Source organism: Podarcis pityusensis, assembly GCF_964106645.2.
Source record: "Podarcis pityusensis genome assembly, chromosome: 5".
In the NCBI taxonomy this organism is placed as follows: Eukaryota; Metazoa; Chordata; class Lepidosauria; order Squamata; family Lacertidae; genus Podarcis; species Podarcis pityusensis.
The window spans coordinates 64626694-64681086 of NC_138032.1; the positions used below are offsets into that span (position 1 = coordinate 64626694).

The 54393-nt window shown below is 41.9% G+C and overlaps 1 protein-coding gene across 1 annotated transcript; it reads right to left on the minus strand.

The window, feature by feature from the left end:
* Positions 1 to 2026: 2026 nt before the first annotated feature.
* Positions 2027 to 38937, minus strand: KIF20B (kinesin family member 20B). Its single transcript, XM_081004525.1, has 33 exons — positions 38764 to 38937; positions 36986 to 37133; positions 36613 to 36699; positions 36398 to 36517; positions 36081 to 36219; positions 35503 to 35687; positions 32725 to 32782; positions 32280 to 32474; positions 31976 to 32087; positions 31150 to 31218; positions 30917 to 31063; positions 29503 to 29665; positions 28562 to 28885; positions 27601 to 27740; positions 27036 to 27165; positions 26022 to 26244; positions 25583 to 25644; positions 25011 to 25130; positions 23513 to 23672; positions 20005 to 21127; positions 17001 to 17139; positions 16395 to 16517; positions 15247 to 15304; positions 14477 to 14602; positions 13675 to 13814; positions 12158 to 12313; positions 10429 to 10596; positions 9454 to 9597; positions 8418 to 8618; positions 6222 to 6305; positions 5271 to 5415; positions 3772 to 3914; positions 2027 to 2348 (listed from the first exon to the last, which is right to left on the minus strand). Exons 2-33 carry the CDS (start codon positions 37130 to 37132, stop codon positions 2277 to 2279), a joined length of 5403 nt encoding a protein of 1800 aa, XP_080860651.1. The 5' UTR covers position 37133; positions 38764 to 38937; the 3' UTR covers positions 2027 to 2276.
* Between the last annotated feature and the right edge of the window lie 15456 nt (positions 38938 to 54393).

Below are 54393 nucleotides of genomic sequence, written 5' to 3' on the forward strand. Positions count from 1 at the left end.
GAGGAGCAATGAAAAGGCCGGTTTTCTTGCTCGTTGGTCTTGTCAAATCTAACACAAATTCACACTCAAACTGCAAGATTGGGAGGACAAACATTGCCAGAAGGCGATCCGCACGGAGCTACCACACAGAATTAATGTGGGGCTCAGTCCTCAATACTTCCATATGTTGCTTGGACACTAGAAGATAAAGAAGAGCACACGTTTTGTGTTGGCTGAGGGAAATGAAGAATTAATGTGGTGAGACTTTTTGAAGTGCTTAATTTCACTCCCTGCCAGTTGCACAAATGTGCATTAGCACAGTCATTAAAGTAAATATATACTGTTCAGATTTAGCCCAAGAACACTTGTTAATTTGTTTTTCTTTTAAAAACAGAGATTATCCCAGTAAGAAACCGATGCATTTAGAACTGGGTACATCAAAACAGCCCTAACCAAGGTGAAGAGCTCTCTCTCTTAATGGAGTTTCACTTAAATTCCATTATTTCACAGAAAAGCAGGGAGTTTTTTGAAGCGTTCGCCTCTGCTGTCATTGAAACAAAATGATTGGGGGGGGGGGCAAAGCCAACATATCTGGAGTGATAAATATAGAATACAGAGGCTGTCTTAATATACTTGTAGCAACTTAGTGGGGGCAGCCACTTCTCGGAGCTCATAAAGGTGATCCCACACACACACAAGGTGAGCTCAGGTGGAAGTGCCACTACCAGAAGCAAATAATACTTGAAGTACAGCCCACCCCCAAGATTTCACCCGGCGCTGCTTTCAAGTTTTAAACAGCCTTCATAGCTTTAATAGGAGTGGAGACTCTTTTGCTTATGAAGGGCTATTGAGATTTGAAGGCTGCAGTGAATTGTGGGTGGAACATGGACTACACCTGCATCAAAATATAGTTTTCTCTCTGAGCCACTCATTCCTCTTGTACATGTACAGAGCAATTCAGAGCAATTCCCCTCCCCAGTCTATAAACTCAGGTTGCTGGCTCCCAGTATGTTTCCAAGCACAATTCAAAATCTTGGTGCTGACCTTTAAAGCCCTAAAACGGCCTCAGCCCAGTATACCTGAAGGCATGTCTCCACCCCCATCGTTCAGCCTGGACACTGAGATCCGGCACCAAGGGCCTTCTGGCGGTTCCCTCCCTGCGAGAAGTGAGGTTACAGGGAACCAGGCAGAGGGCCTTCTCAGCAGTGGCACTCACCCTGTGGAAAGCCATTCCGTCAGATGTCAAGGAGATGCGTAACTATACAACTTTTAGAAGACATCTGAATGCAGCCCTGGATAGGGAAGATTTTAGAGTGGCTGGGGCAACCCTGTCAGATAGGCGGATATAAGTGATGATGATGATGAAGTTGATTAAAAAGAAATATGCAATGAAAGCAGATTCTGAAACTGCCAGCCCCATGCCAAATTTCTAATTTGACCTGGTACAAGTACAGACTCACAGAATGCACTCAACACCGTGTTGAAGATGTTCTGGAAGCTCTGCAAACACCACCCTGGTAGTCGATATAACCCTACAATTAATTGGTAGCTTTTACAAGAGTTAGCTCATATATGATTATAGTCACTTGCTTTGATATATGCTAATTGGCTCGCTTTTATGTGGGCCCTGGGATGCTGGGCTCTGGGCCCAGAGACAGGAGATATCAGTAAGACTTGGATAGTTGCCACTTATGCCCTCATGGGTCAGGTGGAGGTTGTGGCCAAACTGATGTATGCTGTCTTCGATATAAGCAATGGTTAACATATTAGCGCTTGGTGGAAAAGTCATCACAACCTCTCACTGCTGTGGTGTCCATCCCATGTCTGTAAAGGCAGTGAGGCTCTGCAGGTTGTGCTGTAAGTTTTCACCCTTCTTTAACAGAGCATTAGAGCTGGCCATTCTGGCATTTTTGACAACCTACTTTGGTATCCCTGCATCAAACCACTCACACAGACCCTCGTCTGGGTCTGTGGATCAGAACAACTGCTGTGGATTATTGTCTCTGGAGAGAATAGATGGAAACAAAGACATACACAAACACACACATCAAAACAATGTCGATTATTTTAATCCTCCCAGCTGCAACAAAACCTATACAGGAATTTCAAAACACTAGTAGGATGCACAAAGTTGTACATATAACTAATAGTACAGATGCTATACCATTTCCAATCTACACCCACTTTCCACTTTAGAAGAGCTGTGCTCCGAAATTCAACTGCTGAGGATTACATTATATACATGATTCTCTGTTAAAAAAAAAAACCAACACAACAACACATAATCCACACTAAAATCAATGTGGTTTTTTTGTTCGGAGCCGCCGCTTGATGATTTCGTGATCGCTTTCCTTTTGATCCATCACGATCTGAAAAGGAATTTAAGGAACCGCTGTTAACAGATCAAGTGAATAACTACTGGACCAAAGTAAGTGAAACTTTTCTAAGAATTTTTTTGGAACAGTATAGAAGTGTAAGATCAGTGGCCAGGAATCTCTAGTCTTCAGAGTGTTTTCCATGATTGAGGGCCCTGCGTGCCTGGACAGCTTACTCTCAGGGACAAATGGCTTTGCTGTCTCAGTAATTGCACCCCTATGCTCATGATAAAGCTTCTTGAACCCCTCCCACTAGTTAGTTGACTAAGTCATGTAGAAATGAACATCTTACACTCTGTCCCATGTGGGCTGACAAGGAATCTGAACTCATGATGAACTACTCAGACCAGGCGTTGGCACACCTCAGGGTTCTACAAGCCCTGAAGTTAACCAATCAGAGACAGGTACAAAATAGCAGCTCAGGAAAGAGGATGTGCACCAAGAAACAGGGTACCTATGAGCACATCCTAATCCCAGGAATCGTGTTCAGAATCAGAACTGGGCTCATAACCCTTTCACAACAAAATCCACTCCTGCCCCTTGCCCCAAAATCCACTTTGTTTCAATAGGCTAATTTAGAGAGGAAGACACCTCTCAGTTGTTGCCATTCTCGACCACATGGGAATCAGAAGCCCTCCTGGAAACCCTAGCTGAAACAGGTTTGCCTTGGTAGCAAGTCCTTACTACAATTCTATGTGTGTTTACTTCGGATTAAGTCCCAGCGGACCTTAGCAGATATGCGTAAAATCACGGCTTGGTGGCGGGAGAAGAGAGCCTCTGGCATAAAATGAAATGTGTTTGTTCCGCCATACTTCCAGTAGATTAAGCTAGCATATTTGTTTAATGCAGCTTCCAACAGCAGGAAGCATAGGGAAAGAGGGTTAAACACAGCCTAAATCCCTTTCGTCTATCTGTGCTATATAATAGTGTCCAGTTGGCTGCCAGCTCATTTCCAGGGCTGATTCAAGGTATGCTCACATTAGTTGGCCCTAAATGACTTGGACCCAACTAGCTGAAAAACTTCCTCCTTACAGCACGTCATGGGTGTTAAGATGAACGAAGGCGGCCCTGCTGGCTGTTCTATGCTCTCAGGTGCTTGGAGGTGTCCCATTCTCTGTGGCAGCCCCTAAGCTGTGGAGCTCATGCATCTTGTACCTTCAATAGTAGTTTTCACTGTATGCTGAAGACACAAACTTTACCCTGGCCTTTGGCATGAGATGTAACTGTCTAGGACCCACTCTATCCCTGCGATTGCAATTTGTTTTAAACAATTTTTTAATGTTGTCTTTTAAATTGTTATGATACACCCCCACTCCAGGATCTTGGACTGAAGGAGAGGTAATAAATTAATTTATCAGATGAGTTGTCCCCCAAGGGCAGCTTCCTTAAAAAAAACTTTTTTCACGATACCGCTTACCACTTGTCCAGAGAACTCCATAGGGGAAGAAATATCCATTGTGTACAGCTTGCGCCTTGCTCGCTTTGGCTTGCTATCATTTTCTTTAATGGACTCCTGCTCCGTAGATCTGGGAGATTTCATCGTTGCCATCAGCTTCTTGGCTGGAAGAGGCATTTCGCGACATTTTACCCTTCTGTTATGTGCAAAACTGCACAAGTGCATCCCTTCCCCACAGGATTGCATCCACAGCAGCAGACCATATATCAAATGAACAGCAAATAAAGGTAGCAATTTTTTAAAAAATGTAATAGGAACCGTTTGAAATAAGTATAATGCAAATAAGTAAATATAAGGCAAGCACATCTTATTGCTTGTGCTGTTCTTTTACCTAAGCCACCACACTGAAACCTTCATCAAAAAGATACTCTCCTGATGTCCGGTTTCACAAGCCAGGACCAAGACAACTGGAATGCATGTAGCAAAAATGGGCACAGTGTATAGCCTACCTTTCCTCCAAGGAGCTCAAGGTAGGATATGTGGTTCTTCCCCCCTCTCCCCTTTTAACCTGACAACAGCCCTGAGGAAGGTCAGGCTGAGAGAAAGCAATTGTCAGGAGTCAAGTGTCGGTCAGCAATAAAAATCACTGCCATCAGTGAAGTTAACTCTTTATTCAAAGAAACCAAAACAGTGCAGGCTTAGTGATCCTATCAACCCTTCCCAATAGGTCTTGCCCCAATGAGACAGTTGCGAGGAGTGAAAGTCCTCACCTTCCCACCACTGAGTGTCGCCCCCCCCCCCCAGTTCATTCCCCAGCACCCTAAGGCTTTGTCAACTTGCCTCTCGTTCATTTCTCTGCATGTTCTGGGAGACCAGGGGAGAGGGGAGCTGGTTGCAGCAGGAGTGGGGGCTTCCCTAGATTCTTCAGCAGCCTGCCTTATCTCTGTCTTCTGGCCCCCCTCATCTCCTGCCTCTGAGTCTGGACTGCTCTCTGCCACAGCCTCTTCCTCCTCACTAAACTCTCTTGCCTCTTCTGACACTTCCAGTCCCCTCTCTCTTCTCCCTCTGACTGCTCATCATCGTCCCACCACCACGCCCCTGGCTCTGAGCCTTCTTCCCCTTGGGGTTCTCCAGCTGGTGCCTCCCAGCACTCCTCTGCATCCATGACACCAACTGCTCTAAGGTCACCTGCAAGCTTCATTGCTGATTGGAGATTCACACCTAGGTCTCCCCAGTCCTAGTCTCACACCCAAACCAATGTTTGACAATGCTGCAGCAAAGGGGCTGAAGCCACCTCCAAGTCCTTGCTCTGCAAGAGGATCAGACTACAAGAGTGTTATTACAGCTCTAAGTGGGCCTCCCAGAAAAAACTGCAAACGGGGGAAATGGAAGACAGATCCCCCAGACATGAAAACTCAGTTCTTCCCCCATGTGATTCAACATAAGCTGTCTCCTTTAGAGTAGGAGTTACAGAAAACCTTTAGGAGATGAAATAAATTAATCTCTGGTTTGCTGTTTACCTTTGGACTGTAGGTTTGTAGAACTCTGAAAGAAATTGCCAACTTTCTGTAGTGCCCCACCCACATTCCCAGGTGACCTTATAGCCGATGCAAGTTGTTTGCTTCTTAAGGGATAATCCTTTCTAGGAGAGCCGTCAGGAGCAGTCTGGAGGGACACAAAACATCACAACAGACACTTAGGATGGTAGGCTTGAGATCTAGTGCAGTCTGAAAGACTTTTGCCATCATATAACCAACTGTCTGTGGGCAAGCAGGCAGCTGATCTTCTGGAGGGAGGGGCAGGATCCTGCTACAGTGTAATACAACTAATAAAGCTGAGGCCTTTATTATAAAAGTTATTTGCACAGGATTTTAAGGTAGAGCTTAACTACCCTCCAGAGGCCAGCGGGGGGATTACACTAATGGTTTCTGGAGTGCTGGTATGCCCCAATGGGATTTCCAAAGCACTTTACGAGTGTTCTGAGTACAGTCGTACCTCGGCTCCCATATGTTCCAGCTCCCGAATGATCAAAAACCAGGAGTGTTCCAATTTTTGTAATGTTCTTTCGGAAGTCAAACATCCAACAGGGCTTCCATGGCTTCCGATTGGCTGCAGGAGCTTCCAAAGCTGCGCTTTGGTTTTCGAACATTTCGGAAGTCGACCAGACTTCCAGACTGGATTCTGTTCAACTTCCAAGGTATGACTGTGCAGGTGATGACCATTTTGCACACGTCCAATTGACGTGGGTCCTTTTGGACCTGAAAGAGGGTGGAATGGGCTTACTTCACCAATGCGTGCAGGGGCCAGAAACGGAACCTCCACGCAAAGTGGGTATGACCTGTAACAGCCCAAAGCATTGGGGAGCATCTGCTAGTCAAAATGGTGATTTCATATTAAAGTGGACAACTGCATCATTAAAGTCATTGGATACAATCCTTCCCACACATACGTACATGTACGCAAACACACACCTTTTTCTTTTCTCTGGATAATGAACCGGACCAGGTACTAGCTGGGGATGGAGCATTCTTCTCATTTTCACTCTTCAGGAAGTCCTTAAAAACAAAGCAGCATGCTCAGCACCCAAGTACTATTTCTAAGAAGGGACGTTTAAGTTAAAAGAAAACTATTGTTTCTCAAAGGAAAAAGAAAACTATTGTTAGAAATCTACCTAAAAACAATGCTCAGAAATTCATGAACTTGTTATACAACATTACTTAAACAAGAAGCATGCTCTGAAATGAAATGGAAAGACTGAAACCGCTGTTTTAATCCAGTTTCACCTAATTGCTTCTGTGTGTTAATTATGCAAAGAAATATAATGAAGTGAAGTGAAAGGGCAACTTTTTAATAGCTACAGAAGTCAGTATGGCAGCATCTAGCATTGACAGCCAGCATATAGGCCAATAAGATGGGAATGTTTACTTATGTTGTAATGAATAGCTAGCATGATTCAGGTGGACTAGTCAGGACCTTTTTGCAAGTTTCTGTCAAGATGTCGACACCCTGTAGGTTCAGGCTAAACCAAGGGTGAGGTAGCAAACACTATTTGATAAACCACTAAAGTCCACTAAAGAATATATAGCGGGAGCTTGCATGTCTAAATGGGAAGATGATCGAGTTCAGGACTCCATCGCCACCACTCAATTAAATAAAAACAGCCCATTCATTTTTTTTTAAGTTTTTGAATTTTAAAGTGCTGTCACCAATAAAGGCCAGCTTTATAATCCCAGTTCCTGAGCAAGTTTCTCATAACTTGCAATATAAAACAAACACACACCAAAACCATTTGATGCAGGAAATCCAACCCATTTTAGTAGAATTTACTTTCAGGTACAGATGCTTAAGACTGTAGCCCAAGTGCCTCTTAGAATTAATTGACACGAGTTACTGGCAGGCTGATTTCAGTTGTTGTACATCTCCTGTTCTGAGTGACAAACAAGTATACTAGCATAGCAGATTATCCGCAATAGGTAATAGGTGGTTGATGAGAGGCGGCCTCTGGAAGCTGAATTTAGCTATGGTTTAGTTTCATTGAAGTGTTATGACGCTACACATGAAATATGAAGAACTAATACTGCTGTCATCTACACATACATCTAGAGCATAGAGCTCAAAGAGATCCAGTACCTGACTGAGACCATCAGAAGTGCATTTATTCCTAACTCTGCTTTTCCAGCATCTTGAGAGTGTATTTGTCTTGAAGAAAAATAGTTGAGGAGACCAGTTATTTTTCCAGTGAACTCACCTCCTCCAAGTATTCATGAATTCATGTGGCCCCTTCTGCAGCACTCGAAGTTTTAACACAGATGTTAAAAGTATCCAAAAGTATCTGCCACAGATAGTGATCCAAAAAGACCACACACTGCTCTCCTTAGCAGAAAGCTACCATTAGTGTGAAAATTAATTATGAATTGGTGGGACTCTTATGTGGAAGGGAAGGCCAGACATTTTATGGGCACAACCTGACGCACACTTCTACCACTGTCAATGACATACTGATTGGAAAGCTGCCAATAATCAGAGTACAGGCTGCATTCAGCTAGAAAGCCAATCTAAAAGTAAAATTCAAATTCCCTGGGCTGTGACCTTCTCTGCCTGGGAAATACAGAGATGTCCTCTATGCATTGGCTTGTGCTGCCTTTGCTTAGATGACAGCAACTGACTAGAAGACGGAATTTATGTTTCCGGCTGTGAACAGTCCAGAGGGGCAACTAAAATATGATATAATTAAAACACAACAAAGCTTCTTGCGGCACCTTAAAGAATAACAGATGTATTCTGACATATAGGTTTCATGCCCACTTCATCAAATGGGTTTGTGAGTTTTAAAGATGTGTTTAGGACTGAAACTTTTGGGGATTTTTCTAATCAATATTTTAAGTACTACAGTCGTACCTCGACCTTGGAAGTTGTACGTTCCGGTTCCCAAACGATCGAAAACCAGAAATGAGTATTCCGGTTTTCAAACGGTTTTTTTGGAAGCCGAATGCCCAGCGCAGCTTCCGCTACTGTTTCCGGTGCGCCTGTGCAATCGGAAGCCGCGCCTTGGTTTCTGAATGTTTCAGAAGTTGAACAGATTCTGTTTGACTTCCAAGGTACAACTGTATTTACTGTGTTATGTGCACACACCCTGAACAACGTTAAACAATCTCATGACTAAATACCTCATCCATGGCACTGCTTTTCCTTTTCCTTGCCTTGGGGACTTTTATGGTCACTGTGGCAGAACTCCCCTGATGCTTCACTTCCATCTTATTGGGCTGCAGAGGTGTGAACTGAATCTCCATTTCAGGTTTTGGAAATCGACTGGCTTGGCTGCTCTCTGAAGATACTTCGCAAGAATCCAGGATGGTGTCTGACTGGTCCTACGGTTGGAGTAAAGCAGCGTAAAATGGAAAGAAGAGAGGATGAAAACCACATGGGTAACATTCAGAGTGACAGGTGCCAGGGCAAGTTCCACATGAGCCCCGAGGGAAAAGGAGAAATTGGAGGATGGAGGCCTACCAGAATATGCATGGAAAAGAAAATAAAAGATGCAGAACCAGTTATCTTACAAAACAGTGCCTGTCTTATGAAATGCCCTCCTTCTGTAGAGCTTGTTTGCTGCTGAAAAGCCACAAATGTCCATTTATATAACTATTTATATTTTGCTCCTCATAAGACATCAGGGTAGTATACAAGAAATACACTACACAATAAAATATCCAAACCATGAAAAACAGAAAAATGCCTGGCTAATCAAAATGTTTTGAACAGTGGACTTGTTAACTTATGATGATGATGATGATGATGATGTCTTCAAGAGGTGCCTGAAAGTCAAAAGTGAGGGAGGCCTGCTGAATCTCTGCTGGTATGGAACCAGCAACACAACGTGCCCAGTTTCTAGTTGAGACAGTCAGAATCCAGGAATATAAACAATGAAGGTGAATATCCTTATATGTAACAATAATCATCATCAATATAAAATTCAAAATAATATACATTTTATTCACAAACACCCCTATTAACAAGTATTGAAATTTACTAATTTTAAGTATGAGTAGTAATTGCAGGGAAAATGGCACCTGACCTAACAGTAAGAGACTTTGGCTGCATTCCTCACTTATCTAGGTGTAAGTCCCACTAGGTGTAACATATAGGATTCCATTGTAGGTGTAACATATAGGATTCCATTGTAAGATACTAAAAACATTAAATTACCAGTTTATAGTCACAGAGGTTGTCCATCTTGTTTTCTGCTTCTTTTTTTGGAATGGGTGACATAGTTGTAGATTTCTCAGAACTAACTCGTCTTACATTATTTGTAACGTCGTCTCTAGATTCTTTAGCTGTAATTTTGCAATCCTTTTAAAAGACAAAAAGAAAAGAAAAGCACTGTGTGTTATCAAGAAATGAATGGTCAAGCACAGGTTAAAGTGCACTACATTAGATTCCACTCTTTTATATAAAAACAAGCTAATCCAACTGCAACATACGTTCAATGTGGATGTTTCAGTGCATGATTCTGTTTGTTTAAAAAAGGAGTCCAAAATATTTCTGAAAATACACGTGCAAATCATATTTGTCACACTGAATCTGTCAAAAGAAATCCCTGATGATTAAAAAGCCAGCTTGTATTGCACATAGTACAAAAAAGATGCCCATCATGATTCAGCAGCTACAAAAACACAGATTCTTGAAGAATGTGGAACTGCAAGAAATGCTGTAGTTCCTGTTCCAACGCAGATCAGCAAGGGTGCTTAACAAAGTTTCACCGTGTAGCCTGCCAGATGTGATCTGTGAGGCCACCAATGGCAAAAACTGTTGCTCTTCCCCAGCAACTTCTAATTCAGAAGTTTGCACCCCACACGCTCGGGGTTTTTTTGGTGGTCAACATTAAGTGATCACTTTGTGCGCGAATGGTCCATCACAGACCGAATGCCACACCAATAGAACTTTCAGATCATCCTAAATATGTGTTTCATAGAGTCAGTTCACTCATTCAGCTAACAGTCATCAAACACCCAGTAGGCCAAGCAGTGGACTTGTAAATATCAAACAAGTTCTAGTGGGGGAAATGTCATTAAGACTGTTAAGCATACTTCCACTACATTTCACAAAAAGCAGAATACATGTGCGAGAGACACATCAATACAAAAAGGCAGATGCGAAAAAAGGAGAGGGCATTGCACAGACCTTGCCAGAAGTTTTCAGTACAGTTTCCTTCAGTTCTTTTATTTCTTGGTCTTTTTGTGCATTACTTGAAAGCAGAGAGCTAAGCTGAACTTCCAGAGCTGCCACCAGCTGATCTCTCTCTGCCCGCCATTTTTGGAGATCATTATCTTTCTCGGTCACAAGTTTTTCCTATAGGCAAGGAATTGAAAATCACAGTAAAAACCCTTTAGGGAGGAATTGTCCCAGCTGCATGACTTTTTGTGGACATGTTGTTTCAGGGTTGTTGTTGTTTTTTAATACAGGGAAGCTTTTGTATTTTTATAAGTAATTCTAATTGTAAACTAGTTTGTGTCGTTTGGCAGAGAAGCAGCAGATCGGGGTGGAGAACCTCTGGCTCATGGGCCAAATTATGCCTGCCAGGCCTTCCCATTTGGACTCCCAGGTCGTTTTCCCCAAACCACTCCTACCTGCTGCACACATGACATCACATAGAGATGTGGCTGGATTGGCTACTCACACAGGTGATCCCTGCAGAAAGCTGGATTTAACTCCCTGTGCATCAGTTAATGCACAGAAAGTTCTATCTCCACCTTCACAGGCCAACTTTGAAAGGTGGGCAGGAACACCCACTTATCAATCACTTGACATATTATGACCTGTAAAAGCTGACCTGCAGGGTGGGGAAGATACCGATCTGATCCAAAAAGTTTTCCCACCACTTTGGTAAATTCATTCCCATTTATCTACAACATTTGGGATTACATTTTTGGGCTCCTTCAATTCTTTGAAGGTACAGGATTTTGTTCCCCAAAGGAGAACATTATTGGCACAGTGCAGACTTCCAGCTGATACCTTCCCAACAGCCCCCAGGCAGCATGGCTGAAGGTCAGGGATAAGAAGCTGCATTCCAGAATATCTGGAGAACATCAGGTTGGGGAAGGCTAGCCTAGAACAAGGCGCTATCTGCAGATCATGGCAAGGGGACTGAATGGAAGGAGGAATTCTAAGAGACTCCAGTCCGATTCAAATTCATAGTATTGACCAGTAGCCAGGGAAATTCTCTTGACACAAGTATACAGCCTGAGTGATCAGCACTGGCTAATGGCTGTGATGCCTCGGTTTGAACAAATTAAAGTTTCAAGGGTGGCCCCAAGATAAAATGCATTATACTAGTCCAGTACAGACAGAGGGTTGGAGTGGGACCAGAGGTGAAAGGGTAATTTGGGGCCAGTGACCATTTGTCTGCTTAACTTGCCTTGCAGGATTGTCACAAGGATAAAATGCAGCATCTCTGTCACCCCCCTGAGTTGCTTGAAGAAAAGGCAGGATATGAATATGATCAATAAAAGTGATTTAATTAAAAATGTGCACTCCGGAGAGAAGGTAATGGGGATATAGTATTTTACGCTATGAACCATGAGTAGGAACAGTACGAAATAGCTCAGCTGGTGGAACATGAGGGTCTTAATATCAGGATTGTTGGTTCGAGCCACACGTGAGGTAAAAGATTCCTGCATTGCAGAGGGTTTGACTAGATGATCCTTATGGTCCCTTCCAACTCTACAATTCTATGGAAGAGGCTGCTGATCTTTTGAAGGGTTGAGACTGCAATCCTACACCCAGTTACCTGAAAGTAAATCCCACTGAACACAGCAGAACTTACTTCTTAGCGCACCCCTCCTGTATACACCTGCTATTTGACCCTTCCATTTAGAACTGGTTAGTGCATTAGGAGCTCATGGTTACTCACTGCTTCTTCCATCTGCTTCACATGATGTTCTCTGTCTACAACAAATCTTCTCATCTCTCTGTTACGGTGAGTCTCTGCTTCTTTTGCCTGAGTTATGAGAGCCATTTTTTCTCCCAGCCACTTTTTGCGATCCGTTTTCTGTTGTTCTTCATATTCCTGTCAAAATGTTAAAATTTTGGCTGTCACACAGTCTGGAAAGAACGTGTTATTCTTTTCTACAGAAAAAAGTGTCAATCTACCAACATGAAGCACCCTTGCTGAGTTATTTGTACAGTAGTTCCAAAGCTATGTTGCATTCAGAGGCAGTGCTAAACCATAGTTTAGCATTATGTGAATACCACATTGGCAAGCCTTCTGTTTGCATGCTCTTCTTTTGCCCACTCTCTTTTTGGAGTGCAAAGGGGAGAAATTTGAAGCTTCCATTTCATCAGAGTCTGGGAAATTGTACATAGCCACATGAACAACTCTCAGGAAAGGCAGATTCCACCCAAATAATGTTGTCATGGTAGCTATGGGGGGTACCCAACTAAGCAGTTCCCCTGGTGCAAGAACTTTAAGCTGTGCAATGAAACTCAATGAAATGCATAAATGGGGGCCACAGCATGAGGCTAGGGACCCACAGAGGGAAGTGAGAAACGAAGAAAAAAATAGGTTTCTGTGCACATCAGTGCAGCTGGCATATCTTTAACAAAGAATACACCCCTCATAAACTATCTGTGATCCTGGTACAAGTTCCTATCAAATATATGACCTGGGATGAATAATATCCTGACCTTTAATAATTGTATAAAATATCAGTGTTGCGTATTTTCTTTGATTTGCCTTGTTCTTTATGCCCCTTATTCCAATTATTTATCCTTAATAAGTTTGTGTGTGTGTGTCGTAATGGGACACCAAGCATTGTTACCAAGTATGAAATGAAGAACTGAGTAAGCTTTAGGATTATCAGCTGTATGAATGCTACAATCCTTTTTCCACTTGCCTACTCCACCTCAGAAGGCTCTAGGTTCAGGGAAGGAAATTATAGCAGCTGAAGAAATAAAGAGGCCAGTGAAGGCCTAAGAAGAACCCACTTGTAGCTCTAAACTACTGGAGCCAGCAGGAACTTCTCATGCCAGTATTAGCAGGCCATGCAAATGCACATTTCTAGATACTTTTGGTTCAATCAAAGGTGCAAGTTGCACAGGCATTTGGGTAGTTTACATAGGTAACACAACTCCTTCATTTGGGGAAAACAACCCGTTTCACTAAGGTGAGCTCGAGTAAGAGAGACTCACACCAAGTGGTGTGTCTCTCACTTCCCAAGTGGGAAATCATTAAACCACCTGGATAATGATGTTCCAGACACACGGGTCTTAGAAGCTCAGGCTTACCTGCCCCTTCTGCCAAGATTATCCAGTAGCAGTTTATTAATATTCTTCTGACAACAAGAAGGACAGATGGCAATGAGGTCCTCCATGTGGTTTGCAACAAAGTCATGTAGAATCTTTAAACCATGACAGCAACCCAAACATTACCTTCAGCTTCTCTTGCAGCTTTTTTAGGTCTTCACGGAGCAACTCTGTGCTTTTTTCACATTCTGTGTTAACCTTCTGTTGTGCCAGACTCCTCATTTGCTCCTCTAGGTCACGGTACCTTTTCCTCCACGCTTCCAGATCTACAGGAGAAGATGCATTTATAACAATGCAAGAGGCTGCATAAACTGCATTGTCGGAGGGATTTTTTTGGACTTTCCCCTTCATTTCTCACCCCGATCCCAATTTGTTTAACATCTTGCCCAGTGAAGAGTTCTGGAGAACTTGAACTTGCTTCTGTGGCATTTTGGTTGAACCGAATAAAAGTATTTCCCAACTGTGGATTCTGGCATTTCTCTGTTATTAAAAGTTGCTCATATGTGCTTGGATTTCAGCTGTTTCAACTTGAAATGTACTGTCAGAGACAGTACTTTTTGCACTGCATGGTATTCAACTACTCCGCTTCCTTCTCTTCCCTACCACCACCCACTACCAATTTAACATTCTTTAATATTATTTATTTAGAAGGTCTGTATCCTCCAAAATTGCCTATCCCAAGCCAGGTTGCATCATATCGTCCCTAGCGCTGCTCTAGTTCATGAACATTTATTATGCCATAGCAAAACTTCTTAGTCTTCAAGCTGCTATAAGGCTATGCCTCTCAAATTCAACAGAAGCTTTGACAAAATTTTAACTATAAAGAATATATATTTTAAGAGGTACACACACACATGTACTAAAGGGATGGGGGAAGGTTGGGCTCAGAAAAGGGGGTAAAGGAGCTTGTCCTGTCCTCATAACTTACCTGCCATGAGTTTATTATTCTCTTCAAACCTGGCTTCAAGTTGTTGGTCTTGTTCTGACTGAGTCTGTTCTTGCTCCTCCAAAGTCAGTTTCATATCTTCAATGATTTTCTCTTTGGAACATAGATCTATAAAAAGATTAACAAATACTGGCATACAGTGGTACCTTGGTTCTCAAACACCTTGGTACTCAAACAACTTGGAACCCAAACACTGCAAACTTTTGCAAACTTTTTTCGGAAGCCGAACGTGATCCGCTTTGAGTGTTACACTTCCGATTTGAGTGTTACGCTGAGGTCTGTCTGTTTTTGCTATTTATTTTGCATTTTTGTGGCTCATTTTGTTTTGTTTTTGTGACCGTGTGGAACCCAGTTCAGCTACTGATTGATTGATTGTGTGACTGCAGTACATTGTTTATTGCTTTCATTTCTCGTTAGATAGTAAAATTCAAGTTAAATTGCTGTCTTAGGGGTTGTTTTTAAAAGTCTGGAACGGATTAATCCATTTTGCATTACTTTCTATGGGAAAGCACGCCTTGGTTTTGGAATGCTTTGGTTTTGGCCTCCAGGGCAGATAAAGTTTGAGAACCAAGGTACCACTGTACTTGTTTAGAGCCGCAGCCAAATTCAATATATAAAAATAGCGAGGTTTGACTACTGAAATAATAGTCCAGAACAAAAACATTCAACACCGTGAACACAACACAATAAGCAATAAACCCAAATTAGGGCACACTTCTCTGTAAAATATACAAACTTTGTTCATTACATACCCTTGCATGCTTTCTGATACTGCTGCAAAGCTTCCTCAAATTTCTTATTCAGCTCTTCCTAATTTGGATCACAGAGGGGGGAAAGGTGCATATGTGCAAAAATGAAAATAACATCAATATCAATAGCTGTTCATAAATTTAAAGCCTTGTTACACAATAACAATCTAAGAAATAAACTCTACTGAACAGTTTTCCTTTGAACCAACTTCAGTAACTTTTCAGTAGCATAACTCTAAAACTGAGCTCAACTGTGAAACTCTGGCTTCACCTATGGCAAAGTCACAGACCTGGAAGGTACATTGATGCATTGGTCTTCAGCTGGTGGGTTGGGAATTACAACTACATCATCCCTGATCCAAGATGGGTCGAAACAGCAGTACCACCAGCAAACAAATATATGGGCAGAAATTAAACAGGTATCTCAATGCAGGTTTGGGTTAAAAAGATGGGTCTCTAGTCTGAAGGCTACTGGATTATAGTGATGCAGGAGAGAGGTGCAAAACACAGTGGGAAATTCATTGTAAGACTGAAAAAAAGCCAGTACCCGTGCAGCATAGAGAACAACATATACGGACATAGACACGAGGGTTCTTGACCTATTCCTGATCTTATTTGAGATCTGTTTTGTGTAAACGCTTCTTGACACTGTCACTCTGCATTTTAAAAAGTGTTCAGTGTGCTTCATTAACCTCTGAAATCCTCACAGGGCCAGTGCAAAGTACCTGTATTATCCCATCCATAATATAGGGAACAGACAGTGATAGTGCTATGTCTAAGTTAGGAGTAACCCATGCTAAGAATTCTACTGGGTCAGACCAAAGGTCTATCTAATCCAGCTTCCTGTTCTCACAAGTGGCCAATCAGATGCCTATGGGAAGTCTGAAGGCAGGACATGCATGTGACAGCACCCTCCCCAGTTGAGATTCCCGACAGCAGGTATTCTGTGTCCCCAACAGGGGAAGCAGAACGTAGCCTTAAGCTGCTGGACTAGAACTCCCATCAGCCACAACCAGTCAGGGCCTAGGACAGCCTAGTCATATGCTTAATCCCTATACTCCAACACTTCTGTTTTTGTTATTCAGGGAGTTCTCACAGTATTACACAAAAGCAGACCTGATTTTTATTATAACAACAACAACAACAAGTACCTTCTTAAATTCCTGGATAGTTCGCTGCTTGGTGACCAGCTCTTCAGATAGCTGGTTTTTGGCCTTTTCAAGTTCACTGACTTTATTCCGTAGTAGTTTCTCTTCGGCACGCATGTCCCCCACCTGCAAGGAGATTCAGGTCTCTGTAGGCATTTGATGCTGTATTATTGTTTCTGCAGATAAGCCACAAGCAACTGCATGGTTCAGTGTTGCCCACTTTAGTTGCAACTTGGAGCACGAGGAGCAGGACATAGAAACAAAGTGAACCAACAAAGCATACTATAAAATTAATGGTGTCCAGTAGGGTTGGGAGCACCCAATGCTCTCTTAGCTACCAGACCAGCAGCCAGCATTGGATGGAGCCAAACCCCACAACCTCTTGCACTCCCCAGCTGACTGGGAAAGATTGTCAGTAGGAGATATTTCCTCGTGGTCAAATTCATTTCTAGATTGCATTTTCCATACACACACATCTGTGCTCAAAGCGGTTCGCATAAAGAGCAAGTGATCTAATTCCAGTGGTACAATAATGATATCTATTGATATATATTAAAGAATTATATAAATTAAAGAAATTGCTTTTTCCTGACTGCTCCTCCTACAAACCTGTCTCTGAACTTGCTCGATTTGCTTTTTGGCATCAGTCAGTTTCTCTTTCAGTTCAGCATATAATTCGTTTTTCTGTTGGATTTCTGTTTGTAGACAGGAGGAAAAAGTCGTGCTCTCAGAGAGCTCCTTATTCAACCTGGAAAGTAAAAGCAGCGGGGGGGGGGGATTATTTGAGAATTTTTTTCTTTAAGCCTTGGGGCCTAATTCTAGGAAGTCAAGAAGCAGAAGGGAATGAGGGTTTCCAGGAGCTTTTATCAACTGCAGATTCTTCAGTTCAATATGCACTTCTCACCCAGCAAATGCCCTACTAAAGCCTCGGGAGAATTCATCTGCTTGCATGAGCCAAGCCTCAGCTATTGCCACCATTGTTAGCACTTTCCAACCAGGCTCAGCAAGCCTGGTAGAAATATTATAACATTATTATTAATGATTTAATTTATTAGTTGCTTGCCACACGACTCTCCAAGCAGCTTACAATTTTTTTTAAGAGAATGAAATAACATAAAATAAAATTGCATAACATAAAGTCGGAAGCATAACGTTAACACAAAACTGGGGGAAAATGAATACATTACTATAAAAGGTGTACAATAACCTATAAAGACAGACACAATAAAGTAGCAGCAAAACTTCATCAGCAAGAACATTTCGGCAATGAATAGCAAAACCATCATGATCTGTCAATTGCCAGAGAGGATGCTCCAAAGGTTGACCAAGCCTTCGACAGGAGCACCAGTCATATCAGCCAGAAAATCCCTCAGATCTGTCTGAAAACCCATTGAATCCATCAGCCTCTGAGAGCAACCTCCCTAATGGGTCCTTTGCCTCTACAGAGAGGGAAAAGGTGCTAAAAGCCTATATCTCAACAGAAAGTGATCTGATGTCAATATCCTCCACTTTTACATCACCCTTTTAATAGTAATAATAATAATTTATTATCCATACCCCGCCCATTTGGCTGGGTTTCCCCAGCCACTCTGGGTGGCTTCTAACAAAAGATTAAAAATATATTAAAACATCAGTCATTAAGCATCAGTCAGATAGTTGATAATTTCTTTGACATCTGGTGGGAGGGCGGCACTACCGAGAAGGCCCTCTGCCAGATTCCCTGTAACTTCGCTTCTCACAGTAAGGGAACCACCAGAAGGCCCTTGGTGCTGGACTTCAGTGTCCAGGTAGAACGACGGGGGTTCCTGCCCAGCTGAGAAAACAAGGGCCAGAGTGTGGCTTGCCATGTGCATTGCACTGGCAGCATGCTAGGAGAACCCCACAGTCATTACAGCAGCCATGAAGTCCCGATCCACCCCAGTCAGTCGCCTTGGCATGGATGTTGAAACCCCCCAAAACAAGAAGTCTGGGAGTCCTTAACATGGCCTCTAAAACCAGCTCAAGCAGGGAGACTGCTGGGCAACGAGGCAGGCAGTAAACCAGCAGAATCCCTAATCTGTCCCGATTGCCCAACGCCAGAAACACACACTCTAAACCCATCCACCCACTGGACAGAGAGGAGGGATGGAGGAGAGGGGATTTCTATAGACCACAGCAACTTCCCCTTGCTGACTCTCAAATCTGCCCTGATGCTGCCCTGAGTACCCAGGTAGGCAATAGGACAACCTGGCCGATAAGACAACCACAATTCCCCCAGGTTGGAGGAGGTGCTGCCACAAGTCACTAACTGCCTGTGCCATGTGCCCCTTACCCATCAGGGACATCGGTTACTCAACAGTGTTCAAATCCAAGGCTTTCTGGGAGATGATTTATAATGAAATGAAAAGGGTATTTAAATATACCTTTCAGAAGAAACCAGAGGCCTTTCTCCTGGGCATGGTCAGCCAAATGGTGCCAAAGAAGGACAGAACTTTCTTTATGTATGCCACAACAGCAGCAAGAATACTTATTGCAAAGTATTGGAAGACACAAGACCTACCCACTCTGGAAGAATGGCAGATGAAGGTGATGGACTACATGGAATTGGCGGAAATGACTGGCAGAATTCAAGACCAGGGAGAAGAGTCGGTGGAAGAAGATTGGAAGAAATTTAAAGACTATTTACAGAAATATTGTAAAATTAATGAATATTAGAATGATGTTAGAATGAAGCTAGGTGGTTTAAGCAGTAACGTTATAAAGGTGTAGGTAAAAAAGGACTGATAACAGATGAAAATTTAAAGTTATAGTATATTAAGTTAAAGAATTATGAGAAAACAAAGAGGGAAAGAAATTGCTGACTTAACTAATTGAACTGGAATACAAAAAAGGGAGGTATGAGGAGGTCAGGGAAACAAGGATATGAACGTAAGTTATGGAAAGATTGATCTATTTTCCTTTTTCTTTTTTTTTTTTCTTTTTAAGTGTCTTTTACTCTTTTTCTGTATTTTGTATTTCTTATTTTTTTGTATTTTTACTTTTTGTTCTTGTGTAATTCTTGTATTTTTTGAAATGTTAATAAATATCATTAAAAAAAACAACAACAGTGTTCAAATCCAATGAATCTATTTTCAAAGCCTTTTTTTTTTTTAATGTGCCGCCTTATCCCAACCGTGCTTATTCAGAAGCAAATCCCATTCTTGATTAGTGGGGCTTACGCCCAGAGAAACGGCACATGTCTGAAGCCTTCGTCATGCCTTTATTACACACTCCTCGATTTAATCTACACTATTTTAGAACAGCTTGCAAAGGTAAAGCTTGTAACTTTAAGAAATGGCTCAGAAAAGTCTGAAGACACATCAAGTTTTCATTGTCTTTTTCTCACTGCTGTCTCTTCACAGAAGAGGGACGGCCACAACACCAATTTGCAATAAAACCATAAGGGCCAATCTAGAACTCTGTTACATAATACAATTCAACTACTGAAGCTAAAAGGGTGGAATGGGGACCTGACCCCGGGCAATGTCGGGATAGGAGACCACCACAATGTAAACCACTGTAAACAGAGCAATACAAGAACTAACATCCTTTTATGCTCATGCCTGCATTTTAGGAAGATAAAATAGTTTCTTACCGTTCCATTGCTTGCTTTGATTCTTCATTATTCTTTTCAGCGGTTCTCAAATTATTCCTCAACTCTAGAACTTCTGCCTTCAGTTGAGATTCCTGGTCACTTAACCTCTGCATTTCGGATTCTGAAAGGTTGAGTTTCTCCTGCATGTCTTTCACCTTTCTTTCCATGGCCATAACTGCAGATTCTTTTTCTTTCAGTGCTTGCTCCAGAGATGCTATGCCAGCCTCTTTTGCCCTACACTCTTCCAACAGGCCATCAGTTTTTTTAACCGCCTCTAAATAGCCACGGGCTCTGTTTTGCTCTTCCCTGTATTTTTCAGCATAACACAGGTTTTCCTGTTGCAGGTCCCTTAACTGATTCAGGAGGCATTCCTTTTCCTGTAAGGATACATCCTTTGGGTTGGTCATTTCGCTCAGCTCTAACTTTAGCTGAGATGCCTGATCCTCAGCATCCAAGGCCCGCCTCTGCAACTGCTCAACTTGTTGGAGGAGGTCTTCAATACGGGCGCTCTTTTGAGAGGAAGCGTGAATGATCTGCTTGCTTATTTCCCAGATAATTTCAATGCTGCAATGAAAGGAGCTCTTTCGAACAGCAGTTGCAGGAGTTTCCTCAGGCTCTTCTTTGGCAATCTCTGGCTTCTCCGATTGATTTGCCAAGTCAATATCCACAGTGAGGCACTGTGGGCCTAGCTTGCTTAGCTCGCCTATTTTTACCTCAACCTCTTTTACCTTGGATTTTTTCTGTGCAATATTTTGGCTGACAGCCTCTAGTTCTTGAAGGAGAGCCTGAATTTTCTCTTCTTGACCCTTATTTTCATCTTTCAGCACAACTTTTTCAGCCATTATCTTCTCACAATCAGACAGCTGCTGTTGGAGTTCCCTGCTTAAGATAGAAGCCCTTTCTTCTGAAGAAAACTGTTCCTGACACAAGCTGGCTATCTTTCTAGAAAAGCCCTCACTCTCGTTTTTCTGTTTTTCCATCTTCTTCCTGAGCGTAGCCAACTGCATTTCTAACTTTTGATTGGTTTCTTGCAATGCCATCATTGCTCCCTTTTCCTTCATTTCTTGCATTTCTTTGGTGTTCTTTGTCTCTGTGGCATCTTTAGACTGGTTGATAACTGACCCTACAAAATTTTTAAAAAGATGGTTACTTCTATCCAACAGTAAGCCAATACCAAGCAAATATTTTCCAGAAGATCTGGAAATAAAAAGCTTGTTGGATAGTACAAGTTCACTCAGAAATGGATGTGCTTTCACACAGCTGGAGACCATCTTTTTAATTTCTGCTCCATTCTAAAGTTCAGATCTTGGGATAAGATCGGGCAACTACAACACCTAAAAAGATATGAGCATCATCATTGGGCAAGGACCTAGGAAGCTTACTTTAACAGTTACTGTAAACGGGGTTAAATACTATCCTTTAAGTTACAGTCATTTATTGGCTAGCTTTGTTTCTAGTCTTGCCATACTGAATAATCCTGCTCTGAGATGTTTTACCAGTAAGTACCCTCTTCACATTACAAGAACCACTTTCGTGCTTTAAAAAGGCAAAGAATCATCTGAATATTTTTCCTACCAAAGGCCCAGAATACGATTTCTTCAGCTCTAGGCACTGGGCCCAAGTACAAGATGTTTCTCAATTTATTTATAAAAAAAATTATATACCGTTATGTCATTAAAATATATCACGGCGATTTACATCAATATAAAAATGTAAGGCCAGACAATAAAGTCATTAAAAGTTAGAAATAAGTTGAAAGTAAAAAGAAATTAAACACAAACATCAATAGATCATTGGGGGGTGGGGGTCCCTTCATATTGGTAGGATATGTTGCCTGTTGCGCAAAGTGATTTGTTTGTTCAGTTGGTTCCCTAGCAATGTTTTTTGGCTGTCTCAAATACCTAAAGTATCAAATGTGGTGACAGTAATAATAATACAACAAAACAACAACACTACAAACTGGCTTGTAAGTATAAAACCAAATTTACTAGAATAATTGCTAGAATAGAGATAGACTTGTAACCATTCAAACAACAAACATACTAAGGTGCCATGTGCAAAACAAAGCCTGGAGATACTGTAAACATGAAGTAGATAAATGTACAACTGTATCTTAACTAGTTACATGCACAGTAAGCGTTATAGACTAGATAAATAAACCGTTCAACAAGTAGCGCAAGTCCAATTACAGAACGGCAGCCCCGTGCCGCCACAGCAGCAAGGGTAGCACACTGGAGAATATGAAAAAGTTTTTCAAAGCTGTTTTTCAAAGATTGTACTGGATGAGATGTTCTCCAATGGGTCTTGAGTTAGAAACACAAAGCCGTATGCATGGATCAATCACGGGAAGGCAAATCAAAGCCACCACCCTGGTGAGAATAACTCAAGTGGGCAAAAGGACACCTGTTCTCCGGATATATTACAGGTTTCGCTACACGCTTCATCAGTCCGAAAAGCCAGTCATACAAAACGGTTTGCTCAGGATAAAGAATGTATTCACAGGCACAGACCTCCTTTTGCCCACTTGCCTTGATTTGCCTTCCCATGATTGATCCATGTGTTTCTAACTCAAGACCCATTGAAGAACATCTCATCCAGTTCAATCTTTGAAACACAGCTTTGAAAAACTTGTTCATATTCTCCAGTGTGCTACCCTTGCTGTTGTGGCGGCATGGGGCTGCCGTTCTGTGATTGGACTCACGCTACTTGTTGAGTGGTTCATTTATTCTGTCTGTATAATGTTTACTGCACATGTAACTAGTTAAGATACAGTTGTACATTTATTACTCCAGGTTTACAGTAACTCCAGGCTTTGTTTTGCACATGGCACCTTAGTATGTTTGTTGTTTGAATGGTTACAAGTCTATCTCTATTCTAGCTATTATTCTAGTAAATTTGGTTTTATACTTATAAGCCAGTTTGTGGTGTTGTTGTTTTGTTGTCTCAAATACCTGGCAAATAATGCTAACCATGGCCTGTTTAACCTCAGTGTGGATATAACAGTGCTGTGCACCATGCAAAAACTGAAAAGGAAGGAAGAGCATGGAAGAGAGGTGGGAACCTGCAGAAGACGCCTGATGCTTAAGCATTGTTTAAGCATTGTGATGCTTAAGCATCACGCTTGCACTGGACCTACACAGATATTTTGGACAATTCTTTTGACTAGAATACATAGAAAAATCAAGTTACATGCACACAGGAACTGAACAAGAAGATTCACTAAGCAAAGGATAGCTCATACAGCGGAAGGATAACTTACACCTACTCTATGAGGAATAGACACAACATGAAAAAGGAAGTTTGCAATTAAGACACTTTTATTTCAGACTTGTATAAAACAAAACAATAAGCAACAAAGAGTTCAGGCAAGATGCATATGCTGGTTTGATCTGACAGTCAGCTTTCTTCGCAACCCTTCCTTTATGCTGGGGCTCTTTTGTTCTCATTCTAACAAGCAGTTAGCTTTTGACCTCAGGAGCCTCTGCATCTGGAGAACAGGAAATGATACCTTGCTTCGCAGGTGGACCTTCCACCTCCTCTGCCTCTTCTAAGCATCGTTTTCTTCTGCCACCCACACAGTTCTCCACAGGCTGACGAGAACAGGAGCAGCTTTCTCTGGTAGCGTTTTCCTGTGCCATTTGTCGTTTAATACTGGCTATTGTGCTCTCCTGCATTAATATAAAAAGGGAAGGCAATTTAGTAGAGTGGTACCTCGGTTTCTGAACATCTCGGAAATCGAACGTTTCGGTTTTTGAACAGCGAAAACCCAGAAGTAACTGTTTCGGGTTTTGAACGTGCCTCGGAAGTCAAACAGGAAAGGCGGCTTCTGCAGAGTGTAAGACCCTAAGTCCTAGCTGTTGGCTATTGAATTTCGGTTTTCGAACTTTTCAGAAGTCGAATGGGCTTCTGGAATGGATTACGTTTGAAAACCGAGGTACCACTGTATAGCCATTTCAATTTCATTGGTCTGGTGCTTGAATAACCAATGAGTCAGTGGCTAGAGACCACTGTTGTCTTCCACTCCCTCAGCAGCTCTCACATTGCCTTAAGAGAGGAGGTGTGGAACCTTCGGCCTTCCAGATGTTGCTGAATGACAGCTCCCATCAGATTTAGTCATTGGCCATAAATGCAGGTTGATGGGAGTTGGGACCCCAGTGAAACTGGGAATGCCTCACTTTGTGGAAGATTACATTAGACATTATTCCTCTTGAGAATTTGGGATTTCTTCAATTTTGATGAAAACTGTTGTGATTGACACACAGTGAAGCCCCTTGCGAAAAAGAAAAATACATTCCTTCCCCCCCCTTTCCTCCCTCTGTATTTTACCCCACTGCCGTTCACTCTTACTACCATCTTCCCCATTCCACGCTCCAAAGTCTGACCATTCTTCCTTGCACATTGCTGCCATTTTAAAATCTGCCTTAAGGTAGATGATCCTCTGCCCCTCTTGAAATCCAAAGTTGGTGCTTTTCTAAGGAAAATTTGACTGCATTTATAGCCAAGCTTTCTTTTCAAGACATTATACATGGTGTTCCCAAGAACCAGACCTGCCTAGCTTCTAAAAGGCTGCTGCTACATCATGTGCTTTCAGACCAGGCCTTGGGAACAAAAATGCATTTGCTCTGTCCAAAGGCAGCAAGACAAATCCTATTATGCTTGCATGGTAACATAAAATACAAGTAACAAGTTTTAAGTCGGGAATCCAGGAGCCATATTTTAGACACACCCAAAGGCTTATGCATGCAGCGTGTGTTTAACTTTCTTTGAACAGCAGGCACTCATGTCTTATCACAAAACACCTTTTCTGAAAGTTTCCATTTTAAGTGTTTTTGTGAGGCTTGCTGTTTAAAAAATAAAGCTCTTAAAAGTCCCCCTTGGGGGAACTGTACTAAGCATGTGGCTTTTGGAGCCCAGTTTTGCTCTGGGACAGCATTTTAATTTGGCACCACCATGTCAACATGCAACTGCTACTTTTGAGATTAACAAGTGGAACATTAAACACTCACAGACTCTTTTATGATCGCCTCCAGCTGATTTATCAGAACTTTCAGCCTTGCTATTTCATCATCCTTTTGCTCCACAATTTCACTTAGCTCTTGTATGCGCTTGTTCTGAAGAGCCATTTTCTTAAGGAGAAGGTAAACAAGTTTAGGATTAGATGCGACAATGCACTGCAATATGTGGCCATTTGGAAACTCAACATGCAGTGAGGCAAAGTGTAGGCCAGGTCCAGGTGATTTTTCACAGCTTCATAAGCTATGGGTTTAGAGCTCCTCCCTTCTGGCATTGGAAGAAAAAAGGCTTATTGTACATTTAACAGCTGTATTTCTACAATGAGGACCAGCAGACATAGCTGACTTTCCATGGCAAGCATGAGGTTGTCACGGGGGGAGGGGGGATCAGCAAAAACTATAGTATCACTAGTTTTGTGTTATACCATGCCACCCCTCATAACAGTCCTTTTGTGCCCCTGACAGCCATTTTGTGACTGGTACCCAAAACTCAAAACCAGAATGTCCAGAAAAGTTGGAGACTCCTATTGCAAAGGCAGATGTTAAAGAAATCTAAGCACGCTTACCTGAGTAGCATCTTGAACCACTTTAGCAGATTCACTCAGTTGAGTCTCCTGTTTTGTCAGCTCTGTAACAGAGTGATTAAAAGTTAACATTAAATACATGTCGTGGAAAGAAATGCTCAAATTTGCTTGGGAGATGCGTTAGACGTTCTAACCACATTCTGTATTTGATACTGCAAAGTTTGATACTTTAAAGTAGTAGTAGACACAATATATTAAGTAAAAAGCTACTGGGCTTTTGGACTTACTTCCCTTTAAGAACAGAGCCCTTCCCCGTCTCAATGCCACATCCCAAATTGCTTTTCCGTGTAAGTTTACTGTGGTAATGAAAGACTGCTAGCCAAGAAACACAAGGCCAAAATCCTGTTGGATGCATGGAACTGGCTGTTTGTTTCTTTAGATCCTAGTCAATACTTTTATTAAGTTTCTCCATCATACCTACCTTCTTTCCTGGCCAAGAGCTCCTCCCGGGCTTGAGATAATGCAGCTGTTACCTCTGCCAGCTGCTTTTCAAGACGCTCAATAGTTGTTTGGGGCGCTTCTAAGGCACTAAGCATCCCATACGCTATTTGGGCCTGCTGCTTAATATCAGAGACGTTTTCTTGCAGTGACTCGACCACGCAGGAAAAATCAGCTGGATTTCCCGATTCTCTAGCTTCCGCTCCCTTATTGAAAGAAACACACAAAAATAAAGGGGAACAATGAAAGTTTGCTCATACAGGCTTATCACCCCTCTTTTATTATCCATTCCGGGTCGCCCAACCACTGCCATAGTGTCTTTTCTCTTGGCAGATCAAGATGAGCAGATGACAACAAAGGTTCTCCAAAGCGTGGGGTAAGCAAGTTTGAGAGCTCAAAAGCTCTTTCCCTGCCAAGGAAACCCTGTGCAAAAAGAGCATTTAAGTTCTCCGCTGGATCTGTGCGATTTCAACCAGCTGGCCTTCAGCCACATAAAGCTGAGTTTGTGCAGGTGAAACTCAGGCAAGTTGCTCTCTAGGATTTCAGTCAGGGTTCTCTTCCAGCACTTACATGGAGATGCTGAGGACTGGATTGGGGAACTTCAGCGTTCAAAGCAGAAGTTCTGCAATTGAGATGTGGTCCTTCTGTATGGCTGCATGTTCTTGTTCTTCCTCAATGCATTTAAAATCAGGGGACCCAGTGGTTAGACTTAGCTAACCTATCTGTTGAAAGGTTTATATTTCAGGTAGAAAGGGGGCTTTACCTTTGGAAAGATCCCTGTAGTCTCAAACTTGCGAGCATCTCAAGTGTCTCTCAGGTAGCAGAACTATACAGTCTGACTTTGTTGGCACAGCAAGAGCCCTACATCCACATTGGTTTGGTGCCATTTTTATATTAGGACCCCAGTGAGTTTGAGAACTAAACTTTAGAAATACATCTCTTAAGAGGTTCGAGGGAGAATAAGGTTACTGGCATTCCCAATCTTATTACGCTGTACCTTTTGAGTCTCTTCTGCTTCTTCTCTGCTATTTGGCAGTGGGATGCATTCCTTCACCAAGTCCTTGTAAATCTGCATGCGCTCCTCGCAGTTGTCCTCCATGATTTCTTGCGTAAGGCCAACAAATGTCCTAAGTTTAACCAGTGACGGAAATGAAATACATGTCAAATGGTTCTCCCAAAGAGAAACCTCCTATACTCCAGAGGAGGATGACAGCAGCAGCAGCAGCAGCAGCAGCAAAAGGCAAAATGTCAGGAAGAGCAATGATGCTAAGCCCCTGGGCTCCTGGGAAGCACCAACTGCTGGTGCAGGTCTTAAGACAATAGAATGGAAGAGGACATGGTGCAAGATGCACATGGGGGTGTTTTCAACCAGGCACCTTGAAAGCTGACGTGTTTGCACATAAAGAAGCCACACACATTAAGCGTGCCTTGTTCCCTTGGGTATCAGCGCACAGTTCATAGCCAGCTGGCTGCTGGATTGGGCTGTATGTGGATGCATGCCAATCCCGAACATTAAAGCAATGCTGGCAAGCCCTCCGGAAATACAAGATCAGCAAACTTACTTGAAATGGCTGTCCTTTTCTGCAAAATACTGAGCACATTCCTGTGTGACCTCTTCACGGATCTTCAGCTCCATGAGCAGCTTGTCCTTCTTTTCAGCAATCAGCTTGTTTTTCAGATCTTCTATTATAGCAAGCAGCCTCTAAACAGGAGCACCAGGAGCAGAGTCAGCACATGGAAAGCATGTTTAGGGATTCATTGTTGCGGCGCATCAAGTCATTTTGTTTACGGGGAGCCCCAAAGCCTGTGGCCTGTGGCTTCTCACGTTGTGAGTCACAAGAAAGGCGGACGTAAAAATGCATTCTGGTGAATCCCTAGGGAAATTTGGAAAACCTAAAATGGTTTATAGAAACGCAGGAAGTCCTGGAATCAAATTACAAAGTTTGAGAGGCCACTGAATCCCAAGCTTTAACCTGTGGCAACGGTGGAGAACCACCCCATTTGGCTCACGAGGCTATATCAGCCAAGCCATTGTGCCCTGCCCTACACCCAATCTCAAATAGAACCTTAAGTGTGGGACAGGCCTGGCTCAGTCCAAAGCGCATCTGCAGGTCCCACCTATCATGCCTGCACAGCCCTTTGCACAGGGCTTCATAACAGCTATCCTGCAAAGCCCCTTACAAAGCACTTTGCAGGAACTGACGGTCTGACTACCGAAACTTTGCAACCTGTACCTTCACCCACAACTGATTTCAAACCAAGCAGGCAAAAAGGGTATTATCATGACATCAGATCATCTGACAGGTGGGCAGCCCTATCCAGCAGATATTTTTCGGTGCATCTTTATTGTTTTCAAACTGGCTGCTACGTTCGTTTTAAAAAAATGAAAGCAGATTGAAGTATGAAACACCTTAGAAAAGCGGACTGTAAACGCCCCAAATTAACTCAGTGGCTCTTATTTTCCAGCATTCCTCCTTTTTGCTGCAACAGATTCACATAGCTATTCCTGTCATAAGGGCATACCTGGTACTTTTCTTTTTCAATGACAATGTCACTGTCTTCATCTCCCACTTGGTCTGGCATTTCTTCAGGCTCAGCCTCTCTGTCAAGTTTGGTTTCTGCCACAGAGTTTACCTCATACATCCCACTGCCATCTTCTTCTAGCTCTTCCCCCTCCCCCTCCTCTTCATCTTCCATCACATCCTCCAAAGTCCTCTCCCAGAGTACAGTTGCTCTTTTAACGGGTAAACGCACATCTTCTTCAGTGTTCATTTCAGATTCAGCTTTGACAGCCATCTGCTCAAATGACTCTTCTGGGGGAGAATCGTTGGAATCTAAGACCATGACCTATTTAGGAAGGAAGCAAAAAACATATGAAAGCCAGTTTGTGACGGTGGTTTTAGCTGCTATTAAAGCTTCCTGCCAAAACAAACAAAAACAAAACCCTGCTCATTTTAAGGATTTCCAGAATCCATGCTTTCTTCCAGCACAAACCCATGCCATATAGCTTCTTTATTATGACACAGAAGCAGAGGTTGTGGAGTGGGTCTTGCATGCCATTCAGGTAGCCAAACACCTCCTTGCAGGCCATCCAACTAGCTCAACACACTGAATGAAATCCACTGAATGAACACCCCAAGTAACGGCTGTCTGGCCTCATTCTGAAGACCCCCAACAAGACAGAGCCCACTGCCTCTCTAGGTCATTAATGTCAAGGTGCTATGTCTCATTTTACAATAAGATGGGAGCACTGCATTTTATAACCCGGAGACCCTCTCCATCCAGGCATCCATCTCTGACTTCTGAAACATTCACCTGCACTTCAAAAGAGCTCTAAGGGCAGAAGCCAGCTAGCTGACCCATAGCCTTTTGCATGTCTCTAACTGCATGGTGATCTATTTCCAGTTTCATACATTTCCAGTTGCATAATCTATTTCCAGTTTCATACAAATGTGAACACTTACTTTCTGAGCAATTGCTGAAAACCTGAGCACGTTGAGGGTTTCATCATACGCAGAGGCGCTCTGGCTGACGTTCACTATCATGCACACCTTCCCCTTACCACTGAAGAAGCCTTGAAAGAAGTGAGTCAGCTTGCTTTCCCGAAAGGGGATGTGCTGCTGCAGCCTGAAAATGAAACAAACAAGTCAGCTGCAGTTCACTTTTTCGAAGAGTGTTTTCAAGTGCATTTTCTAGGATATGGGGCCAAGCTTCATTTTAAAGAGGCATAGACTGAAAGGCTTTAGGTCCATTCAGGCCTGTTGCTTCTTCACCACATGCTTCCCAGTTTGTTTGTTTTTTAAAAGTTTCTACAGAGATCCAAAAGACAAGGGGGTAAAGGATTATTGTCATTAAGGATGGGTTGTGGGCAGCAGCCTGAAGGAAGCCCCAAACTGAAAACCATAGGAGAAAGTCAGTAGTTGGGACCAAATAACAAGTTAATACCAAAGGGTAGGCCAGAACCAAACAAAAACCAACAATCTGTGAGTACGCCAGAGCTCAGGCAGAGTATGTTGCTCAAGGAAGCTCAGCCAGAACAGAAAGCCATTGAATACTCCTTCCAGAGCAGAAGAGTGGGTTCTTTGCGGAGAAGGCTGCTACCTGCAGTGGTTCACCACATGGGGCAGCCGCACACAGATTCAGCATCTTACTGGGTACCTCTCACGCTTATGAACATCAACTGTCCTTTCAAAACACTGCAGGTGTTCACTGGGAAACAAGTAGCGGACATGCAGCAAGCTTGGTTTGAGCATCCATTTTTAAAGTAAGTGTTGTACAGTCAGGGAGGTTTTTGGTTTGCTTCTTTGATCAAGCAAACTTGGGTAACACAGCACTTTTGGCAGGGGAAAGCTTTTTAAATATATTATAATCGCATTATGGCCCTGTCACTTGCATGTTTTAGTTCAGTTTTGAAAAATCATCATCATCATCTATTATTTTAGCTTGGAAACTGCACTGCCAATTGAGAACTGGTCAAGTATCATGCTTCACCGGACTAGCAAAAGGATGTGCTTGCCCTAAAAATGGAAAGATCTCTTACTCCTATTTAAGGACTGGTTAAAGGCTTAAAGGTGACATTTGGAAGGATAAGGCAATTTCTGGCTCTTTAAAGCACTCTGCCTCCTTTTACACCATTTCCCGCTTGTTAGGATTCACATCCTGTAGGGATCATGTCGGGGGGGGGGGGTTAAGGACAGGCTGTTAAGCAGTCTAGGTCTCTCTTAAACACCTAAGTTACATGAAAGGTAGCAGAGATCTGCATAAGGAATATGCATACTTCTCTCATTCAAAAGGTGTTTTCCTTCTCTTTACAGAGAGCTGCTAGAAGCCTCCGTCCCCATCCCTTAACATGAAGCGAAACGCTTTCCCAGAACCTACTTTGATTGCTGGCTCATCTTCAGAGCACTGATGCATTTGCCTAGAATGAGCAAGGAAGTGTTAATATTCCCACTCTCTTTCAACCTCTCTCCTTCGTTGTGGGTTCGTGTACAACGCTCTGAGCCAGCGAGGTCGCAGAGGAATAATCTGGAGATAAAGAAAAGGAGTGGGAAATTTAGGTTGCCTGGTCTTACAATTTTAATCGGTAAGAACACATGAAATACAAAACTTACTCATTGACTTGCATCACACGAGTTGCTTCAGGATCAATTTTTAGCATTTTCACAGTGAATATACTGTGGCTGAAAGATCAAAAATACACAGACGTTGCTGCCAGCAATGCTATCTTTAAACATCAGTGAACACGTTGCAGCCTTCTGCCATTTTGAAAATCTTAATAGCTCCTAACCTCGAGGCACTTCTTCCATTCTAATATATAGTGATAGATTTTAAGATATATTTATACCATTTGGAAGATACATAAACATGCATATTAACTTCTTTTAACATCCCAGATAAGGATTTTAGAATATTGCAGGCCTCTTCACTGCCCTATTCTCCAATGGAGTACAGTAAGTCTGCAACTTACACACATTGTACACATTCAGCTTTATGCACTTGGCCAATTTTTTTTTTAAGGGAGTAGGTGTCTTGGAAAAAAGACTTTGGCAATCCCACCCACTGTTGCACCCAATGTGTGTTGACCATATGCAATTTTGGCTTTACGCGTTATCGCCCGGAACGCAAGCCCTGTGTTGTGTGCTTACTGTACTTAACATTAAAAATCACACTGGATCTCCAAGGAATCACCTACCCATTACTATTTATTAAATCACAGAAAACTTCACATAATTAAAAGCCCCAAAGTTCAGCACAAGATGCAAGCATGTGGGTGATTGTTTCAAGAAACACATCTGAGCAAGAACGGTGTAGGGATCCTTAGGTACTGGGCATTACTTTAACAAGTCTGTGTTGCATAAACTTGCAAGTAAAAGCTGAAAGTGAACCATTATGCTACTACACATTGAACATATCCTGATTTTACTATCGGCCTCTTACCTTCTACTGGAATTGGCATTCAGTTTTGTGGAAGCAAAACTCTGATGTTTCAGGCCTAGTTGCATGAGCTTAAAAGCTTCTTTGAAATTTGAAACCTGAATCCATTGTAGATCTTCAAGAAATAGAAATGGTTCATTATTCACCACTGAACAAGAATTAAAGCAAGAAATTAAAGGAAATAAGAATGTGAGTTAGGAGCATTACACTGAATTAAAAGCTAGTTTGCACACAGCCTGGGCACTGAATAAGCAGGACATCTTAAGGCTACTGAAACTGGTTACCAAAGATTTAAGATATTTGTTACCTTTAACATATGAACAGCCTTTTACATCCTGTGACAGACGCAACACCTTCCTTCTTCTATCATTGGACACTGGGAGCAGCAGGTCGTAAATGCACTCATTATAAATTTCACAGAACGAAACCCAGATGGAGAATTTTGCACCTCTCCCTTCATCCACATTAGATTGTTCAGCTTCTTTCGCTAGTTCATCCAACTCTGTCAGAACAATGGAGTGGCATTAACATTCTGCTGAAGTGAGTCCATCTCGATGTGATTTAAAACAGGCTGCTTCAATAGCACTGAACATTGTTCAGACAGCATTGTTGTTTGCAGCACAAGATCCAAGGCTGGAAAATGACAGCTTTTCAAAGTATCAGAGGAAGTCTCATTTCAGCATTACTTACTATGGCAATAGTGCACGCTGAATTTTTGGAGCCTAATTTTGGCTTTCGGATACGTAACTTACCATCAGAATTATCAGCAATTCCACTGCGATTCCCATTAATGACACTTGGATAATCAACCTGAAAATTAAGACAGAAACAAAATATGGGTTATACTAGATGTTCTACTGTACTATCATCTATTGTATTTTCTAGGGCAGGACTGGAAAATTAGGATGTGCTAATGGATCATTGCAATGAAATTGCCATTTCTATGGTAACCATAGCAAGCCTTACCAGGCATACCTATACGAGTCTGCTGCTGCTGCTTCTGCAACAGCAGCATTGTATGGCACTTTAAGGGCCGAAGGAATAAGCATTCATGGGCCAGAACCCACTTTGTGTAGCTCACAAAGTAATCTGGATATGTTAACAATTCAGAAGTCAGTGGAAGAACATTTCAATCTCCATGGAAATACCACAATTCCACAACACCTCCAGGAAAGTTCAAACATGAGGCTGCTGAGTTTATGCTCTGCATAGCAATGGAAACACCTACAGCTATGTATTTTTTTGCCTTTGGATCATCAAGTTTTCTTCCTCCTCTCATGCACCTGATGAAGCAGATTCCAACTCATGCCACAATTTCCATAACAAGACGGTATTCGTACCAGAGCATACTTAGCACTTGAGAAGGTACGATGGCTCAGTGGGACAGCATCGGCTTTGCAAATGCAGGTTCAGTCACCAGCAGGGATGGGGATTTCCTCTGCCTGGACCCCTGGAGAGCTGCTGCCAGTCAGTGTAGACAATACTGAGCTAGCTAGACCAATGATATAAGGCAGCTTCCTTTGTTCCTGTTTTTTTGATAACAGTTGCATGCTGGTCAGGCAATATTTAATTAAAAAAAAGTTTGAACAATGGCATAGGAAGGAAGCATGGACAGTACAGGGATGGACCTCTGTGACGAAGCAATGTTACATTAGCTGGAACTCAACATGGTGCCCTCCATAAGTTGTTGGCCGCCAGGTCCAATCAGCCCCAGACAACATGGCCTATGGCAGTAGTTTTCAAAGGGTGTGGCAGGAGAGGATGGCAAATGTGGGAAGATTCAAGGACACCCAAAGAAACATTTAATCATTTGAGTGTAGTATAGTGCCCATCTATCTATGTGTAGAATATGGATAAATATATTTTCAAAACGAGAGCATCAAGTGATATTGAGGACAATGCCAGCTGTGGTCCAGAATCACCATTCGAACAGAGTGCTGGAGAATAGCATTGACTACTCTTCTACAGTTCTCCATGACATAATATTGTGAACAGGCATTTTCAACTCTGACAAATATGGAAGATCAGAAAAGAGAAAGACTTATTTGCATTGATGAGATGAGAGTTTGTTTGCCTCAAACTAGACCTAATATAAATGAGAGTTCCTGGCAAAAGCAAGCTCACACCTCTCATTGAGTTTGTATATATGTAAGAGGCTCATTTATATTTTGTGAATGATTGATGTTCTTATGCAGCTGCATTGTTTTATACTTTCTGGGTGCCCCATGATCATATTATAAAGTAGCTGCTTTTTATTATATAAATCACGTAATGGTAGGAGTCGTTTCTTTTCGTTTTCCAAGTTCCAACGTAATTTTATCAATAAATAATTATGTGTAGCACGAACAAATTTGAGGCCAGTTGTGTTAAAAAAAAATATGTTATGGGGCTGTGCTACAATCCCATCTCCAACAATAAGCTCTTTCTTCCTCCCCCCACCCCCGCTGGCAGGATTCCCCTGGCAGTTCCCCGACCCCCCCAGTTAGTGTCAAAGAGTGGTACGCACTTAGGCTGGAATTCAAAATGACACTATTAGAAATGTCTCATCTGTGCAAGCATCCCAGCTTGACAGGTGGAACAATCTCTCCTCCCACCAAGCACTGTACCAGGATTCTCCCGACCCCCATAAGGCAATTTCAAGTGGCCATGGGGGGGATGAGAAGGCGATGGGAGCCCCACTGCGCTAAGATTCTGCCGACGGGTTTCATTAAGTGAATCCTGTCAATGGGGTCCTAATCATGGCGAAGAAACCTTCAAAGGGAAGTGCCCATGCATGTACAACTAGCATAGCAACATCAGGATGAGGCCAGCTCCTGCTTCCGCCTCTGCAAAATTCAATAGACACACCTGCTTGCCCTTTATATTCCGTACAAACAGCTTTGATCATTACATAATATGTGGTGCCCATGTGGTTTTTATTATGCCACTCTCTACTACTGGTATCATATTGACAATCTACTTTGTTGCAATATAGACTATTTATTATGGCATCTCAGATGCCTTTGTCACTGACAGGCAGGGATTTCTTTTTTCTCTTTATGTATTTAACATGGTCAAATCACCTTTTATTCTTGAATTGAGATTCTACAAAACTGAACAGAAATGTATGAAGATACGTCAAACTGCAGAAAAGGTAAAGGCAGAAGCACAGCAGATTCTCTGGCATTTTGGACAATCACAGCAAGCACATGGGTTGCAGCCAATGTGAATCCTACTCAGAGTTGACTCACCAAATGAATGGACATGGCCAAGTGGTCCATTAATCTCAATGAGTCTCTGCCAAATAGGTAAGAATTCCCACAGCCAAAAAAACCATCACACCAACATAGAAAACTCTGGTCAGAGCATTGAATTTTGGTAATATGTGTATATGTATACATACATACAAAAACACACACATACACAACCATTTTCAGTTTCTTTACAAATGGCTGTTATTAAAACTTATCATAATTCTAAATCTGTCCAACTGATTTAGTGGGGCTTAAATCCCTAGTAAGTATTCAGGATTGCGTTCTAAATTGACACACCTCTTTTATAAGACGGAGAAGTGAGCATTTGACAGACATTTCTTCTCTGATTTCTTCTTTAGTCAGCCTTCTGTGTTCTCGGCAACGATGGGGTTTGAGATCCATCTCTGAATACAGTTTGCCTTGGATGCGCTTAAACAACATCTCCAGCGCCCTTGGGAGAATGCCACCATCTTCATTAGTACCTGTCATAAGGACGATTTGACAGAACTTTGAACACTCTTTTGGAGCAGAATCAGGAAAAGGGGGCAAGGAGGCAACATGAACTGTATACATGTGGAATTAGAGCTACCCTTGGAGTAAGCACAAGGTGATTGGATCAGCATTCCAATAAAAATATATTCAACCCCCATTTTGGAAAGCAACATTTAAACCACACTGAATACGCTTTACCCCTACTCACCAAAGTCAAGTATTTCATTTCAAATACTTTTGGCTATTGGAAAAGTTTGAAATATTTATACAGAGCATAAAATTATCACAGTATGCGTTTTCAGTTTTCTTTACTAAAACAGAAATGCTAAAATAGATCAAGTCAATTGAATGTAGTCCAGAGAAATATGGATGCTCAGTAGTACCTTTGTATGTATATGTTTTCCCAGCATTTGTAACACCATAGGTAAATACAAGGCGACTGTGTCCCTTCAGGAAGTCTTGCACTGGCTGCTTCACAGTCCCTTCAAAGAGTTCTTCCTGGGTTGTTTCAGGGCCAAATACCTAAAAAGTTAATAAGAAGATATTTTATGGCTTTCCATACTGAAATTCCAGACAATTTCTTTCAAGACTATATTTTCTTAAGCTTTTCAAATCAGTGAGAAGTATTCAAGCATTATTATGTGCAAAGTTTCCATACTAAGGGTTATGAGTCGCCAATAGCCCTTTACACTTTATTTACCTGTGAAAAAGTAAATTTCTGCACCAATTGCTGCAAGTTTTTTTCACTAAGCCGGAATACCTTGGAAGACTTGGGAGCTTTTAATATAACACTTGATGCGTCAAGAACAGAAATACAATTCTGTAAGAAAGGGGAGATAGATAATAGATATTTTTAGTTCAGCAGATGGCATTCTTAAACAAATTTTGCTTTTAGAATTTATTTTTAAATCACACCTGAGAATCACCTTCCTTTTCTGACTGCATCAACGGTCTAATGCGCAGGCAAACATGAATGCGTTCTCTGGATTCCAAGCTCTCTCTCTACAGAGGGAAAGAGTAAAACCACAGTGCTGTCCAACAATATTGCCATATACTCAAGGCTCTTGGTTTTATGAGCCTTTAATCTCAATAGACTATACACAGCTAAGTTATTCCACATGGGGAACAACTTCTCACACAGAAGCTGGACTACAAACTGTTTAATTCCATAAGCAACTGAGTATTCCAAGACATCACATCCACCTCAGCCATTTCTGCGTGGATCACTTTCACAAGTACAGTACAATAGACATTGTCATTATCACTTGGAGTCGTCCAATTCCCTTACCTGGCTTATATCAGAGATTGATGATAAATCACTATAGAGATTCTTCCTAATGTCACTAACATCCACAGGGATAATTCTTGGGGACAATTCAACAGCAGAAATAAAGGATGGTCTAAGCATTGATGGCTTATCCAAATTAGACTCCATCCTATTAAAGAAGACAAAGGGGGGGGGGAGTTGCTTGAATGGAACATCCAATAACATGAAATTTGGACCTCTACACAAATTTCTTCATCATGTGAACTCATATGTCAGATTGTAAGTATTAATCAGATTTTAGAGTTGCCTTGTCCTGTTTGTCTGAACTTTCCTTGCAGAAAAGGAGAGGAGAGTGAAAAAATGGGCACAGCTACAGTACAGTTTAACGCAGTCATCATCAACCTGGTGCCCATCAGATGTTTTGGAGTACAACTACTTGAAGTGCTGGCTATTCCCAAGGTTGTCAGGACTTGTAATCCAAACATCTGGTGGACAGTGGACACCATATTGAGAAGGCCAATTTAGTGCCATAGTCCTTCGAGTGTCTTCTTTGGAACCTTCATTGGAAGCTTTGCAAGGATGTGAAGTAGCATTAATTGCACTTAGTTGTTGTTGCTTTTACACAAAAAGTAACCCAAATTAACTTACAAAAGAGTGCAAAGTTAAAAAGTACTATGTAAAGGTAAAGGTACCCCTGCCCGTACGGGCCAGTCTTGCCAGACTCTAGGGTTGTGCGCTCATCTCACTCTATAGGCCGGGAGCCAGCGCTGTCCGCAGACACTTCCGGGTCACGTGGCCAGCGTGACAAGCTGCATCTGGCGAGCCAGCGCAGCACACGGAACGCCGTTTACCTTCCCGCTGGTAAGTGGTCCCTATTTATCTACTTGCACCCGGGGGTGCTTTCGAACTGCTAAGTTGGCAGGCGCTGGGACCGAGCAATGGGAGCGCACCCCGCCACGGGGATTCCAACCGCCGACCATGCGATCGGCAAGTCCTTGGCGCTGAGGTTTTACCCACAGCGCCACCCACGTCCCAAAAAAAAGTACTATGAAACCAAAACAAATTAAAAACCAAAAAACACACCCGTAATATAAAAGGCAGGCTTAACACATCCCAACCTCTGAAAAGAGGCAACAAGTATTTAAAACACTACAAATTAAGGACCAAAAGCCTAGATAAGAAGAAACATGGTCAAGTTTCAGGTAAGATGGCCCAGCAACGATGCTGATATTCCACAAATGTGCAGCTGTAGCAAAACACTGAGCGCATCCTATGCCATACCTCCGATTTACATGTATTTAAAGTGACCTACAGACTTAGAGTGAAAATACAGATTTAGCATGTTAGCAGGGGCTTCTGTGGGTCAGATGCACAGCCACTATCGCCTGAATAGACTGTACTTTTAATAAACCAGACATGACCATTCTATTCCTCAAATGGCTTTGGATATGTAAGGAGTGCTTTAAAAAACAACAACACGGCACTGTGGGTTTGTTTTCCTCCCCAATTTTCCTGTGAATTTGCTTCAGGAAAATGAAAGCTGTTTTTCTCCCCCATGGCTTCAAAAGTTCATCTCTAGTAAAGTCTAGCATGCTTTTTTTTGGCACTACCAAGATTCGGATTCAAAACGCAGGTGCGTTACTTCAAAAACATAAGATACAATGCAACGATGCCTGCAACTACAGGCTTGCTACCAGCTCAGCTTTGGGCTTGATAATAAAACACGCCGTTCCGCTCGGACCCCGGACCCGAATGCAGACCGAAAGGGGCAAAGACAGGGCCACCATTTATCTACTTACTTTTAAAACGACATACAGTCGGGTGCGAGAACCAGCTGGGTCTCCCCCCACGAAACAGAAGAAATCAGTCCTATCCCACGGACGGCGACCCAGGCAACGGCAGCCCTTCTCGCCCCGTTAAGCGCACAACTGCCCCCCAAAAGCGGCAACTGCCTCGCCGCCCCAGCTAAAGAACCTCACCTGCGCTCTTTTTCAAACCTCGCCGCCGAGGCTCATGGGAGCCAACCGCCCGCGTCGACGAGCACGCTGGGAAATGTAGTCGCGGAGGCCTGGCAGCATCCGGCCGCTTCTCTATATAGGAGCCCGTTGGGCGCGGCGAAAGACTACGAATCCCAAGAGGCTCCGCGTCCATCCGGGAACTACGTAAGGACTGTTGACGGTAGGGGTGGCAGCTTCGCCTGGGTGTCTCTCGGAAGGCAGGAGACGCGGAAAGCGGTGGGGTGGGAACGCGCACGTGGGAACAGCTGCTGGCTTAGCTCGGGGCAGCAGGCAGGGCTTCGTTTGGAACCAGGGTTTGGGGCTCGGCCTCGTTCTTGGGCTCCGTGCGCTCTCAAGTCCGATATAAATAAAGGGAAGCGGAGAAATGCCTCTGCCAAGCTGGTTACCCTCCTGGTGTTTCCTGGACCACGAAACCGCTGCCCAAATACGTGGAGTACTTGTAGTCCCAAATACAGTAGTACCTCAGTTTAAGTACTTAATTCGTTCCGGAGGTCCGTTCTTAACCTGAAGCTGTTCTTGACCTGACGCACCACTTTAGCTAATGGGGCCTCCTGCTGCCGCCGCGCCTCCGGAGCCCGATTTCTGTTCTCATCCTGAAGCAAAGTTCTTAACCTGAAGCACTATTTTTGGGTTAGCAGACACTGTAACCTGAAACGTATGTAACCCGAGGTACCACTGCACGTGAAGGCCTCCTGCTGCATGTCTGAACGGCAGAGGGCCTCCTCAGTGGGAGCGCCCGCCCTGTGGAACGCCCTCCCATCAGATGTCAAGGAAATACACAACTATCTGCCGATTTCTGAAGGCAGCCCTGCCTTCAGGGAAGTTTTTAATGTTTGATACTTTATCGTGTTTTTAATATTCTGTTAGGAGCTGCCCGGAGTGGCTGGGGAAACCCAGCCATCTGGGCGGGATATGAATAATAAATTATTATTATTGTTGTTATCATTTTGCTGCTCGGAGGGTCATTATTTGTTAAGATGCCTGACGTGAGTCAAGTTAGAAGGCTTCAGAGTTTCATTCTGAACACTTAGTTGAGCCGAGAGAGGGCAACTTTGATTCAGGCCGTAAGGGATTGGTTAATGAATGGTATGCAATTTTGGGAAGGGGTTAGGGACAGGGACAGTTTAAGACAGTGCTTCTCAACCTTTTCCAGACTGTGGCCCCCTTCCGACTTTGCTTCCTTCCTGTGACACCCCCCCCCCCTTTACCGGTAGAAAGATAGCTATTTTGCCTGTAAATAGAACGTGGAGACAATCCAGCTCGAACATGCCCTGGTGTGTTTTTTGCTTCTCTCCCCTGGGATCTTTGACCTACCTATTAACTTACTGTTAGGATATTTCCGTTCCTGTTCAGGATTGGAAAGCTCTGAAGCACATAGCCCGCTATTTGAAATGGACTTTGCACTACAGGCTGAAGTTCACCAGTCAGAAGACTGAAGGTCTTGAAATCTTTGCAGATGCTAGTTTTGGAAGTGACACCACGGATGGTACAAGCACTTCTGGAGTATGCTACATGTACAACCACTGTCTGTTTGACTGGCTGTGCAAGAAGCAGACGGCAGTGAGCCTAAGTTCCTGTGAAGCAGAACTCAATGCTCTGTCATTTTCACTCATGGATTGTGAATGATTGATGCAACTGTTTAAGGACATCAGAGTTTCTGTGAAATGTCCTGTACAAATGTATCAAGACAATAGATCCTGTTTGGCTTTGCTGAACTCAGAGAGTTGCAAGCAAAGAACCAAGTACTTGCAGATTAAGCTACATCGTGCAAGAGAGTGTATTCAGAAAGGACTCATTCAGGTGTCCTACATGGCAGGAAATGAAATTCCTGCTGATCTGTTGTCTAAGGTTGTTAACAGAGAACAACTTAAGGTTTATGTACAGAGGTTGCAATTGGGTTGAACCATAGGTACTACAGGTTACACGGAAAGGGGGAGGATGTTAGGATATTTCTGTTCCACCTTAAAAGGGAGCAGGATGTTTGTGTCACAGCCTGCGTATTTCCTGTTCACAGGATGTTTCTGTTGTGTCCTTTGCTTTCATTTCTCTCTCTGTGCCTGAGACATCTTTCGCTGTGTGAATTCTGCTGATAGAGCGTGCATCAGCTCTGGAATGTGGCAAGCTATTTCTGGAGCTTGTGTCGCTAATTGCTGATACTGTATCTACGGGAGATCGATGGATCGCAATGGAGACGACGTGGAGTCATGATGGACTTTGTCTCCCTGGCAGTATCCCAATACTTACTACTCTTGGAATTGTATTTTTTAATGGGGGGGCAGGGTAGGGGCGAGAAAGGCAGAATTTAAACATTCTGGTTGGTTGATCTGAAGGTTTTCCTATTACAGAAGAGCAGTACAATAACAAGCATTAAATTAAGGACTCATTTCCATGCCACTTAACAATTTTCACTTGCGTATTTTCTTTTAGAGTAACAACAGATCATTGAACGTATCATGCACTATACTCTTTTCCATTTGTGGCTTTAAAGATTACTGGGATATTTTCTGATGGTAATAATTTTAAAAGGGACGCGGGTGGCGCTGTGGGTTAAACCACAGAGCCTAGGACTTGCTGATCAGAAGGTTGGCGGTTCGAATCCCCGCGACGGGGTGAGCTCCCGTTGCTCGGTCCCTGCTCCTGCCAACCTAGCAGTTCGAAAGCACGTCAAAGTAGATAAATAGGTACCGCTCTGGCGGGAAGGTAAACGGAGTTTCTGTGCGCTGCTCTGGTTCGCCAGAAGCGGCTTAGTCATGCTGGCCACATGACCCGGAAGCTGTACGCCGGCTCCCTCGGCCAATAAAGTGAGATGAGCGCCGCAACCCCAGAGTCGGCCATGACTGGACCTAATGGTCAGGGGTCCCTTTACCTTTTACCTTAATAATTTTAAGTAGCTTTACTGTTATAATAATTCTAAAGTCTCAAATATAGAATAAATTTTCATAAATGCACAATGTAAACACACATACAGAAGTTTATAAACCACATGTCCAAAATAGTACAGGAGAGCAATCCTGAAGCCATTTTGACTCCCTAAAGGACCTCAAATATTTCTCTGCAGTAGGAGGATGGGGAAAACTTTCCAATTGTCTTTTCACTTCCAAATATTCCCTGCCCTTCAAATCCAGTCTGGCAAGTTCCTTAAAAAAAAAAAAAAAAAGTTTTGAATTACAATCCAATAATAGCCTCATTATAACAATACCAATTTATACAACAATTATTAATACCAATCATTCAAATACCAAATTATATAATTTAGATAAAGGGGCCTCCCGCATGCTAGATTTGGTGAATTGATTATTTGCTTTATTTCTTTATTTATTCCAAAATCTTATTAATTGGGTCATTCCACGCCAAATGATTTTAATACTCGACCGTGCTCTCAAGATTCAGATTTTCTTCAAAAAAAAATTATGTGTAGATACTTATGAGATAACCTCAAATTAATTTGTAAAGTTGTTTTGGTACACAATTGGGCACAGGAGATTTTTTTGAAAATTTCTATTTTCACGTGATTTAGGCTAATGCAATTTCTGCATCAGTTTAGAAAAAACAACCTGTTTTGCTTATTTTTCAACTGATTGGGTTTATTTTGGTATCAAAATAAAGCTAATTGTGGTCTCTTTCAAAATAAGGTATGTATTAAGTGCCACAGAAAAGGGTCACCAACCACTCAAAGTGAATTTTTGTTATTTTATTCCTGATGGGTTCCATAAGCCCGTAGCGCACGAACCACAACTAACACATGTATCATACTTTTGTTGTAGAATGGGCTAACTATGTACTTGTTACGTTTTGAAAATAAGGAGGATGTTTTGTGTAGTTATAAAATAAGTTAATTCTGAAATAATTTTTTTTGGTCACTTTTTTGTACAGGTTTAAGGTCTCTTTGAGCCTGAAATAACTCACACATTCGTGCAAATAGTTAAAATTGTACCCTCTTACGTTACAATGTCAACAGGGTAGCAATTTTCAAAGTCTTTCTATAGGAGCTTGCACATCATTGTTCTGCGTCTCTGTTGCCTCCTTCAAAGAGGGGAGGGAACACTGTTGCAACAGAAAAATAAGGACCTGCCTTGCTTTTCACTGCATCCTGCCTCCATTCATCTCTGACTAATCATGGACTTGGGCAGCAGAAGTAAACCCCCTTAGTTTCTATAACATTACTAAGGATTATGGGTGTGAAAAGATTAACCAATGTGGCTTATAACTTGCAAAAATGGAGCTAGGCTCTGTGAAGTAATAGTTTAGCAGCTGTAATCTAGTTAGCTAAGGATACAAAATAAGAGTTTTGCAACTGGTTAGGAAGCTGCAACTTCGGGTGCACAACAGCTACATGCTGATTGCTTTTGGGGGAAAACTAATGTTGCTTTACAGATTAGGGTAATTTATTTAGGATCTTATCAAATGGTACTGACATGAGCCTAATGGCCACCAGCCAACAAAAGCTATTGATGCTCATTTAAGCAAACTTCCTTCAGTAGTTATTTTGCCTTAAAGTAACATTTTTATCTTTTATAGTTAAACAAAACCCCAGAATGGGTGGAGTCACAAAGTGGCTTACAAACAATAAATAACAATAACATAATAGAATGTTACAACATAAATCATGTAGAATAATTAACAAATCATCAATAAAACAATTACAAATCATCAGTAAAATAGCACTGATACAACATTCCTTCTGTTTGCAAAGGTGATGTACATCTATGTAAAATTGACAGGACATGTGGATGTCCCCTATGTAATCTAATATTAAAAGGAATTGACCCCGAGTATCACCAATTAATCACATTTGCTAATATGTTTTGCTGGGTTTTATACACATCTTTTTGAGAAGTCACACCCAGGGAGTTCAGTAGAATTTGTTCCCAGGTAAGTGGGTGTAGGACTGAAGCTTTACATCATCCTATAAGGTTGAGTGATTAAAGGTCATTATGCAGCATTTTTTTTTCAGTGTGGGAGGAACCCTAATAAAAGATCTCATTAATGTTACTCAATCTAGAACCATTGCTGGTTTCTTTGTTGACACTACATATTCAGTTAGCTATTTCCCCCATGCCATGATTCTACCCTGAGGGTTAGTGAAGCTACTTTCTTCAACTAGCAGATTGGACAAGAATACATCATCTGTCTCACCCCCCTCAAAAAAGAAAAGGAGGAAGGAAATACAATAAGCATGAGCGTCTCCTATAAATACCACCAACTTCCCTCAACTTCCCCATTTGGGGCCCTAAACTATCCAAGTATCAATCTCTAACCCTAGGGTGAGGTAATAATAGGAATCCTTCTCACCGGTACCTAGGATTTGGTATTATCATGCATTGTAATATATAGCTCTACTGTTTAGATGTGTTTATGCTATAAATATTTTGGACTATTATTTGTTTCTAGTAACAGCAGTCTAAAATAAAAAGAATTTGGGCATTGTTAAAATGGAGGCCAGTATCACCAACCTGACCAAACCTTAGAAGCCATGATGAATATAGGCCAGCTTCATCACAGTTACTATAAAATTAGAGGTGATGACTGGCTGACTCATACTGTCAGGGAATTAATTAAAAAGAAGCAACTCTAAAGCTGGCTGCTGTTGATTTTGTTTACCCCACCACCCTGAATATTACATTGAGGTGGCTGTTGCTAGCATCTTGGTGATAATGCAAATTGGGACCCTGATCTTTTCAGTTTCAGCAGTTCCTGGACAGAGATATTTGGCCACAGTGATCTGTGCAGTAGTAACCTCCTGACTTGATTAGTCCAACTCACTTCTGTCCTTAAGCAACTGCAGCTGGTGAAAAATGCAGCAGCCAGACTCTTGATGGGCATATCTATGAGAGATCAAATAATACTGGCTCTCAAAAGACCTGCACTTGCAGCCTGTTGGTCACTGGGCCTAGATCAAAGTTTAGGAAGCCCTAAATGACTTAGGAGGCTAGTGTATGTAGGATGCCTTTATCCCATATAGCTCTGTCCAAGCCTTGATATCAGCTGGGGAGCCTCTTCTGGCAGTGTCCTCACTGACAGAAGTCTGGGGATTCAGTTACAAATGCTTCTTCCTCCTGGGCTTCATCGGCAGCTGTTTTGTCATTTGGTGTCAGCGGAAGACTTGCTGTGCAAGGGCAATATGGCCATGCTGCTGGTAATACTTAAATGTAGATTGGTGACCATGATTTCTCCTCGCATCTTAAGTATTGTCTTTACTAGTTATTGTAATTTAAATTCTTGTAAACTGCCCCAAGATCACTTGTGATGAGCAGGATATAAATTCTATACATAGATAAAAGTTCTTCCCTGGAAAAAGAACCTTATCCTCACCTGGTTAGGAAAAGATGGAAGCTGTCAAACCAAGTGTGGCAGGAGAGGGGGCAAATCCTGTGGCACTGGTGCTAATCCTTGCGCTGGCACAAGTATTTAGTTGACTACCGCCCTTCTATGCTGATGGGGAGCTTACAGCCATGGCCATATTTCATTCATGGAGTGAGTGGAACCAGGTGAATTTAATTACCAGCCCACCCCTATTGACAAATGGCTGCTTAGATGCTGACTCATATATTTGGATGGAATAAATCCAGATATTGCGAGGAGCAGTGTTGACTGTGAGTAGATGTAGATGTTCAACAGCACAGGGAATGTGCAACGTTGCTCACCATGGAAGCAACTGATGCAATGAGAAGACAACTGCTGACATAAATGGGGTATTTCTCATTACAAGAAATTTCTTCATCATCCTGTGGACTCTGTCTAGTTGGCAAGCTAAAAATCAAACAAGTGATGACGCAGAAGAAGATCCTCTTTACTCCTGGAAATCAAGGACTGCAAACAGTAGGCATTTTCAGAACAGTCCAACTGGGATCTTTGGTGATTTAAAAGCCAAATTACATTGCACTACACGTGAATGTTCACAAAGACCAAAAAATGGCATTTTTTTAAAAAATAAAACCTTTTTATTGGTTTTAGAAATACAAAGTACAAATAAGCACAAACTAGTAAAAACTAGAATCTGTATAAAGAGATTTTCTGAATCTTGAGACTCCCCCCCCCCCCCTCCATGGAGTCTTATTTTAAACATCTACAACAGTATATTCATCCATACTCCAACTTCTTTATCAAACCATATTGTTCATAGCAGGGGGTTTTCACTACAAGTGAGTCAGAATCCTGCTCTTGTTTCCATCTGCTTACAGTGGTCTCCTAAGTAACTTATAATTTTTTTTCCCATTCTTTTATAAATATTTTATCCTCCTGGTTTCTGAGTTTTCCCGGCAGCTTTGCCATCTTGGCATAGTCCATCAGCTTGGTTTGCCATTCTTCTCTGGTAGGGACTTGGTCTTCTTTCCAACTCTGGGCTAATAACATCCGGGCGGCAGTTGTTCCATACATAAAAAGTCTTTTCTGCTCCTTTGGTATGTTGGTACCTGTAATTACTAACTTAAAAAAAGCTTCTGGTTTCTTAACAAAGGTTTTTTTAAAACTTTTTTTTAATCATTTCAGTATATATCATCTCCCAGAAAGCTTTTATTACCTTACAAGTAAAAAATGGCAATCTTCTGAGGTATTAGGAGGAAAACCCTTATTTCAAATATACCGTAGATCTTGATGTAGAATGGACTTTCAGCTTTATTTTATAATGTTGTGTTTTTTAAAAAACTGAAAGCTGTAAAATCAATGTTTCAGTATTATAGGAAACAATATATGGTGGTACCTCGGGTTAAGTACTTAATTTGTTCCGGAGGTCCGTTCCTAACCTGAAACTGTTCTTAACCTGAAGCACCACTTTAGCTAATGGGGCCTCCTGCTGCTGCCATGCCACCGAGCACGATTTCTGTTCTCATCCTGAAGCAAAGTTCTTAACCCGAGGTACTATTTCTGGGTTAACGGAGTCTGTAACCTGAAGCGTATGTAACCTGAAGTGTATGTAACCTGAGGTACCACTGTAGATGTGTTTTTCTTTGAGATCCCCTAAAAACGTTTGTTCGTTCCTTAGAAAGAGAGGAAGAACAGGCTATAGAAGGCTGAATAACTCAGTGAGCTGAAATGGCAAGAAGTGTTGTCTCACTGAGGCATAGTATAATCTATGAAACAAAATTAATGTTATGTTTTTCTTTCACTTGCTTTTCAGGCAGAACAAATATATTGGCAGATGGGTCCCTGTAAAAGGCCAAAAATAAAACTACAGTGGCATTTAAAAATTCCTAAACTGAATGATGCATCCTTCTGCAAACTACTAGCTTGCTGTCAGTGCTGGGTGGAACTTCATCTACCAGGTGCACAAGGTCTGAGAGTCAGACAGGAAGGCATGATCTCTGCCTTGGAAGTGTAGCAGCAGAGATCAGTCACTATGTTCATTCTTTAGAAAGAAAGAAAAACAGGCTATAAAAGGTTGAATATATATAACTCAGTGAGCAGAAATGTCAAGAAGTATTGTCCCGCTAAGGCATAGTATAATCTATTGAACAGAAATGTATAAGTAGCATTGTAAGACTGCAGTAATGTAGAGAGAGTAAAACGGAAAGGAATGGTAATTCTTGGAGCATAGATTTGCTAGTAACTGTAGCAAGTTCTTTTTGTAATTATCTGCCCTACACAGTGCTTTCTCTGTCATGAATGCTACTTATTAAAATTGTTTTCCAGAACACGATTCACTCTCTCAAGTTGGCATTGCATAAGAATAACTCACATGAAATGCTCTGGGGAAATATTTTTGGTTCCTGGGTGTTGCAAGTATATGTTGCACCTGTTACGCTTGTTTTGACCTAGCCTGCAGCCAGAGGTCTGTAAGCCCCAAACAATGCAAGAGAAGTTAGCCTCGTGCAATATCTTTGGGAAGTTGGTGCCTAATTGCCATTTTTGAGATGCAGGGTATAAAATGACTTAGGCATCTGCTGCATTGTTTTAATTCTCATTAGTGTGATTTCAGTAAGGGAAGTACAGTACAGTGGTACCTCGGTTTGCGAACTTAATCCATTCCGGAAGTCTGTTCTTAAACCGAAACCGTTCTTAAACCAAGGTGCACTTTCCCTAATGAGGCCTCCTGCCGCCAGTGCTTTTCCACCGTTCGGCTTCCGTTCTAAGACCAAGGTAAAGTTACCAAACCAGGCCACTACTTCCGGTTTTGCAGAGTTCGCAAACCGAATAGTTCATAAACAGGGCTGTTCTTAAACTGAGGTACCAATGTATGTAACTATGTTTTAAACCGAAACTTCAGATTCAAAGATGGCAAAACAAAGACTTCAGATTCTTAGGCTGTAGTCCTATACTCACTTACCTAGGAATGACCGCTGGGAGGAGTGCAGGGAGAAGAAATGCTATGGTGCATCTGCAGCAGCACAGCCAGACACCTTCATCTCCCCTATCTGCAAGAAAACATGTCTCTCCCATAATGGACTCTACAGCCTCAGCAGGCACTGTAACCTGCCAACAGTTTTAACTCCACCCCAAAAGTGCACTCCTCCATTGTCTCCCAAGAAAGACAGATGCCAACACCAGGAGTTAACTCCTACCTAAGTTAATGTAGCTTATTTTTGTGTCGACATATATCAGCTTGCAGTGTTAAAGTCAGAAGTATCGTAGAATTGTGGAGTTAGAAGGGACCGTGGAAGTAATGTTGTCTAACTTCCTGAAAATGCAGTAATATTTTGCTTAATGGATCCTGAGATTAAGAGTCTCATGCTCTACCAACTGAGCTATGTGTGCCATCTCAAGTAAAGTTGTTAAAGTATAAGGCAAGAGTGGAGAACATTTGTTCCTCCAGATGTTGCTATACTCCCATCAGCCCCAGCAAGCATGGTCAATGGCCTCATATAATGTGTCAGTAAAATCTTAGTATACTTTAACTCTGCAACTTACACAGGGGTTGCATTCCAGAGATCACACCCAAAGCCAAAATTGTGTATGGTCAAAACACATTCAGTTCAATGGTGGGGTTTTCCTGGATGCCTGCCCCATTTAAACTATTATTAGTAGTAGTAGTAGTAAGTGTGTAAAAGCTGAATGTGCACAAGTTCAATGCATTCAAGTTGTGGGCTTACTGTATAGCAATGGAACAAAGATGCAATATGCAAATTAATTTGTGGCATACTGATCAGGGTCTGTGAATCTTGACAGGTAGGATGATACCCCACATTGCGTGAGCAGAATTCCTCTTCTCTCATCTTTGATCCCCAAAGATTCCCCCTCATCAAAAGGGAAAAGCTCTAGGGGAGCAGTGCTTTCCCAGGCTTGGTTTCCCTTAGAAAGGAGGTCACAGGAAGCTTATGGTGTTGTGAAATATTCATATTTATTTACAAATACACCAGTTAAGCAAAGGTGGAAACACAGCTTTTAACACTCCCAATGCCGCCCAAATCTCCTTTTCTCAGAATATCTTAGCCAGGACTTTTGCTGATTGCTTTTCAGAGCCCAAGGCCAGTGGTCTGTCTCTCTCCTCAAACTGCAATCTGTGCTTGATCTGCCAGTGCTCCTTAACATGGTCCTGTATTGAAAAACAATTAACTTGTAACTATTTAGTTCCCATGGTAACATATCACTGGGTCATCCTGGCAATCGAAATTTCTTTGTCAAGTCTTAAGAGGCAGGCCCCAAAGCTATTAAAGTAAGTTGTCTTAACAGGCTCGACCACTTCAGCAGATACTTCCCCAGTCTCCAATCTTAACAGTCTGAATTACTGATTTGGAAGGGAAACTGGGGGTCATCCATTCTACCACCCCAACCCCAAATCCATTTAATGTGTGTATCTATTTAACATACCAGGTTGGAGCTATGTCCCTAGAACATCATTTAGTAAGACAAGGCAGCATAAGTGTATAAAATTGAATGGGAAAAAAGTTTTTCTCCCTCTCATATAAGGCTTGGGCTCAATGAAACTGAATACCCAATTAGCTTTCTAGGCAGACTTACATCATATATGCATATAGGAAGACAGACAGATAGACACACACATGTGTACATATTCAGCATGTACATATTCAGTTATAAATCAGTAGTGTTTCCTTCTAGATCAGTAAAGATTCCTCTGTTGAAGTGTAAGACGTATCGTACATATATTGGTTTGCACGTAACTGCTTAGTAAGCCAATCATCTGCATTGTCCTGTTGAGTAATTTTAAAAAAAATCTTACTACTTCTCCGGAAACCTGGATTTCTGATGCAACATACAAACGCAGTTAGATTTTTCTCACTGCTTGGCAGGATAATGCAGCTGGCTGGTTTACCAAGCAGTTCCGTAATAATATTAACTATTGCTTTTTTAAAAATAAATAGTTAGGCTCTGTAAACAAATAGTGGAGTCTCTTGTTCATTTTATCTGGTCCTTTTTAATAACTCTTAATACTGCTCCCTTTGGCACTTTTGATTACTTTCAAAATTCATTGCATTTTTATGATATTGTGAGCTATATTGCGTATGCTATGCATAAAAATAATTTTATAAATAATAAATATGAATGGGTGCACCGTGGTAAGTTACTGTTAGGGTAGTCTTTATCTGGTAGTATTAAATATATCAGAATTTTCTAAGTACAGAAAGCAAGATCATTTTCATATGGAAGAGATTTTTCCAGCCATCTCTTCTCCACAGAGGACATGTTCACCTATTCAAACACTGAAAGCGGTATTTACTCATCACAGTTGTACCAGCCTTGATTTATCTGTAGACAAGTCTGCGTACTTAATTTGAAAGCAAAGTATTTTAACTGCATTCTTTTCAGAGTGATAACTAAAAGTCCACACCCATGCAAATCCCTAATAGAAGGCTTGTTTCTGCTCCACTATATCATCATCATCATCATCATTATTATTATAGCTTAATAACTTAGACAAGAAAAAAACTTGTATTGGAAGCTAAGAAACTGAAAAGGCATCGAGTCACATGTGACAAAGGTCCCCCTGAACTGCTTAAATACAGAAACAGAAATGATATAACACTGGTGCAAACTCCTATTTTGTGCTCAAACAACATTCACAGGTGTAAAGGTAATACAGGCACATTTGCAGAAGCAGAACATAAGAAAACATGGAGTACAAAGGACATGCCATGGCATCCCATTGAACATAATGCAGGAAAATCCTTAGGTTTTACCATCTGGTAAGGCCACAGAGTGGCCTTAAGAGGAATGAACATCGCCAGTTATCCTCACATGTGAAAATCACATGTGCAAGGCAACACATGGAAGTAGCAAATGTTTTATCTGTTGAAGTGTGAGCTGCACAGAATGCGTATACGCTGACTTACTGTAACAGTACTATGCAGTGATATGAAAGCCCAGTAAAGTGACAAGTCCACACATGGTTTTAGATCTGAGTGATGGAAGCTGACTTACACACATTAGTACCATTCCTATTTATCTGTTCCCAAATTACCTACGTAGGTGAGAAACACAGACATAAAGTTCACAGTAGGAGCCAAGTAAATGGCCTGCTGCAGAGTTAAAGGTAAGCAGGTGTGCATCTGTATGGGAAAGCACAGCCCCTTCTAATAGCAGGAAAGAAGTATAGCCATTTAAATACTGGAAAATACAGTTTTCACAGTAAATGCTGGGAATCAAATCTTCAAACGAATTTGTGTTCATACTGTGCTAGATATTACACTGACTGATGCATTCATGTCAACACGGTAGCGAACTCTACAACATTTTGTTCATCTGCATGGTGTAAGAGAGATCTACAACCCTTCAGATTTGTTTGGATAAAACCAGAGATGTTTGGATAAAGAGGAGTACTATTTACATAGTTACACCAATGAGGAGAGAAGTGGATTTTATTTTTTTATAAGCAGATTGCTTTGATGACTGTCATTTAGATAATATGGCTTCTATATAAAGACCACATAAAGACCCACACCAAGAATATCAGGTGTAAAAAGACCCACTTCAGACTTCATTTGATGATTTAGCCTGCAATTATAGGCATTTTAAGGAGGGATAAAGTCCTATTGAACTCAGCAGGCTTACTTCCAAGTAGGAACATAAGAAAATATTATTAGGGTTGTGTTGTATATAATGCAGTGCACTTTCCACAGCTGCAAACAGTGATAAGTTATAGGGGAACTGGTACAGGTTTAGCATTCTTTGGATGAGAGAACACTGCAGCAGACTTACAGTACCTTTATAACATTTGTTTTTTATACAGGGGCTTTTTTCTGTAACTTGAAGCGCCTGTAACCTGAGGTGCCACTGTAATCCAGTCAAGTGACCATTAACAGGTAACCTGGCAGCCATGATAAAAACAACACACTGATTTCTGTTGTAGTCCGCCCCTCCTGTGATGTATGTATGATGCATGGGGGGGGGTGGTTCTGGGATACACCCCTTCTGTGATGTATGTATGATGTTTCTGGGGGTGGTCTGGAGTTTGAGGGTGGGCAATTTAAAAAGTTTATATAAGGGTGGGCACACCTTTGTTCTGGGTCCCTCCCCACTCCTGTGTGTATGTGTGGGGGGGAGCACCCTGTTGCAACAGCTTTAATAAACATCAGGCTTACTAGCTGCCTTGCTTCTCAATATTCTCTGGTTGGCCTCTGTTATTTTCTCCTACTGAGAAGGAAACCCTTTTCAGGACTCTATACGGGCTCTTGGATACCCCATAAGGGAAAAGGAGCAGGTTTTTTCTTATAACACAAAGGAATTGTCAGTCAACGGTGTAACAATGGTGGAAGTTCAATCAGCTTGGATTTGTTACCCACTATCTATAATACATTTTATCATCATATTTATTGTACTCAAAATTAGAGTGGTTAAAAAGATGTATTTTCCCACCTTTGGCATGCACCTTTATGAGTGAAGAATGAATTTGATCCATGTTAGTGGCTCTGAATATAGAAATTTGGTGGTAGTTGTTGCCATACTGACATAGAACTGAAAAGTATGTTTATATTTGACTCACAGGAGTTTGCAAAATAAGATGTGTGAAGAACGGTGTGATTGTGTCCTTTATTCATGATTCACACTACTTAAAATACAATTCGCACATTTTAAAAATGCACCCACATTAGAAAAGGATTCTGTGGAAAAGGTAATGGGAGATGTGACTCCATGTTGTATTACGCAGAAAGTGTGCCATGATGTGATCATGTATTTGCAATATTGGCCTTGGCTCAGGGGCAGAACTGTGTGATCCCTAAGTTGGCCCACATGCAGTGGGAACCACCTACGGAAGTTGATTGTGCATAGACAGGATTTTGTAATATCTAAAAACAGAGGCACTAGAAATCATGCCCTTTGCCCTTTGAGCTCTTCACTCAAATCTGCAGTGAAAGAACTGACTATGCTTATTCAGAGGTGAGGGAAAAATACTGAGTTATCACTTCACTCCCCAGGGTTAAGCTTTGGCACTGAAACAATAACAAAGGGTCTAGGGTTTAATCCTCACATTAAGCATTACAAAAAGCATATAGGTAAAGGTAAAGGTATCCCTGACCATTAGGTCCAGTCACTTTGGGGTTGGGGCGCTCATCTCACTCTATAGGCCGAGGGAGCGTCGCAGACAGCTTCTGGGTCATGTGGCCAGCATGACTAAGCCACTTCTGACAAACCAGAGCAGTGCACAGAAACACCATTTACCTTCCCGCCGGAGCGGTACCTATTTATCTACTTGCACTTTGACATGCTTTCGAACTGCTAAGTGGACAGGAGCTGGGACCGAACAGCAGGAGCATACAAGGATGCAAATCCTGCCTTAGCCACAAATTCAGGTGGGTGAATCACAATGGCTCCAATTCTAAGCATCCTTATTGGGGAGTAAGTCCTGTTGAATTAATTGGGACATACTTCTGAATAAATGTGCATAGGATTCAATTGTATTTATTGGCCTTGATTCTCCATCTGTGATTTTCCTACAAAACTCTGCATAGGAAATAAGGTGTAACGTGTACAGTGACTTGTACAAACACTGAAACCTGCAACTGACACAAGCTTATCGGTGTCCACATTGTGAGAACATACTGCAGAAAAACTTTATTGTGCAATCATTGCGTGACAGTTCAAACATAAGTCGCAAATTGTTATTGCACAGAAGGGATTTTGTAAAGTATGAAGTAGCCCTAATGACAGCATATTACTTCACAGGATTGGTGAAAGGGATAAAAATCAATCATTATGGGGAAATACAATTTGCAAATTACAACTATGTCAAGCACACACCAAGATGAAACAAGGGAGGATGTCCCCATCTGACACCCTTTTCCCTTTAGGTGCATCCATTTATTCTCTTTGTAAACTGTTTTGAGGTATTTACAACGAAATGGTCTTTACATTTTATGAAATAAACATAATCCACAGTGGCAGGAAAAGGACATGAAAGAGACCAAGAGATGAGGGTGCTAAAACCTGCACCAGGTAAAACTGGTGTCAGATGTGGATAAAGATCCCGAACAGATACTGTCAACAAACAAGGCTGGGAATGGGAGGTCTCTTGGGCAAGAG

Bases quoted from the DNA above. Each gene is read 5' to 3' on its own strand.
- KIF20B (XM_081004525.1), bottom strand. From the start codon at position 37,132: ATGGAGTCTAATTTGGATAAGCCATCAATGCTTAGACCATCCTTTATT. The intron at 31,219-31,975 runs GTAAGAGGCCGA...TTGATCTTTCAG, and splicing joins AATGCCAATTCCAGTAGAAG to CCACAGTATATTCACTGTGA. The intron at 14,603-15,246 runs GTATGTAATGAA...ATCTTTTTATAG, and splicing joins GTATCAGAAAGCATGCAAGG to ATCTATGTTCCAAAGAGAAA.